Consider the following 72,089-nt stretch of genomic DNA (forward strand, 5'->3'; position numbering starts at 1 on the left):
AGAGGTACCTACTAGAGGAGGGGCAGTGCTGGACCTCAGGGAAGAAAGAGGGAGATCTACAATAATTATAGGCAGCATGAAGTAAATGAGGTGCTTGAGGAGTATAAGGAATGTAAAAAGAATCTTAAGAAAGAAATTAGAAAAGCTAAAAGAAGACATGAGGTTGCTTTGGCAAGTAAGGTGAAAGTAAATCCAAAGGGTTTCTACAGCTATATTAATAGCAAAAGGATAACGAGGGATAAAATTGGTCCATTGGAGAGACAGAGTGGACAGCTTTCTGCAGAGCCAAAAGAGATGGGGGAGATATTGAACAATTTCTTTTCTTCGGTATACACCAAGGAGAAGGATATTAAATTATGTGAGGTAAGGGAAACTAGTAGAGTAGCAATGGATACTATGAGGTTCAAAGTAAAAGAAGTACTGACATTTTTGAAAAATATAAAAGTGGATAAGTCTCCAGGTCCTGACAGGATAATCCCTAGGACATTGAGGGAAGTTAGTGTAGAAATAGCCGGGGCTATGAAAGAAATATCTCAAATGTCATTAGAAACGGGAATAGTCCCCGAGGATTGGCGTACTGCGCATGTTGTTCCATTGTTTAAAAAGGGTTCTAAGAGTAAACCTAGCAATTATAGACCTGTTAGTTTGACTTCAGTGGTGGGCAAATTAATGGAAAAGATACTTAGAGATAATATATATAAGCACCTGGATAAACAGGGTCTGATTAGAAACAGTCAACATGGATTTGTGCCTGGAAGGTCATGTTTGACTAATCTTCTTGAATTTTTTGAAGAGGTTAGTAGGGAAATTGACGAGGGTAAAGCAGTGGATGTTGTCTATATGGACTTTAGTATGGCCTTTGACAAGGTTCCTCATGGAAGGTTGGTTAAGAAGGTTCAACTGTTGGGTATAAATGCAGGAGTAGCAAGATGGATTCAACAGTGGCTGAATGGGAGACGCCAGAGGGTAATGGTGGATGGTTGTTTGTCGGGTTGGAGGCAGGTGATTAGTGGGGTGCCTCAGGGATCTGTGTTGAGTCCTTTGTTGTTTGTCATGTACATCAATGATCTGGATGAAGGTGTGGTAAATTGGATTAGTAAGTATGCAGATGATACCAAGATAGGGGGTGTTGTGGATAATGAAGAGGATTTCCAAAGTCTACAGAGTGATTTAGGCCATTTGGAAGAATGGGCTGAAAGATGGCAGATGGAGTTTAATGCTGATAAATGTGAGGTGCTACACCTTGGCAGGACAAATCAAAATAGGACGTACATGGTAAATGGTAGGCAATTGAAGAATGCAGTTGAACAGAGGGATCTGGGAATAACCGTGCATAGTTCCCTGAAGGTGGAATCTCATATATATAGGGTGGTAAAGAAAGCTTTTGGTATGCTAGCCTTTATAAATCAGAGCATTGAGTATAGAAGCTGGGATGTAATGTTAAAATTGTACAAGGCATTGGTGAGACCAAATCTGGAGTATGGTGTACAATTTTGGTCACCCAATTATAGGAAGGATGTCAACAAAATAGAGAGAGTACAGAGATTTACTAGAATGTTGCCTGGGTTTCAACAACTAAGTTACAGAGAAAGGTTGAATAAGTTAGGTCTTTATTCTCTGGAGCGCAGAAGGTTAAGGGGGGGACTTGATAGAGGTTTTTAAAATGATGAGAGGGATAGACAGAGTTGATGTGGACAAGCTTTTCCCACTGAGAGTAGGGAAGATTCAAACAAGAGGACATGACTTGAGAATTAAGGGACAGAAGTTTAGGGGTAACATGAGGGGGAACTTCTTTACTCAGAGAAAGGTAGCGGTGTGGAATGAGCTTCCAGTGGAAGTGGTGGAGGCAGGTTCGTTGGTTTCATTTAAAAATAAATTGGATAGGCATATGGATGAGAAGGGAATGGAGGGTTATGGAATGAGTGCAGGCAGGTGGGACTAAGGGAAAATAATTGTTCGGCACGGACTCGTGGGGCCGAGATGGCCTGTTTCCGTGCTGTAATTATTATATGTTATATGTTAATGAATGACAATCTTCTCCGTGGATTGTCACTTTGTCGTGGTGGTGAAGCTTGTGTGGACCTGAGATCCTGAGAGTGATGCCATCTGGAGCTATGCTCCTGGTAGGGCCACCCATGGCGGCAAGATCGAGGGGGATGTCTCTGACAAAGAGCAATCCAACCAAGACCTCAACGGTGGAACAGGCGGAGGATGTTGGCTGAAGTTAGTGGCGCCTCAAAAAGGCTGGCAGTATCATCAAAGACCCACACCATCCTGGCCACACACTCATCTCCCTGCTACCATCAGGTAGAAGGTACAGGAGCCTGAAGACTGCAACAACCAGGTTCAGGAATAGCTACTTCCCCTCAGCCATCAGGCTATTAAACCTGGCTCGGACAAAACTCTGATTATTAACAACCACTTTCTGTTATTTGCACTTCACCAGTTTATTTATTCATGTGTGTATATATTTATATCATGGTATATGGACACATTTATCTGTTTTGTAGTAAATGCCTACTATTTTTCTGTGTGCTTAAGCAAAGCAAGAATTTCATTGTCCTATACAGGGACACATGACAATAAACTCAATTGAACTTGAGCGTCACAACGGCTGGGAAGGCAGATGAAGGCTGCAGCAGAAAAGGGTCTCAGGTTGTATTGGACTCCATGACACTGGATCCTGACCTAGATCTGTCAAGGACAATGGGGAGGATGTCTGTGCACCGGTCTCCCCATGTTAAACAAAGTCATGCACAGGCATCCTCCATATAGAGAATAGCATCCTGGAGGCAACCATGGTCAGCCATGACTGAAGGGGGCCTAAGTAGAAAAAAAAGACTGAATGACAAGATGGCACACTCCACATTATGTGCCCTGATGCTTCCTTTAGTTTTGTTTGTGGTCACGTGTACCGAGGTACAGTGACGAGTTTTTTGTTGCATGCTATCCAGTCAGCATCAGAAAGATTATACATGATGGTCTTCACCAAGGCTAACTTCCAAACCACAATCTGCACGTCTCCTCCAGCAGCAGAGGACAAACACTCTTAACCACTGGAGAACATGGATCAATGGCCTGTGGACTTTAACATTGTGAAGCCCGCGGTCTCTGGTAAGAAGAGGCCATAGAAACAATAATAGGTGCAGGATGAAGCCATTCGGCCCTTCGAGTCATTGTGATCATGGCTGATCGTCCCCATTCAACAGCCCGTGCCTGCCTTCTCACCATATCCCTTAATTCCACCTAGAGCTCTTTCTAACTCTCTCTTAAATCCATCCAGGCCAACTTGGGAACTCCCCAGAGAGTTTCAACCGCCCCGACGCAGGAGTTTCGATCACCCTGATGGGGGTTTCGATTACGGATGGTTTGACTGCCCCGACCGCGGGAGAACAAAGGAAGAATATTGAACTTTAATGCCTTCCATTGTTAACATTGGCCAAAATAGAGATATTTAAAATGGAGGATCTTTGCATCTGCAGAATCTGCTGGGCCTCTGTCTGTGAAAAGCTGGAGGCTGTGGATTGGTGCCAGCTCGTCTGGACCCTATATTGATAAGCAGGATGGGGAAAGATCCAGATGTCCTCTCTATTGATAAAATGCACGAGGACTCTGTAGAAGAGCTCAAAGGTGTTGCCGATGCATTAACAGGATTGGCCGACTGCAGAAGTGTTGTAAATACTGTTAATAATGTTACACGGTGTTTGTGTTACTGTTTGATGATTGGCTGAAGTGTGAAGCCTTGTTTGAATTGTTTATACTCCCTGGGAAAATGTTGCGTTATTTGATTAATTTACTTCCTTCCAGAAGCTTCTGTAGAAACATTGTAATGGGGTGCTTTGTAATTGGGTTAGGGAACTGTCAATAACATTTTAATGTAATCAATATCTGTGATTTGGCTTGTAGGGGTTACCACCCCCCATGTAGTTCTGCCCCACAGGGTTTGATGACCTATAAAAGGTAACCCCCACGAGGTTCGTTTTGATCTTCTGGAGGAGCACTTGGGATTGCATAACCTTTTGGAGGTGGCTGCTTGCACTAGGCTGAAGGGCTTGGACAAGCAGAGACAAGGATCAATCCCGCATAGGTATTGCATAGGGGATTTGTTATTGCTTCATAAAATAAAGATTAGTGGTCCAGTGCTTGACTTGGTATTTTACTGAACTAGACTAAGGTTAACTCCAGGAGCATAATTACACCATCACAGTGAGGAATGTGGAAACCACTGTGATGGATGTAAACTTTTATTTTATGTGGGTGTGTGCCTTGTAGCTTTTCACTTAATTTGGCTGTATGGTAACTCAAATTTCACTGTACCTGATCTGGTACATGTAACAATAAACTGACCAAATTCATCTGGTACATGTGACAATAAACTGACCAAATTCTGGAGCAAATTCAGCACGTTACTGAATACTCTGTTGCACTTCAACAGGTTCACAGTGAAGAGTATACCAGTTGTATCCCAGCCTGACTGATTCCGTAATTTGAATGTTCAAGAATATGGGAGGTTAGTTACCTTTTCCTTTAGTAAAGTTTTGATCAAAATTTGCTTCCTCGTGTCTCTTTCTACATTTTCTCTTTTGGTCTCAGAGGTATTCACTTTATTTGACAAAAACATTCCTATCTTCTCTGCAACTGAAACCAAATTGTTTTCTCTTTCCTGGTTCGGATGAGTGGCCTGAAACCCAATGTATCAACGCTGTTCCTCTTTCCAAAGAGACTGCCAGATCTGCCGAGAATTTTCAGCATTTTCAGATTTTATTTTAGATTTCAAGCATCTGCAATTGATTTCATTTTCATTTCTTGGCAAGCGAATATTTATAAACATTACCATCGGCCCATTTCAGATTGAGGCAAGGAAAATTATATTGTGGGATTAAAAAAATTTGCTCAGATGACATAAAAACACTTTGATAAATATCACAGAACCATAGGTCAAAATTACATCAGCATTCATTTGAAAAAGATACCGAACAAATTAATTAAAGTCAATTGATTTCCAGGACCTGATAACTTGCATCCCAACACTTTGAATGGGCAGGGCGGATAGTACGAGTGCCATCTTACAAAATTAGAGATTAAATAGAAAAGATAAAAAAATAGCAAATGCAACCACACTATTACAGAATGAAGAGAACATTTGTAGGTTTGTTACCTAAAATTGGAGAATTCAATGTTCAAAATTATCCCTAGTGTGTGTAGGATAGGATTAATATGTGGGGATCGCTGGTCGGCGCGGACCTGGTAGGCCAAAGGGCCTGTTTCCGCGCTGTAAAACAAAACTAAAACATTAACCTACAGATCAGTCAAATTGATATCAGTGGAAGAATAAATGCTAGATGGAGTTGGAATCAACAAACTAATAACAGGTCACTTGAAGAGCATATATTTATCATATGCTAGGAATCAGGATGATGGTATTCTTCAAGGAAAAACAACCAAAGTTTTTGAGTGACTCAGTAGGTCAGGCAGCATCTCTGGAGAACATGGATAGCTGGCATATCATCTGACCCCGTGGTGTGTGGTTTGGGGGCAGAGAGAAAGCTGGAGTTTGGCAAGTGATAGGTGGGGGGGGGGGGGGTTGATAGGCAGACAGTTGGGCAAAGGCTAGACATAGAAAGACAAAAAGGGTGAGATAAGGATAGAAGAGGTGAGAATTGTGATGCCAGAAAAAGGAATATGAAGGCGGAATTAGACTGGAGACGGAGGGCATGTGCGTGCATATCCAGATGGGGTGCAGGGAAGAGAGGAGGGAGAAAAAAAAATGTTGTTGGTAGGTTAGTTACCTCAAATTGGAGAATTCAATGGTCATACTGTTAGATTGCAAGCTACTCAAGCAGAATACGAGGTGCTGTTCCTCCAGTTTGCGTGTGGCTTCATTCATGCGCAGAGGCCCAAGATAGAAAATTCTTAATTGCTACGGCCTTACAGACACATTAAACAGAATACAAAATATACAATAAACTATTCTGAGTAAATCAAGGGTCAAGGGTGTTATTTGCCGTACGCAATGGATAGGAACCAGAATAATTAAATTATTGCTTGTTGCAATTTCCCAGGCATAGTGGACACAGCAATAAATACAAAATAAATTAACAGTTATTCAAGTAAACCAGATCATGCATAGGAGTGTGCAAAAACAAAGGGCAGAGAACAAACATGGTACAAAGTCCACAGTGGTTCAGTGCTGAGGAAGGGTTGTGCATAGTGATTGAAGAACCTGATGGTAGACAGGAGGAAGTTGTTCTTGAACCTGGAGGTTGTGATTCTCAGGCTCTTATGGTAGCAGTGAGAAGAGAGCATGACCATGCTGGTGTGGGTCTTTGATGATGCTAACTGCTTTCTTGAGGCAACGCTTCCTATAGATCCCTTAGATGGCGAGGAAGTCTGTTCCCATGATGGGTTGGGCAACGTACACCACTTACTGCAGCCTCCATCATTCTTGAACCAGGCTGCAATGCAATCAGTTTGCGTATTCTCCACTTTTGGAAGTTTGATAAGAGCATTCGGTAACATGCTGAATCTCCTCAAACCTTTGAAGAAGCAGTTTTGTGTTGTCTGAGCTTTGTGATTGCATCAGTGTGCTGGGCCCAGGATAAATCACCAGAGATGTGCACTCCCAGAACTTGAAGCTGTTGTTTCTCTCCGCTGCTGTCCAGGCAATGAAGATAGGTGCATTGTCCCTCAGCCTTCCTTTCCTAAAGTCAATAAACAGTCCCTTGATCTTACTAAATTTGAGAGCAAGATCGTTGTTCCAGCACCACTTAACCAATTTGTTAATCTCCCTCCTGTACTCTGACATATTACCCTTTATTCCTCCAACAAGAGTGTTTTATTGTCGTATGTCCCAGATAGAACAAAGACATTCTTATTCGCAGCAGCACAACAGAATATGTAATCATAATAAATAGTATGATTAAACGAGAGAGGAGGGAAAAAAAAGTTCAGTGTGATTGTTGCAAATCCAGACAGGTTGAATCTTCAAACGAGCATTTAGCTTGGGAAGAATTTATGTAATGGAATTCAGGTTTGATAAACCTGCCGATTCTGCACCCAAGATGCTGTGCAAGGCTGACATGTAAGCATGGAAGAAATCACTATTTGTTTGGTATCCTTAGGGAAGCGTGAGATATGGGGAATCATGAGAAGGACAGGAAGTGTACACCAAGGGAAACAATTTGACACAATCTTACTGAACGGCACAGCAGGTATGAAGGTTTATATCGTTCCTCCTTTCTTACATTCTCAGGATGTCAAAGTCAAGATGGGAAGTCATACCTGGGGCAGGACCTTCATAGTGAATGGTATGGCCCTGGGGAATAGGGGTGCAGGTACATAGTTCACTGAAAGTAGCTTCACAGGTAGATAAGGTGGTCAAGAAGCCTTTTCGCATTTAGACCTTCATCAGTAATGGTGAGATGGGCAAGATTTATTATGAACCCGAGGGGCAACCAGAGAAGGAAGTTGAGGCAGATACTATAACATTTAAAAGACATTGGGACAGGTACATGGATAGTTCACGTTATAGGAGTAGAATTAGGCCATATAGCCCATCAAGTCTACTCTGCCATTCAATCATGGCTGATCTCTGCCTCCTAATCCCATTTTCCTGCCTTTGCCCCAAAGAACACGTTCTAATCAAGAATTTGTCAAATCTCTGCCTTACAAATATCCACGGACTTGGCCACATCACCCTCTGTGGCAATGAGTGGCACAGATTAACTCCCCTCTGACTATAGTTGGTCCTCTGAGGGAGCGATGTATGTATGTATTTATGTATGTATTGTTAGATCTATGTACCATTGTATGTAGCATAGTTAGTACCAGTCCAGAGTCTGAGTACCAGAGTCAGAGTACCAGCACAAAGTCCAGAACAAAGGGTCACGGTTTAAGGATAACGGGGAGATCTTTTAGGATCGAGATGAGAAAAACATTTTTCACAGAGTGGTGAATCTCTGGAATTCTCTGCCACATAAGGTAGTTGAGGCCAGTTCATTGGCTATATTTAAGAGGGAGTTAGATGTGGCCCTTGTGGCTAAAGGGATCAGGGGGTATGGAGAGAAGGCAGGTACAGGATACTGAGTTGGATGATCAGCATATAATGGTGGTGCAGGTTCGAAGGGCCGAATGGCCTACTCCTGCACCAATTTTCTATATTTCTATGTTTACCTGCACTGATGTAAAGCACTTTGATCAACGAGAGTTGTTTTTAAATGAGCTATAGAAATAAAATTGACTTGACTTGAAAATTCTTCCTCACCTCCTTTCTATTTCTCCATTACCTTGCCTTTAACTCTCAATTTTCTCCTCCAACATATTATTCTGTCATCAACATAGCATGAAAAACCATACTAATTTATCAACTTTACATATTCTGAAAGGTTACATAATTTCCACAATATGATTGTCATGGCTATTTGCAAATAATCAAAAAGTAGAAGTGAAATTGAATATTTCCCCCTCCCTCCACCATAATCTGACAAATAAAACTTCAGGATATCCAATAAGTAATGTCTATAAGTGTGTATATTTTGCATTTAGATTTCATGACATTCAATATGTGCTTTTGGATTTTTGTCAATTATCAAGAGTTCAGTCTTGCATGGCACAAGGCAAACAGTAGTTTTAGAAACACTAGCAGTTGAAAAGCAAGTTAAGGATATCATTGATTTTTTACATTGTGACTGACTGTGGCATATTTCACTTTAGCTCTGTTTTACAGATTTTAAACTCACAACTGTGTTTTTGCAATAATGGAAGTCGAAAATGGTTCCCACAAAGGTTGAGTAATCAGATGACAACGCGGTTCAGTTCAAACACAAAATCTGGATGAGAGTCAAGTAAAATCGACGAAGTTTACATGATACATGGAGATGAGCAAATAAATATTGTCAAATCAGTTTTACTTCCAACAGTCATTCAGGGTGTTTTCAATCATCTCCTTCCTGGAGGTGTAAGGAGCATGTTTTAGTCGGAACCAATGCTTAGGGAAAAGGTTGCCATTTGTTGCATACATTTCCATCCCTTGTTTGCCAAGGAGCAAACGGAAAGTTCGATTTCGTGCAAGAACTTTATCATAAAATTCAATGCCTCCCTTTGCATAATTCTTTGATATTGTTGCTGTCCGGTGGTCTGATCGGTAGTCGAGCCAGTGACTGAGTGCATCAGAAAAAAGAAAATAACCCACAAAGCCCACTGCTGCCGCAGCCAGGTTAAATACTCCACGTAATAAAAAGGGTCCCGAGTAAAGGCCGAGGGCTTGCTTCGAGGCCACGCCTATCACGTACGTGCCTGCTAAGCAAGCTGGTGCGAGCGCCGACTGAAGGACGGGGCCACTGCTTTGCAAATACATCACCTCTCTTGCAATGGCAAACCTCTGCGCATCGGAAGAAAAGGTGAGGGATTCTCTCAGAGATTTCCCCACCTCACTATCCCACTTGACGTTCCTGCCATTAATCATGACAATTCGGTTGGTTATTCCTTGCCCTTCCGCCCCTGTGCTGTTGAAATTAACTGGGATGCCAATGAGAGCTCCACTGGGCAACCAGGGAACACCCGCACTCACGGGTTGAAAGCTGAAGGCAGCAAACGCTGTATAATTCTGCGTTGAATCCACTCCGGCATCTTGAAGCACCTCTTGGAAAGTGGTTTGCAACCTCTCTGGAAGTTCAGCCGGATCTCCCTTGGACCAAGCTTGATACAACTTTCCATACGTCCGTTGGGGAAAGACATGACAGAAAGCATTGGTGGCAAATAATCCTCCACAGGAAACAGCTAATAACTTGACTCTATGTTTGCTGCCAAATAGAGTAAGTTTCTTAAAAATCTGATTTGTCATCATCAAAATGGATCTGGTCTAGGAATCAAAACACATATTCAGTTGCAGAGAAAAACCCCCCAAATATATTTGATCAAAAAAATTAAACACTAAATATTTCTGCTATGCAGAGAGGTAAGTGAACTCAAAGGCAAGTGAGAAGCAAAGCTGGATATCATGGTTACTTTACATAGAGATACAGTCCTTCAGTGGAAACAGGCTGTTCGGCACACCGAGACCAAGCCAAGCAACAATCACACGAGTTTAGTTTAGAGATACCACGTGGAAACAGGCCTTTCGGCCCACCGAGTCCACGCCGACTAGCGATCCCCGCACATTAACACTATTCTACACACACTAGGGACAATTTACACACACACCAATTAAACTACAAATCTGTATGTCTTTGGAGTGTGGGAGGATCTCAGAGAAAACCCACGCAGGTCATGGGAGAACGTACAAACAGCACCACCCTGTAGTCGGGATCGAACCGGGGTCTCTGGCGCTGCAAGCGCTGTAAGGCAGCAGTTCTACAGCTGCGCCACTGTGCCGCCCTAGACTATGCTAACCTACTTTCACATCCACACCCTACAAACTAGGGGCAATTTACAGAGGCCAGTAAACCAACACATCTGAGATTTGGGAGCGAACCAGAGCACCTAGATAGAGGTAACCCACGTGTTCACAGGGAGAACATGCAAATTCCACAAAAAACAGCACTTAAGGCAAGGAGATTGAACTTGGGTCTCGGGTACTGTGAGGCAGCAGGTCCACCTGCTGCACCATTACATCACACCATGTCATGGTGGGATCTTCTGGGGTCAATGGGCAACTGGCAGGGTACTTTTGAATGTGGTTATTGAGGGGTTACATTTGAGGAGGGAGGTCAAGGCCGTCACATCGGGTGGGGGCAATGCGGTGTCCTGGAGCAGTCTTTGAGGAGTGTTTTGCCAGAGGAGGGTGGGAAGTTCTGGAGGGCCAGTGAGGGGAAGGGTGATCCTGGTAGTCTTTGGAGGGGTCTGGGGAGGTGGAGGGGGTCTTTGAGCAGTCTGAGACCTTGACATCTCCTGGGGAGAGGGGGGGGGGGGGGCTGTTCTGTTGGGGTCTTTGGGGCAGGGTATTGGGGGGGGGGGGGATGGAATATTGCAGGGTCAATGAGGGGCTAGTGAGATGAGGAGAAACATGGTAATCTTTGGTGGAGTCTGGAGGGGGGGGTGGGAGAGACATTGAGGACTGTTGGTCTCTGGCAGGTCACTTGGGGGGGGGGGGGGGCGGGGGGGGGGGGGGGGGGGGGGGAGGGGGGGGGGGGGGGGCGGGGGGGGGATGAGGTCTCTGGAGAGGGATCCTGGTAGCTACTTCGGGGAGGGTATCTCTGGGGAGGGTAATTAACGTCGGTGAGTCGAGGTGGGGTCTCTGGGGAGGGGAGGGACAGTGGGGAGTTTTTGTGGGGAGGGGTAATTTAGGGCTGTGAGCGCTGCCAGGCTATTGGGGAGAGATCTCTGGTCTCCTGGAGTGTGTCTTCCTTCACTCCCTCCACCTTCAGGGACAGGCGAGCGGCCACTCGGGCCCGAGCCGCAGCCTCCTACCCCCCTCCCTCTCTCTCCCCCTCCTCTCCACCGACCGCCTTTACCTCCGGCTCCACGTTTTCAGCAAAACGCTGCGGGAGAGGGACACGTCGCAAAATATGGTGACTTCACGCCACCTCTCTGCCGCAGTAGCACAAAGTACGGCTGTAGTTCGACCCCGTGGTTAGCGGAGCGTTGCCGTCTATTTGCTCAGGAGAGTGGAAGGTGCAGTGAAGAACCCGGTCAGAGCGGCCATCTTTGTAAGGTCAGGTAGCGCAGCAGCCAGCTCGACGGCCATCTTTGTAAGGTGAGGTAGCGCCCGGGGCCAATATTGAAGGGCCAGGTCGCTCGGCGGCCATCTTTGTAAGGTCAGGTAGCGCAGCGGCCAGCTCGGCGGCCATCTTTGTAAGGTCAGGTAGCGCCGGCGGCCATCTTTGTAAGGTGAGGTAGCGCCCGGGGCCAATATTGAAGGGCCAGGGCGCTCGGCGGCCATCTTTGTAAGGTCAGGTAGCGCCGGCGGCCATATTTGTCAGGTCAAATCGAGCAGCAGCCACCTTTGTCAGGTAAAGGATAATTAGCAGCCAACATGTGTAGCAAGAAATTGCAGATGCTGATTTAAACTGGACATGCACACAAATGCAGGAGTAACTCAGCAGGCCAGGCAGCATAAGGTCATAAGTAATAGGACCATTTGTCCCATCAGGTCTATTCCACAATTCAATTATAAAAACATGAAAAATAGGTGCAGGAGGCCATTCAGCCCTTCGAGCCAGCACTGCCATTCTATATGAATTAGTACTAGACCCTGATTTTTCCCCATATCCCTGGATTCCGTTAGCCCTAAGAGCTATATCTAACTCTCTTGAATTGGCCTCCACTGCCTTCAGTGGCAGAGAATTCCACAGATTCACGACTCTAGTTGAAAACGTTTTTCCTCATCTCAGTCCTAAATGGCCTACCTGTAGTGGCACTTGCTGGTGCGCGCCAGCATCGAACCCTGCGTTCGGAAGCCGAGCGCACGTGACTCTGGGAGGGGTCGGGTTTTCGCACGATTTCTGGGCTCAGCCCGGCAGTCGATTGAGGAGCACCGTTGTGGTCAGTTGTGTATTAGAGCCCGTGTTATCAGAGAACTGTAATTGAGAGTAAATTTTGTTCAAACAACCAATTGTCGTTTCTAATCCACCAAATTGGTGACCCCGACGAGTCTAACCGTCGTTAAACTCGTGGACATGCAGGAAGAATACTTTCCCGCCAAGGCAGCCGCTGCTCAGCATGACTTCACTGGCCTTCGACTGCCCTCCTATTGGCCCGATCAACCACAGGTTTGGTTCGCGCACGTGGAGGCGCAGTTCCACCTGCACCACGTCATTGCCGCGTGACCAGATATTTCCACGTGGTAGGAACCCTGCCGCAGGAGTCAGCCTCGCTGTTGCTGCCGTACCTTCGGGCTCAGGCGCCGAGACCGAGCGGCGAAGATCCTCCATATGGACGGGGTATGCGATCGGAGGCCTTCCACCTTAATGGCCAAGATCCTGGCCCTGATGGACGAACATCGACCGTGCTTACCCTTCGAGCAGGCGTTCTTGGAGCAGCTGCCGGTTGACGTCCATTTAATGCTCGCTGAGGCCGATTTCAGCGACCCCCAACAGCTCGCTCAGAGGGCCGATGAACTCTGGACCACGGGGCGGTGGGACGTTTGTGCCTTCACCCGCCCAGCCATCACAGCTAGAGTGCAGCTGAGGAGGCAGCGCGAGGAAGGTCTGTCACTGGCCGCCTCTGAGGATCCGCCGCAGCATTCTGAGCCATATAGTAGACTACCATCTACGTTTCGGTGCAGAGGCTCGACGCCGCCAAAGCCCTTGCACGTTTCCCGTAGAACCGACCGTAATCGGCCCGAACGAACGCCTCTACGTCCGTGACCTTCACTCTGGCCGCCGTTTCCTGGTGGACTCCGGGGCCAGCATCAAAATCTTTCTCCCGACCGCCCGCGATACCCGCGTTGGTAAGGTAGGACCCATCCTCTCAGCTGTTAACGGGAATGTGATTCGAACATACGGTACGCGGACCCTTAACCTAACTTTTGACTCCCACCCGTACAGGTGGAAGTTTATCGTTGCTAACGTCGCCCAGCCAATCATGAAGGCGGATTTCTTGTGCGTGTTTTCACTTCTCCCAAACAGCAACCCGACGACATCGCAGAGGTCCAGGAGCCTTTCGCCGCTCTGCTATCTGAATTCCCTGAGCTACTCACACCCCGTTTCGACGGGGCTGCGCCACATCACGTGTGGTGCACTATATCCCTACCGAAGGATGCATGCTCGCGCGTGCCGCCTCCCGCCGGACAAGCTTCGCATTGCCCGCAATGAATTCCAATTGATGGAGGACATGGGTATTGTGCGGCGGTCCAATAGCCCTTGGGCTTTCCCGCTCCATATGGTTCCCAAAGTGTCCGGGGGTTGGAGGCATTGTGGTGATTACAGGCGGCTTAACGTGGTAACCACAGCGGACTGGTACCTAGTGCCCCATATTCAGGATTTTTCAGCGCACTTTGAGGACGCGGCCTAGTCGAAGGTCGATCTGGTTCGGGGTTATAACCACATCCCAATCAACCCCGACGACATCCCCATGACAGCCACCGTTCGGCCTGTTCGAATGGCTACGAATGCCATTCGGCCTAAAGAACGCCGCTCAGGCATTCCAGCGGCTTATGGATCATGTCGAGCGGGGTTTGCCTTTCGTCTTCATTTATTTAGACGATATCCTGGTGGACAGCAGTTCGCAGGCAGAACACGTCAGTCACCTTCGCCTTTTGTTCGAGCGATTACGTGAGCATGGTTTGGTGATTAACCCTGCGAAGTGCCATCTCCTTTTTAGGGCATCGGGCAACCACTCATGGAGCTGAGCCACTGCCCGAGAAAATCGACGCCATTCACCAGTTCCCTAGGCTGCTCACTGACAAGTGTCTACAGGAGTTTATCGGGATGGTAAATGTTTACCACCGGTTTGTGCCGTCAGCCGCCACTGTCATGCGTTCCACTATTCCAGTGCCTCACGGGTAAGCCGCGGGATTTGGTATGGTCGGACAAGGCCGACACCGCGTTTGAAGGTGCTAAAGCTGCGCTGGCTAATGCCATCATGCTGGTGCACCCGAGGGCGTCCGCTCCTACTGCGCTCACGGTCGATGCTTCGGATGTCGCGATGGGGGCAGTCCTGGAGCAGCGGGTCAGTGACCGCTGGCAGCCGCAGTTTTTCAGCCAGCAGCTTCGGCCTCAGGATTGAAGTTACAGTGCATTCGACAGGGAACTACTCACGCTCTACCTAGCGATCAGGCATTTCCGTTACTTCCTCGAGGCCCGAGCTTTCACTGTTTTCACGGACCACACAGTGCGTTGGGCAAGATTGCTGATCCGTGGTCCGCTAGGCAGCAGCGGCACCTCGCCTACATTTCCGAGTTCACGACTGACATTCAGCATGTAGCAGGGAAGCTTCACGTCGTGGCCGACGCGTTGTCTCGACTGGCCATCCCATCGGTTTTGGCTCTAGACCTGGGAGTCGACTACACTGAGCTGGCAGGTAGGGCCCGCCCGGTTATCCCAGTCAGTCGGAGGCGGCTTGTTTTTGACACTGCCCACAGTTTGGCCCACCCGTCCATTCGTGCCATGTCCGCCCTGGTAGCGTCCAAATTTGTTTGGCATGGGCAGAGGAAGCAGGTGGCTGCCTAGGCCCGTGATTGCATCCCGTGCCAAACCTGCAAGGTTCAGTGACATGTACGGTCTCCCGTGTAGGACTTCGCTGTGCCTGATGGCCGGTTCCTGCACATTCATGTAGACCATGTCGGTCCCTTACCATGTTCGCACGGTGCCACGCACCTGCTTACTACAGTGGACAGGTTCACTAGGTGGCTGGAGGTTATCCCGTTATCAGATACCTCCGCGGAGGCTTGCGCTCGGGCTATCGTGTTCAATTGGATAGCTTGTTTCGGGGTGCCGTCTGACATCACCACAGACTGTGGACCTCAGTTTACCTCATCTCTGTGGTCCGGCTTAGCGTAGCTATATGTCGCCCGCCTACACCAGACGACCGCTTATCACCCGGAGGCGAATGGGTTAGTCGAGCGGTTCCACAGACACCTTAAGTCGGCGTTGAAGGCCCGGCTCACCGGCCCCAATTAGGTTGACCCGGTGCCCTGGATCCTCCTGGGCATCAGAACTGCGCCTAAGGAGGGCCTGGACGTCTCCTCGGCTCAGCTCGTCTATGGCTCTGTTTTGTGGGTACCAGGGGATTTCCTACCCGCCACCCGTGGTCCGGAGGTTTCGGCTTTGGCGGTGCTAGCTGACTTTCGTGAGCGGGTGCGCGCGTTAGTCTCTGTCCCAACCTCCGGGTATGGGTTGGACCCGGTGCATGTGCCGTGTCATTACACCGTAATGCTTATGTTTTTCTTCATAGGGACGCTCACCGTTCACTGTTGCAGCGGGTTTATGAGGGGCCGTACAGGGTGCTGCGGCCGGGAGTCACGTTCACGTTGGACGTGGGTGGCCGGGAGGAGTTTGTCTCCAGCCGCCTCAAGCCTGCGCACATGGACTTGGACAGCCCTGTGGTTGTGGCCACACCACGGTGTAGAGGTCGTGCGCCTCTGACACCCGTACTAGTCAAGAATCTAACTATCTTTGCCTTAAAAATATCCATTGACTTGGCCTTCACAGTCTTGACCTAATTCTATTCCTATCACTTATGACCTTCTGAACCCTTGCTTTCCCTCTCTCTCCGTCCTTCCCGCACCCAAGTTCTCCGGCTAGTTTCACTGTCCTCCTGATCTTTGTACGGTCAAGTCTATTGGCAGCCTTCTTTATAAGATAAAGTCAACTATCGGCCATTTTTGCAACGATAAGCAATTTCACAGCCATCTTTGTACGGTTAAGTCAATGAGCAGCCTCCTTTGTGAGGTCCATTCAATTAGAAGCGATCTTTGTGCAGTCATATCAATGTGTACCCATCTTTTTGTTATTGTAGGTAACGCACGTGCGCACACATTAATCAACAAGTCTAAGTTCAGTGCCACCAAGATCTAGTTTGTAGCCAAAAAGCTCTGAACCGATCCGGAACATGTCATACTCTGCGTATCTACGAATGATTTTATTTGCCTCGTTCACCTGATCCAAAACTACTCTTGCTTTATACCACATTTGGCTGGTTATGTAATGCATGTACTTATTGCCAAGGTAATGGTTACCCACAATATACCCAAACCCGTACTCGTATGAGGTCCAGGTTTCGTTCCATATCTCCTTGCTTTGTCTGGAGTTCTGTTCCAGCAATGTCCATCCACCACAGTCATATTCCATTTCACAGTACACCACAATTAGGGGTGTTTCGAGTAATGTTTTTGGCCGGATGACGTAGAGGCCACTCGTATTGTAACCTTGTTTAAGTTGTCTGAAGAAGGGTTTCGGCCCGAAACGTTGCCTATTTCCTTCGCTCCATAGATGCTGCTGCACCCGCTGAGTTTCTCCAGCTTTTTTGTGTACCTTCGTATTGTAACCTTGTTGTACGAAGTCATTGCAGTCTTTTGCGTAATTTGCTGCGACATAGAGCATTTAATTAATTTTACCGTATAAATTAATGTATATTTCTGCATTCATAGTCATGCATCATTGAATCATAATCATAGAGTGATACAGTGTGGAAACAGGCCCTTCGGCCAAACTTACCAACAATATTCCAGCTACACTGGTCCCACTTGCCTGCGCTTGGTCCATATTCCTCCAAGCTTATGCTATCCATGCACCTGCCTAACTTTTTTAAATGATGGTATAGTCCCAGCCTCAACTACCACCTCTGGCAGCTTGTTCCATACACCCACCACCCAGAGTTAAGAGAGTTCGAATCAATCAATCAAAATCCAGATTAGTTAATACGTGAGATGAATGCTTTATTGTCAGAGTTAATTGTTTTGATGAAATGTTATTTTGAACTTTAGAGGGGTACAGCGCAGAACAGGCCCTTTGGCCCACGAGTCCTCGCCGACCACCGATCACCCCTTACACTAGCACGATCCTACACACTGGAGACAATTTAATTTTTTTACCAAAACCAATTAATGTACAAACCTATAGGTCTTTGGAGTGTGGGAGAAAACTGAGCACCCGACGCAGTCATGGGTAGAACATACAAACTCCATACAAACGGGACTCGTGGTCAGGATCTCTGGTGCTGTAAGGCAGCTCTACCTATGAGCCACTGTGCCAGGGTGCAGGGAGGGAGCTGATATCCAGCTAAAAATGTATACCTAGAATCTCCTGGTGCTATTCCAATTGTCATCCTTCAAGCAATAGTACTAGTTACTTATCTTTTTATGCACAAAAGATTTAGTTCACTTCCAAACAAAAGGTCATGACAACTGTGACATTTTCTGAAGCACTTTGGAGCACTTTGAAGATGTGAAAGCATTATTTTCAATGACATTACCTCCAAATAATTTGCAAACCATTACTGGTGAATTCTTCATAGAATGTAAGATGTTAGTAAACCCTGGATTTCTATGCAGAGGTCAGATTTATTTTTGATTTTAATGTTTCAACATTAAGCCCATTGAGAATATGCTGGTTCCCAGAGTCACCCTACCGATCCTATCTCTCCATTGCCAACTATTATGGATCAGACATCAGACATCTTTTCACAACACAGAAGCATGGTTCCTTGAAGGTGGTCGCAGGTAGGTAGGGTGGTCAAAAATGCTTTTGGCACTGTCCTTCATCAGTCAAAATATTGAGTATGGAAGTTGGGAGGTCGTTGCAGTTGTATAAGACGTTGGCGAGGCCACATTTAGAGTATTGTGTTCAGTTCTGGGCACCATGTTACAGGAGAGATGTTGTCATGCTGGAAAGGGTACAGAGAAGATTTACAAGGATGTTGCCAGGACTTGAAGGTCTGAGCTATAGGGAGAGGTTGAGTAGGCTGGGTCTCTATACCTTGGAGCACCGGAGGATGAGGAATGATCTTAAAGAGGTGTATAAGATTATGAGAGGAACAGATCGGGTAGATGCGCAGAGTCTTGCCCAGAGTAGGTGAGTCAAGGACCAGAGGGTCTAAGGGTTAAGGTAAAGGGAAAACGATTTATTAGGAATTTGAGGGGTAACTTTTTCACAGGAAGGGCGGTTGGTGTATGGAACAAGCTGCCAGAGGACGTATATGAGGCAGGGACTATCCCAACATTAAACAAACAGTTAGACAAGAACATGGATAGGACAGGTTTGGATGGAAATGGAACAAATGCGGGCAGGTGGGACTAGTGTAGCTGGGACATGTTGGCCGATGTAGCATTTTAAAATTAAAGTTAGGAGCGAATGTACATTATATTCACATCAACATCTTCAGTGAAATGCCATTGAAACTGCTCACCTTTGTTCAAAATCAGATCCCTCCCATTTATGATCGTGTTTACTTTGTCTTTCGGCACCATATTCGCATTAGCCACTTTAACTTGGAGGGCTTTGTAGGTCAGGCTTTCTGGATCTGCATAGCTGGTGATGCTTTGAGCAGATAGTATCAACACTGAGAACATCAACAACTTATTGTGGAAATTCATGATTGGATTCCTGCAAAAGGATAAAGTACATGAATTAATCTTATAATTAAAATTTTTAATTTGCCGTAAATTTCTCCAGACTTACTAGGGGTCTTGCTGGGAGCAGATTAAGCATCATATGAACAGGCAGATTACCGTTAGCTTTTATACAAGATCTGAATTTAAATTGTCACAAACTATTAAACATTAACTGTTTATATTGCAAATGTCCTGAATGTATTGTAAATGCTTTAACAGCTGGAGCATGTGATAGGGACTATTAATTGTTATCTTTCACTTGTAGGTAAATGTGCATTTTCAGTGAAACATCAACAGCTGGGAAGATAACAGCATGGAAGAAACTGTCCTGAATCTGGAGGTATGTGTTTTCACACTTCTGTACCTCTTGCCTGACGGTAGAAGATAGTGTCCAGGGTGAATCTTGTCCTTTATAATGCTGGTGGCCTTATTGAGGCAGCGTGAAGTGTGGATTAAAGAGTCATTAAAAGGGAGGTTACTTTGTGTGGTGGTCTGGCCTGCGTCCACAACTCTCTGCAATATCTTGCGGATTTGGAAGGGGCTGTTCCTAAACCATATCGATAAAATGCTTTCTAGGGTGCATCTGTAGGAGTTGGTGAGCGTTGTTGCGGATATTGTATATAGAAATTGAAACATTATGTTGCAGTTATACATGACATTGGTTAGAGTCCACACTCAGAGCATTGTATTCACTCTGTTATAGGGAAGAGGTCATTGAGCTTGAAAGAGCAGAAATGTGTTACACAAATGTTGCCAGAACTCAAGAGACTGTATTATAAGGAGAGGTAAGGCAGGCTGGGAGTTTATTCCTTAGAATGTACAAAATTGAGGAGTGATCTAATAAAGGTGTAGAGGGATATGGGACAAGCACAGGCAAATGGGACAAGGTAGATGGGAATCTTGGTTGGCATGGACGTGTTGGGCAGAACGGCCTTTATCCATGCTCTCTGACTCTATGCTGTGCCTTTAAGTAGCCTTCTTCGCCGTTTGCGATCACACCAATTGAGATTGAATGACTGGCAGGCGATTCTTATTCCTAACTGGTACCCTTGATGCTGGGGCCGCTTCTCTTCATGTTGTATATTAATAATTTGGGTAAGGGGATTAAAGGCTTTGTGGCCAATTTTGCAGATGGTACTAGGATAGGTGGAGGGGCAGGCAGAGTAAGCAAGGACTCTGCAGATGGACTTGGACAGGTTAAGAGAGTGGGCAGAGAATTAGCAGATAAAATTCAGTGTAGCAATGTGCGGAGTCATACATTTTGGTAATAAGAAAAGGTTGTAGAGTATTATTTAAATGGAGAGAGAATCCAGAAATCGGAGGTGCATAGGGACTTGCGAGTGCTGTTGCAGGACTCCAAAAAAGTTAATTTGCAAGTCGAATCGGTCCTAAAGAAGGTAAATTCAGTGCCCTCCATAATGTTTGGGCCAAAGACCCATCATTTATTTATTTGCCTCTGCACTCCACGATTTGAGATTTGTAATAGAAAAAAAAATCACATGTGGTTAAAGTACAAATTTTCAGATTTTTTTACATTTTGGTTTCACCATGCAGAGATTACAGCTGGGGTATGAGGGGAAATAAGCCATGTTTGCGCAGTTGGGGGCTATAGGACTTGGAAGTGCTGGTGCAGGATTCCAAAAAAGTTAATTTGCAAGTCGAATTAGTCCAAAAAAAATCATGTTAAATTGGTGGTGGAATATTGCGTTAGGGGTAAAAAAAAATAAATGGCGTTGTGGGCAATTTTCCATGAGATTCCTTGAGGGCTGGGGCAGAAAAGTAAAAACAAGTTGCGGATTTTGGCCAAAAGAAGGAAAGGGAAAAAAGGAAAAGGCAGGAATATGGGGGAATATTGCGTTAGGGTAATGGGTTGCGTAGGGGGAACGGATGAGTGGTGGAATATTGTGTTGGGGGAATGGGGCCCAACGGGTCTCACTTGGTCTAGTCTATCTATCTATTTATTATATAAAACTCTCGTGCCATCCGACCGGCTGCCGTCCGGCTGCCTTTCTGCCTTTTGATTTGTTTCCATCGTGTGATGTCACAATGCCCAATACTCGCAGATGTCCAACCGGAATGGCCGATGCTCGCAGATGTCCAATCGGAATGGATCCATTTACATGTACGGCTGCCGGCTGCATTTCTTCCTTTGATTCCTTGCCACGCCGAATCCAGACGCACAATCGCCGACATCTTTTCCATTTCTTTAGAGATTTCACTTTTCTTTCTAAGTATTTGCTCCTCATTACATTTCATCGTGTTTAAGTACACGTTTTTAATCAAATCCTTCTCCCCCCTCCCCCCCCCCAATATTTCAAAAATAAACTGGCTTCTCACCCATAGAAGCAGCCATTTGGGTAGACATTTCACTTTTCATTCCAACTATCCACTCCTCATTAGATTTTGTTATGTTTATGTCCACATTTTTAATTAAATCCTTCTTCTTCCCCCCCCCCCCCCCCAACTCACTCATTTTGTCGCCTCCATAACGGCCTCAAAGACGCCATTTAAAACCAGCCGCACTGCTCATTCCTGAGCTGCTTGAGTTGGAGGACCACGTCTCCCGTGGGGGCTACGGGTAGGGAACGGCTGCGTTGGGGGAGCAGACCTTGGTCTAGCATATTACTAAAACTCTCATCTTGTTTGTTATTATGTCTGTGATTCTGTCTGTCTGTCTGTCTGTCTGTCTGTGATGTAATCCTGAAACTACGCCAAAACGGCACACGATCGTGCTACCATTTTTGGTCCACCTTAATCTCCATTGTCCTGTGGTGTGTATTAGCCAAGTTTTGTTCAGATTGATGTTATATGTTATAAGTTATTCACATTTTAAACTTTAAAAATGTAACTTTTCACTTTAAAAAATCCAATTCCACGTACCCTGCCCTTGCCCACTCCAATGTTACAAATGACACGACACTGGGACCACCATACTCACCATTGTCCTGTGTTGTGCATCAATTTTTGTTCAGAATGATGTTATACTTTACGTTATTTACATTTTAAACTTTAAAAATGTAACTTTTCACTTTAAAAAATCAATTTATTTTGCCCTGCCCCAGCCCATTTACATCTGAAATGTCCTCATTATTCAGGGAACGGGGGTTCCCCTCCTCCACCATAAATGAGGCTCTCACCAGGGTCTCTTCCATACCCCGCAACACTCCTCTCTCTCCCCATCCCCCCACTCGCATCAAGGGCAGAGTCCCCCTAGTCCTCACCTTTCACCCCACCAGCCGTCACATACAAAAGGTAATCCTCCGTCAGTTTCGCCACCTCCAACGTGACCCCACCACTCGCCACATCTTCCCATCTCCCCCCATATCTGCCTTCCGCAAAGACCGCTCCCTCCATAACTCCCTTGTCAATTCTTCCCTTCCCTCTCATACCACCCCCTCCCCGGGCACTTTCCCTTGCAACCGCAAGAGATGCAACACTTGTCCCTTTACCTCCCCCCTCGACTCCGTTCAAGGACCCAAGCAATCGTTCCAGGTGCGACAGAGGTTTACCTGCATCTCCTCCAACCTCATCTATTGCGTCCGCTGCTCTAGATGTCAGCAGATCTATATCGGTGAGACCAAGCGGAGGTTGGGCGATCGTTTCGCCGAACACCTCCGCTCGGTCCGCAATAACCAAGCTGACCTCCCGGTGGCTCAGCACTTCAACTCCCCCTCCCACTCCGTCTCCGACCTCTCTGTCCTGGGTCTCCTCCATGGCCACAGCGAGCAGCACCGGAAATTGGAGGAACAGCACCTCATATTCCGTTTGGGGAGTCTGCATCCTGGGGGCATGAACATCGAATTCTCCCAATTTTATTAGTCCTTGCTGTCTCCTCCCCTTCCTCAGTCCCCCTGCTGTCTCCTCCCATCCCCCAGCCTTCGGGCTCCTCCTCCTTTTTCCTTTCTTGTCCCCACCCCCGATCAGTCTGAAGAAGGGTTTCGGCCCGAAACGTTGCCTATTTCCTTCGCTCCATATATGCTGCTGCACCCGCTGAGTTTCTCCAGCTTTTTTGTGTACCTACAATGTTATAAATGACTGGACACTGGGAGTCCTGTCATTTGTAACATTGTAACGGGCAGGGGCAGGGCAAATGGAATTTGATTTTTTAAAGTGAAAAGTCAATTTTGTAAAGTTTAAAAAGAGGGAAGGCGAAGAGGAACGGGGGAGGGAGTGCTTGGGAATGAGGGGAAAGGAGCCGTGCCTGCGCAGTTAGGGGCTATGGGTGAGTGGTGGAATATTGCGTTGGTGGAAAGGGTCCCACTTGGTCTAGTCTATATCTATATCATATATCCTTATAACTATAAAACTCTGATCTTATGTGGATGTGTGTGTGTGTGTGTGTGTGTGTGTGTGTGTGTGTGTGTGTGTGTGTGTGTGTGTGTGTGCGTGCGTGTTTATTTGTTTGTGTGAAGAAGAACGACGCGCCAACGGGAAGATTTACCCCCTGGAGTCAAAAATCGGCTTACCCGAGTTATTAATATAAATGTTCACAAATTCGATCCAACGTTCGATTCAAAACGATTCATTGTTTTTTTTTGCTGAGGACGTGACAATGGATCTGCTTGCCATCTGCTGCGACTGACATCACCTCCCACACTCCCTCCTCCCCCTGTTGTTTGAAAGTCGCCCTGTCAACTGAAGACGTTCGCCCGCCCGCCTGCTCTCGGCTCGGCTCCTGTACCCGAGAGCTCCCGAGAGTTTTGGTCGATATATGCTACCTTCCCCCCCTCCCCCTCCCTGCGAGCTGCCGCCCCCCCCCCCCCCCAATTCCGCGAGCTGCTGCTGCCCCTCCCCCCCCTCCGCGAGCTGCTGCCCCCCACTCGCCCACCAAAGATCTCAGCAGAAGATTGCTTCGGTCCAACCGGCGCTCCTTTGGTCGACACTCGCTCGCCCGCTCGCGCCTCGGGTCGGGTCTCTCCCCTCCCCTCCCATCTCTCCTCTCTCCTCCTCCCCTCTCTCCTCCTCCCCTCTTCCCCCCCCCCACCCTCTCTCCCCCCCACCTCTCTCTCCCCCCCTCTCTCTCTCCCCCTCGGCTCAGCCCGGGTACCCCCCCCCCCCCTTCCCCTCGTCTCGGCCCAGGTCTCCCCCCCCCCCATCTCTCTCCCCTCTCTCCCCGCTCCCCCTCTCTCTCCCCACTCTCTCCCCCTCCCCCTCTCACCCCCCCCTCCCTACCCATCCCTACCCATCTCCCCCCTCTCCCCCCCCCTCTCCCCCCCCTCCCTCTTCTCCCACTTCTCACGTCTCTCCCCCACTCCCCCCTTTGGGGTTTATCCTATAGCAGCCATCTCTGTGCGGTCAAGACTATTAGCAGCCTTTTTTATAAGTTGCAAACTTCTTTACGTCTGTATAAGCAATCGCAGGAATTTCTGGGCATAATCCGGAAGACGCAGGATCATTTCATTCCAAAAAGGAAGAAAGATTCTAAGGGTAGTAGGAGGCAACCGTGGCTGACAAGAGAAGTTAGGGATCAAATAAAACTAAAAGAAAAGATGTATAACACAGCAAAGAGTAGCTGGAAGCCAGAGGATTGGGAAACTTTCATAGGACAACAGAATGGAAACAAAATGGGCAATACGGGCTGAAAAGATGAAGTACGAAGGGAAGCTGGCCAGGAAGATAAAGAAGGACACTAAAAGCTTCTTTAGATATGTTAAGGCAAAAAGAGTAGCATAGTCAAATGTGGGTCCCTTGAAGGCAGACACGGGTGAAATTATTATGGGTAACAAGGAAATGGCAGAAGAGTTGAACAGGTACTTCATTAAGGAAGACACAAAACATCTCCCAGATGTACTGGAGGACAGAGGATCTAAGGGGGTAGAGGAACTGAAAGAAATTTTCATTAGGCGAGAAATAGTATTGGGTAGGCTAATGAGACTGAAGGTTGATAAATCCCCTGGGCTTGATGGTCTGCATCCCAGGGTCCTCAGGGAAGTGGCTCTAGAAATAGTGGAAGCATTGGTGATTATTTTCGATCAATTCAGGATCAGTTCCTGTGGATTGGAGGATAGCTAACGTTATCCCACTTTTCAAGAAAGGAGCGAGAGAGAAAATGGGGAATTACAGACCAGTTAGCCTGACTTCGGTGGTGGGAAAGATGCTGGAGTCAATTATTAAAGAGGTAATAATGGGGCATTTGGATAGCAGTAAAATGATGAGTCCAAGTCACATGGATTTATGAAAGGGAAATCATGCTTGACTAATCTTCTGGAATTTTTTGAGGATGTGACAAGTAAAATGGATGAAGGGGAGCCAGTGGATATAGTGTATCTAGACTTTCAGAAAGCCTTTGATACGGTCCCGCACGGGAGACTGGTGACTAAAATTAGTGCACATGGTATTGGGGTTAGGGTGTTGACATGGATAGAAAATTGGTTGGCAGACAGGAAGCAAAGAGGAGGAGTGAATGGTAATAGGAGTGAATGGCAGGCAGTGGCGAGTGGAGTGCCGCAAGGCTCTGTGTTGGGGCCGCAACTGTTTCCCATATATATTAATGATTTGGAAGAGGGAATTAGGAGCAACACTAGCAGGTTTGTGGATGACACAAAGCTGGGTGGCAGTGTGAACTGTGAAGAGGAGGTTAGGAGGTTGGTGGGTGAACTGGACAGGTTGAGTAAGTGGGCAGATGCGTGGCAGATGCAGTATAGTATAGATAAACTAGACCAAGTGCAGACCCGTTGGGTCTGTTCCCCCAATGTGCGGTTGTGGGGGGGGAGGCGGCATGCAGCGTCACGCGCACTAACTATACCCCCCCCCCCCCCGCACTCACGCTAATTAACCCCCCCCGGTTATAATATTAATATTATTAATTTGCTCTTTTGCCCCCATAACCCCCGTATTTAGTGGCGCTTAGCCCCCAACTTGGAGTCACACCTAGGGGGGGGGGGGGGGGGGGGGCAGGGGATGAGAGTGAGGGCAGAGAGAGAAGGGGCAGAGACAGAGAGAGAGACAGAAACACAGAGAAGGGGGCAAGGGGGAGAGGAGGGGGGGGGGAGGAGGAGAAGAGGGAGGAGGGGGTGAGGAGGGGGGGGAGGGGAGGAGAGAGAGAGGGTGAGAGTGAGGGGGAGAGAGAGGGGGTGCTGTGAGGGGCAGAGGGGGGGCAGCAGGGAGGGGGAGGTAGGGGGGAGGGAGGGGGTGGAGGGACGAGGGTAGGGTGTGTGGAGGGGAGGTTGGTTTAGGGGAGGGAGGGTGGGGGGAGGGGATGGAGGGGAGAAAGAGAGAGAGGGGAGAGAGGGAGGGGATAGGGGGAGGGGGGAAGAGAGGGGGGGAGAGGGTGTGTGTTGAGAGGGGTGTGAGGTGAGGGGAGGGGGAGAGGTGGGGAGCAGGGAGGAGGAGGGAGGGTGGAGGGAAGGGGGTTTGGGTGTGTGGAGGGGAGGGGGGTTTAGGGGAGGGACGGTGGGGGAGGGGATGGAGTGGAGGAGGGGGGAGAAAAAGAGGGGAGAGAGAGAGAGAGGGGGAGAGGGGGGGGAGAGAAGGAGAGAGTGGGGGAGAGGAGGGGGAGAGAGGAGAGGAGAGGGGTGGAGAGGAGAGGAGAGAGAGTGGGAGAGAGAGAGAGGGGGAGAGAGGGGGGAGAGGGGGAGGGGGGAGGAGAGAGGGAGGAGGAGGGGGGAGAGAGTGGGAGGAGAGATGGGGGAGAGGAGAGGGGGGAGAGGAGAGGGGGAGTAGAGAGGGGGAGGGGGGGGAGAGAGGGAGAGGGGGAGAGGGGGAGGGGGAGAGAGAGGGGGGGATAGGGGAGAGAGAGGGGTGAGGGTGAGATGGTGTGCTGAGAGGGGGTGGGGTGAGGGGTGAGGGGAGGGGAAGAGGTGGGGAGCAGGGAGGGTGGAGGGAAGGGGGTATGGGGTGTGTGGAGGGGAGGGGGGTTTAGGGGTGGGACGGTGGGGGAAGGGATGGAGGGGAGGAGGGGAATAAAAAGAGGGGGAGGAGAGAGAGAGAGAGAGAAAGAAAGAGAGAGAGGGGGAGAGAGGGGGGGGGGGGGGAGAGAGGGGGGGGGGGAGAGAGGAGAGGGGGGGGGGGAGAGGAGAGGGGGGGAGGATGGGGGAGGGGGGGAGGGGGGGGGAGAGGGGGGAGAGGGGGGGGGGAGAGAGGAGAGGGGGTGTGCTGAGATGGGGGTGAGGTAAGGGGGGGGGGAGGAGAGAGGGGGGAGGAGGAGGAGGGGGGGGGGAGAGAATAGAGGGAGGGGGGTGGGGGGGGGGGGGGAGAGGAGAGGTGGGGAGAGAGAAAGTGCCTTTTTATTTCAACCCAAACAACCATTTGCAGGCAGTGCTTTTTTACTTTAACCATATAGATGTGAGGTTAACCACTTTGGCGGCAAAAATAAGGGGGCAGATTATTATCTCAATGGGGTTAGGTTAGGCAAGGGGGAGGTGCAGTGAGACCTGGCGTCCTTGTACACCGGTCACTGAAAGTTGGCGTGCAGGTACAGCAGGCAGTGAAGAAAACTAATGGAATGTTGGCCTTCATAACAAGAAGATTTCAGTATAGGAGTAAAGAGGTTCTTCTGCAGTTGTATAGGGCTCTGGTGAGACCACATCTGGAGTATTGTGTACAGTTTTGGCCTCCTAATTTGAGGAAGGATATCCTTGTGATTGAGGCAGTGCAGCGTAGGTTCACGAGATTGATCCCTGGGAATGCGGGACTGTCATATGAGGAAAGGTTGAAAAGACTAGGCTTGGATTCACTGGAGTTTAGAAGGATGAGGTGGAATCTTATAGAAACATATAACATTATAAAAGGACTGGACAAGCCAGATGCAGGAAAAATGCTCCCAATGTGGGGCGAGTCCAGAACCAGGGGCCACAGTCTTAGAATAAAGGGGAAGCCATTTAAGACTGTGAGAAAAAACTTTTTCACGCAGAGAGTTGTGAATTTGTGGAATTCCCTGCCACAGAGGGCAGTGGAAGCCGTCACTAGATGGATTTAAGAGAGAGTTAGATAGAGCTCTAGGGGCTAGTGGAATCAAAGGATATGGGGAGAAGGCAGGCACGGGTTATTGATTGGGTACGATCAGCCATGATCACAATGAATGGCGGTGCTGGCGTGAAGGGCCGAATGGCCTCCTCCTGTACCAATTTTCTATGTTTCTAAGTTCAAGTCAATTTTCAGCCATCTTTGTAAGGTCAGGTCAATTAGCAGCCTCCCTTGTTAGGACCAATCAATTAGCAGTCATCTTTGTGCGGTGTAATCAACGTGTACCCATCTTATTTGTTTTTGTGGATCAGACACTTGCACACACATTAGTCAACAAGACAAAAAATAGCTTCCGTCACAGGTGCTTTAATGAAGTTTATTCCTATACTATACCAAGAGAATCAAACATTGCATTGTTCCAGTAACTAAATGCACAGATCATTGCAGTTTGAAATACAATTAGTATCTGGACATCTTTCCTCATGTGAAGCAATGCAGGTTGACAGGTCTGACCATGATTTGGACTCGAGTACATTTCTTGCAAAAGGGCTCCCAATGAATGGACTGTTTTTGGGTCAACATAGCATAGGGGGTATCAGAAGCACAAGTATTAAACCACCACCCCCCACCATACTTCAGTGCACAGTTAGCTGAATCCTGATCTGAATCCCGATCCCATGTACTAAATGGCAAATTATCATACAGGTTATTAAAAACAGACATTTCGCCACCAAGATCTAGTTTGTAGCCAGTGAGTGATGAACCGACCCGGAACATGTCATACTCTGCGTATCTACGAATAATTTGATTAGCCTCGTTTGCCTGATCCAAAACTACTCTTGCTTTATACCACATTTGGCTGGTTAAGTAATGGATGTAAAGGTTGCCAAGGTAATGGTCAGCCAGAGCATTTCCAAACCCAAACTCGTATGTGGTCCAAGTTTCGTTCCACGTCAGCGGGCTTTGTCTGGAGTTCTGTTCCAGCAATGTCCATCCACCACAGTCATATTCCATTTCACAGTTCACCACAATCGCGGGTGCGCCTTGTACTGGTTGTGGCTGGATGACATAGAGACCACTGTCCTTGAAACCTTGTTGTAAGAGTTCATTGCAGTCCTTGGCATATCTTGCTGTGACGTAAAGCATTTAATTTATTTTGCCGTATCATTTAATGTATATTTTTGCATTAATAATCATGCATAATTTTAACGAATATCTTAATATATTTACCAATGGTTTGAATAATGAATCCAGTCTAAAATGAAAATTCATATTTAAAGGTAGCTACAAATATTCTGGAGTAACTCAGCAGGACAGGCAGCATCTCTGTCGAGCCGGTATGGGTGACATTTCTGTTTGAGACCCTTCTTCAGATTGGTCTGTTACTACCTCGGTCTTGCTTGTACTACTCTAATTTCTTTCAACAGTTTAATTTGGAAGAATGTATCACATTTCAATTGTTTAACAATTACAAGTAAATCTCCTGTGCTACACTAGTCCCACTTGCCTGTGCTTGGTCCATATCCCTCCAAACCTGTTCTATCCTTGTAACTTTTTCTTAAATGATAGTCCCAGCCTCAATTACCTCCTCTGGCAACTTGTTCCATATACCCACCACCCATTGTGTGAAAAGGTTACCCCTCGGATTCCTATTAAATCTTTTCCACTTCTCCTTGAGCCTATGTCCTCTGGTCCTTGATTCCCCTACTCTGGGCAAGAGACTTTGTGCATCTGCCCGATCTATTCATCTCATGATTTTGTACACCTACATAAGATCATCCCTCATCCTCCTGCGCTCCATGGAATAGAGACCCAGCCTGGTCAATATCTTTCCTATAACATGGTGCCCAGAACTGAACACAATATTCTAAATGTGGTCTCACCAACATCTTAGACAACTGCAACATGACCTCCCAACTTCTATACTCAATACTCTGAATGATGTGTGCCAAGAGCCTTTTTGACCATCTTATCTACCTGCGACTCGACCTTCAAGGAACCATGCACCTGTACTCCGAGATCCTTCTTGCTCTACAACACTACCCAGAGACCTACCATATACTGTGTAGATCCTGCCCTTGTTCAATGGCCCAAAATGCAACATCTCACACTTCTCTGTATTGAATTCTATCAACCATTCCTCCACCCACCTGGGCAATCGATCCAGATCCCGCTGCAATCTTTCACAACCATCTTCATTATCTGCAAAAACCACTCACTTTTGTATAATCAGCAAACTTGCTAATCTTGCCCTGTACGTTCTCATCCAAATCATTGATGTAGATGACAAACAGTAATGGGCCTAGCATTGAACCCCGAGGCACACCACTCGTCACAGGCCTTCTGTCCAATAAGCAACGTTCCACCAACACCCTCTGCTTCCTTCCATAGAGCCAATTTGCTATCTATTCAGCTATCTCTCTGTTGATCCCATGCGATGTAACCTTCCTGAGCAGCCTACCATGCTGCTTGTCGAACACCTTACTGAAATCCATGTACACAACATCTACAGCTCTGCCTTCATTGACCTTTGGTCATGTCTCAAAAATATCAATCAGATTTGTGAGACACCACCTCCCATGTACAAAACCATTCTGACTATCCCTAATCAGCCCTTGCCCATCCAAATGCATATATAACCTATCCCTCAGAATACTCTCTAGTAACTTTCCAACTACAGATGTTCTCACGGGCCTATAGTTCCCAGCATTTTCCCTGCAGCACTTCTTGAAAAGAGGCACAACATTTGCCACCCTCCAGTTTTCCGACACCTCTCCTGCATTGACGGACGACTCGTAAATTTCAACCAGGGCTCCCGCAATTTCCTCTCTAGTTTCCTGCAATGTCCTCGGATATATCTGATCAGGCCCTGGAGATTTATACATAGCTTCATACATGACAATACATTCAGTACTTCTTTGACTGCTCTCAAGACACTTCCATTGACTGCCCCAAGTTCCTCCATCCTACTGTCTTTCTCCCTCATAAATACAAATACTCATTGAGGACCTTGCCCATCTCCTGTGGCTCCACACAGAGTTGATTGCTTTGATATCTGAGAGGACCAACTCTCTCTCTAGTTACCCTTTTTCCCCTTATAATATTTATAATATCTTTTGGGATTGTCCTTAATGCTACCCGCCAGAGCTATATCCTGACCTCTTTTTGCCCTTCTGATCGCCTTTTTCAGTTTACTCCTTAGTTCCCGAAACTCATCCAGGGATGTACTTGATCCCAGCTGCCTATACCTGTCCCATGCATCCTTCTTCTTTTTGACCAACACCTCAATTTCTCTTGTCAGCCAAGCTTCCTTACGTTTTTTACTTTGCCCTTCACTCTAACTGGGACGTACACATCCTGAGCTTTCTTCAATACACTTTTAAAAAGCATCCCACTTGGCCGCTGTTCCTTTCTCCTCAAATAACCTGCTCCAGCCAACTTGAGCGAGACCTTCTTTCATACCCTCAAAGTTGGCCTTACCCCAGTTAAGCATTTTAACACGTGGACCCTCTCTGTCCCTATCCATAACTACCCTAAACCTAATCGAACTGTGATCACTGGTCCCAAAAAGCTCCTCCACGAACACTTCATTAACTTGCCCGTCCCAATTTGCCAATACTAGATCCAGTGTTGCCCTCTCATGTGTGGGGACCTCTAGATACTGCATAAGAAAACTTTTCTGAACACTTTTGAGGAATTCCACCCCATTATAGGGCTCTGGTGAGACCACATCTGGAGTGTTGTGTACAGTTTTGGTCTTCTAATTTGAGAAAGGACATCCTTGTGATTGAAGCAGTGCAGCGTAGGTTCACGAGATTGATCCCTGGGATGGCGGGACTGTCATATGAGGAAAGATTGAAAAGACTAGGCTTGTATTCACTGGAGTTTAGAAGGATGAGGGGGGGATCTTATAGAAACATATACAATTATAAAAGGACTGGACAAGCTGCATGCAAGAAAAATGTTCCCAATGTTGGGCGAGTCCAGAACCAGGGGCCACAGTCTTAGAATAAATGCGAGGTCATTTAAGACTGATGTGAGAAAAAAACGTTTTCACCCAGAGAGTTGTGAATTTATGGAATTCCCTGCCACAGAGGGCAGTGGAGGCCAAGTCACTGAATGGATTTAAGAGAGAATTAGATAGAGCTCTATGGGCTAATGGAGTCAAGGGATATGGGGAGATGGCAGGCACGGGTTATTGATAGGGGACAATCAGCCACGATGAATGGCGGTGCTGGCTCGAAGGGCCAATTGGCCTCCTCCTGCACCTATTTTCTATGTTTCTATGTTTCTAAACTCTTTACACTGATTTTCCCAGTCTATTTTGGGAAAGTTAAAATCCCCTATTACAACAACCTTATTTGACCTGCAGCTGTCTGCAATCTCCTGGCACATTTGCTCTTCTAATTCCCATTGACTATTCGGGGGTCTGTAGCACACCACTGACAAGGTAATCATCCCTTTCTCGTTTCTCAGTTTCTACCCATGTAGCCTCACTAGACGAAATGTCCGTATTGTCACCTCTGATCACAGCCGTGACATCCTCCTTAACCAACAATGTAACACCCCCTCCTCTTTTTCCCTCATTCCTGTCTCTCCTGAAGCTCCTGTACCCCAGGAGAGTTAGAATCAAGCTTCAATCAAAAAAACAGATTGACAGATTAGTTAACTTCTGAGAGGAGTGCTTTGTTCTCCGTTAATTAGTTTTGATGAATCTTTACTTCAGACTTTAGAGATACAGCGCGGAAACAGGCCCTTCAGCCCACCGAGTCCACTCCGCCCACCGATCACCTCGTACACTAGTGCTATCCTACGCTGGAGACAATATACATTGTTTTTTTACTGAAGCCAATTGATCTAAAAGCGGTACGTCTTTGGAGTGTGGGAGGAAACTGAGCAACCGGAGAAAACCCACGCGGTCACAGGGAGAACATACAAACTCAGCACAAACAGCACCCGAGGTCAGGATCAAACCTGGGTTCTCGTGCTGTAAGGCCACTGTGCCACTGGGCCAGGAAATTGAGCAGGGAGCTGATAAACTAATCAAATATGCATATCCAGAATCCCCTGGTGCTATTCCAATTGTCATCCCTCAAGCAACAGTCCTAGTTACTTATCTTTTTGTGCACAAAACATTCACTTCCAAACAAAATAAGTCATGACAACTGTAACATTATCTGAAGCATTTTGGACTATCTTGAAGATGTGAAAGCATTATTGTCGAAGGCATTGCCACCAGGGGTTGTGAATCAGTACTGGTGAATTCTTCCGAGAATGTAAGATGCTACATTAGTAAACCCTACATTTTTGTGCAAAGAAGTCAGATTTCTTTTTGATTTTAATGCGCTGACATTTAGCCCATTGAGAATATGCTGTTTCTCAGAGCAACCCTACCGATCCTATCTCTCCTTTGCCAGCTATGCTAAATCAGACAGGAACATCTTTTCACAACACAGAAACAGGCAGTTTTTAATTAAAGTTAGGAGGGAATATACATTATATTCACATCAACATTTTCAGACAAATGTCATTGAAACAGCTTACCTTTTTTCAAAAGTAGGTCCCTCACGTTTAAGACCATGCTTGCTTGGCCTTCGGGTAGCATATCCGCATTAGCCACTTTATCAAGGAGGGCTTTGTAGGCCACCCTTTCTGGAACTGCAGAGCTGGTGAGGCTTTGAGCAGACAGTATCACGACTGAGAACACCAACAACATATTGTGGAAATCCATGATTAGGTTCCTGCGAAAGGATAAAATACATGAATTAATCTTATAATTTAAATTTCCAATTTGCCATAAATTTCTCCAGACTTACTAGGAGTCTTGCAGGGAGCAGATTAAGGAGCATATGAACAGGCAGATTACCGTTAGCTTTTATACAAGAGATCTGAATTAAATTATCACAAACTATTAAACATTAACTGTTTATATTGCAAATATCCTGAATGTATTGTAAATGCTTTAACAGCTGGAGCATATAATAGGGACTATTAATTGTTATCTTTCACTTGTAGGTAAATGTGTATTTTCAGTGAACCATCAACAGCTGGGAAGATAACAGCATGGAAGAAACTGTCCTGAATCTGGAGGTATGTGTTTTCACACTTCTGTGCCTCTTGCCTGATGGGAGAAGAGAGCGGCCGGGGTGATATTACTTCCAATCCCGTTACTGGTCCTGGAAATGGCCCAGATGACCTGGTTTAATAGCTTTTTGTCTATGAGTTATGAATTTGCTCGCAGGGGGAATGGCAGTAACTGTTGGTTGTGCACTTCTGTTCCCCACAACAATGAGGAAGGCGTACCACTAGTGTCAATATCCCTAAATCTAACTGAAAGGCTGGCTCTACTCTGTTTTCGCAACGCAACAGCGTCTAGTAGTTGCCGAGTGATCATGCCACGGGTAAATGGGACCCGTAGGTATGGGGGACTTATATATGATAATTTTAAAGGATGGTATACAACCCTGTTTAAACCAGGGTGGAACGAGAATGAAACTAAGGCATGGAAGATACCCCGGTTGAGAAAAACAAGCAACCCCATATACCATGAAATACCTCACGTCATTGCAAGTACCCAGAGAAAGGGGTATATTTGGGAAACAGCTCATGCACTACAATCTCTCCTCAGGGACCACCACGATCAGTAAATGGAACATACATTGTGTGTGGGTCATTGGCATATCTATGGCTGCCAGGGATGCCACTGGGAGACTACAGCACTTGGGAAAGGAAGTGGGGAAAGAACAACCACTGGAACGGGTGCTGCTATTTAGCCTATGTTGTTCCCGAAAAGAGGGTGGTCCGGGATCTTACAGAGGTAGCTTGAACCCCGAGAGTCAAGAGGGGTATCTCAGAAACTGATAGGTCAAGAAAGGAGCGAGAGAGAAAACAGGGAATTACAGACCAGTTAGCCTGACTTCGGTGGTGGGAAAGATGCTGGAGTCAATTATTAAAGAGGTAATAATGGGTCATTTGGATAGCAGTAAAAGGATTAGTCCAAGTCAACACTGATTTATGAAAGGGAAATCATGCTTCACTAATCTTCTGGAATTTTTTGAGGATGTGACAAGTAAAATGGATGAAGGGGTGCCAGTGGATGTAGTGTATCTAGACTTTCAGAAAGCCTTTGATAAGGTCCCGCACAGGAGACTGGTGACTTAAATTAGAGCACATGGTGTTGACATGGATAGAAAATTGGTTGGCAGACAGGAAGCAAAGAGTAGGAGTGAACGGGTCCTTTTCAGAATAGCAGGCAGTGGCGAGTGGAGTGCCGCAAGGCTCGGTGTTGGGGCCGCAACTGTTTACCATATATATTAATGATTTGGAAGAGGGAATTAGGAACAACACTAGCAAATTTGCGGATGACCCAAAGCTGGGTGGCAGTGTGAACTGTGAAGAGGATGTTAGGAGGTTGCAGGGTGACCTGGACAGGTTGATTGAGTGGGCAGATGCGTGGCAGATGCAGTATAATAGTAAGATTAAACGAGAACTTACCAGTTTGAAGTTTGATCTGTATTTTATGAGGAGTTACGATGAGGGATTACGTGAAGAGCCCGCTCAGCACGCATGCGCGACATACTTCAAAGCAGCGGTGTGGAATCACAGATAGACACAGTTATTGAAATAAACATAGTAAAGAAAAGGAGACCTCAGTTATCAGTTTGACCCATATTATTGAGGGTGGGAGCGGAGGGCACGTAATCCCTCATCGTAACTCCTCATAAAATACAGATCAAACTTCAAACTGGTAAGTTCTCGTTTAATCTTACTATTTTACTTCGGAGTCACGTGAATGACTACGTGAAGATTTTAAAGCTCTGTGATTTCAAACCGTGTAACAGTTCTTACTTCACTCACTGCCAAAGTCCTTGAGGGAGGAAGTGTGTTATCGTAATCAACCAATGAATCTGTTTGTAAAAACAACAACGGTATTTATTAACAATAACAACAAAGAAATTAAATTGCTCCCCTGGGCTTAAATTAAATATTTGCAGACTGTAAAATTTTCTCTGCAAATAAAGCAGGTTTTGCCAACGGCTTATTATAGAAAGTTCGGAACGTTCTTTCCCCCGACCACCCTGCTGTAGCCAGGATGTGGTCTATAGGCACGTCCATTCTTTTGGCCGTCGACGTGGATGCTGCCCTGGTGGAGTGAGATTTGTACATGTTAGTGTTTATACCAGCAGCTTTTAGCACCTGCTTGAGCCATCTCGAAATGGTTTGGCTCGTCACCCGACCATAAGGTTTTTTGTGACTGACCCATAAGGCTTTTTCACTCCCTCGAATTATTTTGGTTGTGTCTATGTAGGACAGTAGTTGGGTCATGGTACATAACCGTGGTTCTGGCGGGTAAGCCCGGAATTCCACGACTGGGTTGGGTGTTCCTGGTCTGCTCTGTTTGATCAGTCCCTGGATAACGAACGAGACCTGGTCTGGAGCTATGATCATGTTGTCCAGTCGCAAAAGGTGTAGTGACTGGACCCTCTGTGCAGATACAAGTGCCATCAGCATGATAGTCTTGAGCGTAGATTGTTCCAGGGTGAGGGACCTGGCTGGTGGCCATCCCCTGAGGTATGTCAGGACCACACTGACATCCCATATATATAGGTGTACCTTGGTCTGGGAGGGTTAGAGTTGTAAATTCCCTTCATTAGTTTAACCACCAGCGGGTGGGACCCCATGGCCTGATGTCCTGGTGCCTGAGTTAAATAGGCAGACAGAGCACTTCTAGCTGTGTTGATGGCACTGTAGCTGTCCTTCATCGTGGTGAAGGGGTGCCAGGAACTCCAGTACGTTGGTAACTGTTGCGGTTGTGTAGGTGGTTCCTGTATCCCAGCAGTACTTCTCCCACTTTTTGATGCTGGACAAGTACTGTTTTCTTGTGGATGTTCGGTGGGATGCTGACATGGTGTTGACGGTTTTTTCTGACAATCCCAGTCCCAGTAATGGTCTTTTCAAACCTGCAACCCAGGAGTTTGATTTTATCATGGCATTATGTTATTTATATTTATATTTATTATGTCAGATACTGGGTGGGTTAATAATTCTGGGTTACTGGGAAATATCATCAGGGTTTCAACAACCATGTCGTGAAGTAATGGGAACCATGGCTGTGTAGGGGTACTATCAAAATATCTGAAGCAGAGTCCATTTGTATTTTGCGTAGTACCCAGCTGATGAGGCAGAAGGGAGGAAATGCATAGAAGAAGAAATTTCCCCAATCCAGCGCGAACGCATCTACCGCTGCTGCCTCAGGGTCTGGTTCCCAAGCGACATACATAGGTACCTGGTGATTTAGCCTTGACGCAAATAGGTCGATATCTGGCGTGCCATATTGTTTGATAATTTTAGCAAACACTTTGGGGTTTAACATCCATTCGGTGTTGTCATTAAATTTGCGTGACCTGGTGTCTGCCACTGTATTTAGCTTACCTGGCAGGTAAGTTGCTGATAGCCAAATATGTCTTTCGACACAGCATTGCCAGATTGTGTTGACCAATTTGTCGCCATATCGATTTTATGCCGCCCATGTGGTTAATATAGGCCACCACCGTAGTATTGTCTATTTGTAACCGAACATGCAAGTGATGCATTTTTGATGCATATGCTTTTAAACCGTAAAAGGCACCCAACATCTCTAGATAGTTAATGCCGAGTGTAAGTAGTAATGATGACTCTGGGTTAGTCCATCTAGCACCTGTGCTGGATATGGAGTTAGCTGCTCCCCAGCCTTGAGCACTGGCATCTGTTTGGATAACTAAAGTAGGGTTAACGATGATGATAGTGCTGGAACTATGCCAAACGTTTTCTGCCCACCACTGTAGCTCTGATATTGCTTCAGTGGGTAATTTCATGATACGATCATAATGACCTGCATGTCGTTTTACTTTACTCTTTGTAAGTTTTGATAGTGCAAAGGTCCAAATTGTGTAGCCGGAAATGCTGCTACCATTTTCCCAATTACTCTTGCCACTTGTTGAATAGTTGGTCGCTCGTTGACCATTAAATTGTTACATGATTGTGCCAATTCAGTTGTTTTGTCTTTTGGCAAAGTTACAGACATGTGGACTGAGTTAATAGTGAAGCCCAAGTAGTCCACGGTTGTGGATGGCTTCAACTTAGATTTATCTGGATGTAAGACAAATCCGAAGGTTTCAAACAATTGTTTGGTTGCTGATACAGCTGATATAGCCAATTCCATGGTTTTGCCTACCATTAAGATATCATCAAGATATGCCATGACAATATGTTTTTGTCTCCTTAATATTGCCAGGGCTGGTTTTAGTATCTTGGTGAATAATCTTGGGGCTGATGTTAACCCGTTGGGTAACGCTTTAAACTGCCATTGTTGCCGCATCCAGGTAAATTTCAGGTATCTGCGATGATCCTTATGAATGGGTACTGAATAGTAAGCATCTTTGAGGTCAATGCTTGCCATGAAGTATCCTTTGGAAATCAGTTGTTTGGCAGTAACGGACGTTTCCATTTTGAAATGTACATACTTAACAAACATATTTAGTGAAGTTAAGTCAATGATGATGCAACATCCACCATCTTTTTTAATTTTAGTAAATATATTAGACACAAATTCCAAGGGTTCATGTTTTGTTTTTTCAATGATACCCTTGGTGATTAGTCTCACCAGTTCAGCTTGTCCCTCTCGTTTTTCTTTAACTGAGAGGGAAAAAACCCTCTGGGGTGAATGCTGAACTGGTGGCAATTTCTCTAGTGCAAACTGTATTTTGTATCCACGAATGCTATTGAGTATATACTTTTCACTCGTGATAGACTCCCATGTTTCCTTAAACAGGTGTAATCTCCCCCCTGTTAGTATAGTGCCCCTACTTTCTATATGCTAGTAGGAACCAGACCCACCTACCTCCATGGTTATGGGTGTTTCTTCTGCTTCTTCGCAGGATGACGAGTCGTGTGCGTTGTCTGACATGTTGGTGAGGTTTGGGGTTGGCGCATTTTCCATGGGGTCCGCTCTGGGCCTTGGCCTAAAAAAAGGCTTCCGGTGGTGATATGCGGACCCCGAGCTTTTACCAGTCCCCTAGGGTAGACGTCGAATGGTGGACGCGATGGGGTACTGCCGCTTGGGTTTTGTGGTTTTGGTTTTGCTCGTCCCGGGGCCTGCCCTCATGAGGCTGAAAGTTTTGGAAGCCTCCTCCATGTCTTTGACTTTTTTGGTGAGGTCTTTGCCAAAGAGCAGTGTATCTGACTCAATGGTTGGAGTTTTGCACAACCCCGCGAATTTCGGGTTGAGGGCAGGTCTTATAATCTCCTTGCGGAGGTTATTTATCTCAAATTGAGTATTGCACAGCAGTGCGAGGGTGTCCTGCTGGTTTGTGGTCATTTCTGTACCATCCACAGAACGAGCAAATGAGGTGATGGCTGACATCAGGAGGCTGAGGATCCGCTGAAGTTTTAGTTCCTGATTTCGAATATTTGACCCAACGTGCCCCCAGATTTGGCTGTTGACAGCCGGCACTTTAAGCGATTCACAATTTTCAGGAGCCGTATATTGTTCTAAGACCTCATTAACCACCTGCTCCTGTAGGGGCCTGTTGGATAGGTGGTTAATGCTGGCCGCTAGTTTTGGCTCTAATGGCCGTCCTTCACGTGGGGCTGCCATGTAGCGGTCCACCACACCCAACGGCTCTTCCTTTTCCTGTACCCCTGGCATACTCCCGACTTCTTCAGCCATTAACCACTCTTCTTGACCAGCCCAGCCCTGGTCGCCACAGCTGTCCTCGGATGAGGGGGAAACGATGGCCAGTGCACGAGGCACTGTGAAGGGAGTGCCTGAACTCCCTCTGCGAAACTGCTCCTCACGAAGCACGTCTCGCTGGAGCATACGCTCCACGAGCCGCTCCATGCGGCTCAGGCGGCTGTCTCTGCCCCGAGCGGGTGGTGAGACGTCCCTGTCCGACGAATCGGAAACCACCGGCTGGATGGTCTTCTTAGTGGCTTTATATCCAGTCCGCTGCTCAGGCGCCAGCGAGACTGGGCTCGGCTCGGTGTCGGGGATGGCGGAGCGCTGGGTTAGCGGTCCTACCGCCTCCTGCCCCCCACTGATGGAATGCTCCTCCGTTGGAGTCGAACGGGGGACAGGCTTCTTGGAGAGCCTTGTTCTGTTCATTATTCTTAGCTGTTGGAACAAAGCAAAAACTCTCCTTTTGCCAAGGAAAACCGACCTCAGAGTAGACTTACCTGACGGTCCGTCTTTTTTAAACTGTAGCGGGAGCGCCTGACTCCCGCTGCGTCGCTGTTGCCTAAGTGAACGCAATGTCGCACATGCGTGCTGAGCGGGCTCTTCACGTGGCCACTCACGTGACTCCGAAGTAAAATATAGATAAATGTGAGGTTATCCACTTTGGTGGCAAAAACAAGGGGGCAGATTATTATCTCAATGGGGGTTAGGTTAGGTAAGGGGGAGGTGCAGCGAGACCTGGACGTCCTTGTACACCGGTCACTGAAAGTTGGCTTACAGGTACAGCAGGCAGTGAAGAAAGCTAATGGAATGTTGTCCTTCATAACAAGAGGATTTCAGTATAGGAGTAAAGAGGTTCTTCTGCAGTTGTATAGGGCTCTGGTGAGACCACATCTGGAGTATTGTGTACAGTTTTGGTCTCCTAATTTGAGGAAGGATATCCTTGTGATTGAGGCAGTGCAGCGTAGGTTCACGAGATTGATCCCTGGGATGGCGGGACTCATATGAGGAAAGATTAAAAAGACCAGGCTTGTATTCACTGGAGTTTAGTGAGACTATCTTATATAAACATATAAAATTATAAAAGGACTGGACAAGCTAGATGCAGGAAAAATGTTCCCAATGTTGGTCGATTCCAGAACCAGGGGCCACAGTCTTAGAATAAAGGGGAGTTAATTTAAGACTGAGGCTTTTCACCCAGAGAGTTGTGAATTTATGGAATTCCCTGCCACAGAGGGCAGTGGAGGCCAAGTCACTGGATGGATTTAAGAAAGAGTTAGATAGAGCTCTAGGGGCTAGTGGTGGCAAGGGATATGTGGAGAGGGCAGGCATGGATTATTGATAGGGGACGATCAGCCATGATCACAATGGCAGTGCTGGCTTGAAGGGCCGAATGGCTTTTCCCTGCACCTATTTTCTATGTTTCTATGTTAATATCTTGCAGATTTGGATGGAGCTGTTTCTAATACCGATAAAATGCTTTCTACAGTGCATCTGTAGGAGTTGGTGAGAGTTTGTATCTGGGGTGACCCAGTGCGGAGAAGAAGCGCGGAGAATTGATTGTAGACTTTAGGAGAGCTCCTCCTCCCCTCACCCCACTCACCGTCAACAACTCCACAGTCACATCTGTGTAGTATTTTAAGTTCCTGGGAACCATCATCTCCAAGGACCTTAAATGGGGGGCCACCATTGTCTCCACAGTCAAAAAGGCACACAGAGGATGTACTTCCTGCGGCAGCTGAGGAAGCAGGGATTGGCTCTAACCCAAGTGGGGGGAGTGTTAGAAGTGAGTCAGAGGGGGGAAAGCAGTTGAAAGGAGAGGCAAAGCACAGGCAGACTTTACTCAGAGCTCCTGTGGATTTGTAAACAACAGCAACAAAGAGCAGCAGGAAAAAACACTGATTGACTCTAACCCAAGTGGGAGGAGAGTTAGAAGTGAGTCAGAGGGGGGTGGCAGTGAGGGAGCAGCCTTGTGAGGGAAAGTGTGAGTCTTTGGCTCGAGAGTCTTCGGCGAGGAGACTGAGGAGAGGAGGCTACGCACAACACAGGAGAGGGAGAGACGAAAGAAGGAGATGTCAGGCAAGCTGATTCAGTGTGATGCTTGCAGTATGTGGGAGGTCAAGGACACTGCTGGTGCCTCTGCCTGCTACGAATGTGAGAAATGCATCCAGATACAGCTCCTGAAGGACCGTGTTGGGGAACTGGAGAAGCAAGTGGATGACCTCAGGTTCGTCCGAGAAACTGAGTCGTTCCTCGACAAGTCCTACAGTAAGATTGTTACACCTAAGGTACTGGAAGAGAGAAGGTGGGTGACGGTGAGAAAGGGAAGCATGGAATGCAAACGTCCCCGGGTGTTGTACCTCTTGTGAACAGGTTCACCCACTTGGAAGCTGTCGGGACAGAAGACGTTTTTACACTGAGCGGCGGACCTGGCTTACGATGCAAATAGGGCTGTTGAGCCAAAACCAAATAGGCCAACGTCAGGCAACGCCATTGTAGTGGGAGACTCCATTGTTAGAGGTACGGACAGGGGTTTCTGCGGCAACAGATGGGATTCGAGGAAGGTGTGCTGCCTTCCTGGTGCCAGGATCCAGGATGTCACGGACAGAGTGCAGAAAATCCTTAAGGGCGAAGGTGAACAGCCGGAAGTGGTAGTGCATGTCGGCACAAACGATGTTGTTAAGAAGGGGATGAATATTCTGCAGCGTGACTTTAGAGAGCTCGGAAAAATGCTGAAAAGCAGGACCTCCAGGGTTGTTATCTCCAGTTCCTCATGCTGGCGAGAGCAGGAACAGGGAGATACAGGACCTGAATGTGTGGCTGAGGAACTTGTGCACGGGGCAGTGATTTAGATTCTTAGATCACTGGGATCTGTTTTGGAGTAAGGGGGAACTGTACAAAAGGGACGGATTGCATCTTAACAGGTGGGGGACCTGCATTCTGGCAGGCAGGTTTGCCACTGCTACACGGGTGGTTTTAAACTGAATAAGGGGGGTAGGGGTCAAATTGGATAGTCGAGGATGGAGTTAAAGGGAAAGGATTTCTTAAATGTGGGAGTAGAGAGACAGAGGGGTGTAAAATGAGGGTAGAGCAATAGGTAGTAAGGTGAAATTTGGCAGGCAGACAAATCCAGGGCAAAAATCAAAAAGGGCCACTTTTCAACATAATTGTATAAGGGGTAAGAGTGTTGTAAAAACAAGCCTGATGGCTTTGTGTCTCAATGCAAGGAGCATTCATAATAAGGTGGATGAGTTGAATGTGCAGATAGCTATTAATGACTATGATATAGTTGGGTCACGGAGACATGACTCTAGGGTGACCAAGGCTGGGAGCTGAACATCCAGGGATATTCAATATTCAGGAGGGATAGACAGAAAAGAAAAGGAGGCGGGGTAGTGTTGCTGGTTAGAGAGGGGATTAATGCAATAGAAAGGAAGGACATTAGCTTGGAGGATGTGGAATCGATATGGGCAGAGCTGTGAAACACTAAGGGGCAGAAAACGCTAGTGGGAGTTGTATACAGGCCACCTAACAGTAGTAGTGGAGTTGGGGATGGCATCAAACAGGAAATTAGAAATGCGTGCAACAAAGGTAAAATAGTTATAATGGGTGACTTCAATCTACATATAGATTGGGTGAATCAAATTGGCAAGGGTGCTGAGGACGAGGATTTCTTGGAATGTACGCGGGATAGTTTTCTAAACCAACATGTAGAGGAACCAACGAGAGAACAGGCTATTCTAGACTGGGTATTGAGCAATGAGGAAGGGTTAGTTAGCAGTCTTGTTGTGCGTGACCCCTTGGGCAAGAGTGACCATAATATGGTTGAGTTCTTCATTAGGATGGAGAGTGACATAATTAATTCAGAAACAAGGGTCCTGAACTGAATACTTGGCCAATAAACATTCATTTATTCAACTTCACTGCTGTCAGTCGAAGGCTGTCGGTTCACCCGGCGGGACAGGCAGAGTTGAGCTGGAATTAGCGCTTCTTCTCCGAGCTGGATGTAGGAGAGAGGGCAGGTTCAGCCCTGGGCCGCCACTGCTCCTGGCCAGTGTCCCTTCAGTCCAGGGCTGTTGGTTAACCCGGCGGAGTTGAGCTGGAGTTTGTGCTTTTTCTCCGGGCTGGCTGTAAGCCTGGGCCGACACTGCTTCGGGTCGATGTCCCGTCGGTCCAGGGTCAACCCGGGCATCTCCGGCCGCCACCGGACAGTGATGGGACACTCGGGAGGGGACGGGGACGGTCCAGTCACAATTCAACACCGCTTGCAATGCCGGAGACCCGGGTTCGATCCTGACTAGGGATGAAATGCAGGTCTGTATTCATGCAGCATCACAGCTGCCGAGAATGTTTATCGTGAGTGACCTTTGACAAATCCCATGATTCCTTGTGTTTTTCGGAATACCGAACTCGCTTATTCTTCAAAAACAGAAACAGAACATGGCAGAAAAGCAGTAACCTGGCCAGCATTTGTGATGGGACATACAGGATCAATATTACAGGAGAATGAACGTCCTTTTCTAGCTTAATGATATCTCTCCTATAACAGTGCGGCACGGTGGTGTAGCAGTAGAGTTGCTGCCCTACAGTACCAGAGACCTGGATTCGATCCTAACTACGGGTGCTGTCAGTAAGAAGTTTGTAGATTCTCCCTGCGACTGTGTGGGTTTTCCCTGCGTGCTCCGATTTCCTCCCACACTCCAAAGACGTACAGGTTTGCAGGTTAATTGGCTTTGTAAAGATTGTAAATGGTTCCTCGTGAGTATGATAGTGTGTATATGGGGATCGGTGGTCGGTGCAGACTCGGTGGACCGAAGGGCCTGTTTCCGCGCTGTATAATTAAATTAAAGTAAAAGACTCGTCATCAGAGACATTAATATGATACTCAAAATGCCTTTTGAAAGTCCCTGTTTACCACAAAACTCACAATTTATTCTCAACGTTGCATTAAAAAAACTTAAATTTAATTTGCTTTCAACGAATCAGTAGTAAAAAACATTTGCGTTTAAGGAAACAAGGAAGCAGATTGGAGTGACTTGCAGATTTCAGTTCAATATCCTAAAATTGATATAATAAAGCAATGTTTGATAAAACAAAGGTTATAGACATAAGCATGATGACCACATCATTAAATTATCAGTTATGGAGAAGCCTCAGCTTTGCGTGTGCTGCATGTTAGATTTTGGAATGACAATTATTTGTCATTTACCCAAAGCAAATTTTGTTTACAGCCCAACTAACAACACTTAAACACTTGGTGAATGGTGTTCCTTTAGAAGTTATTTGCCAATGGTCGTCCTTGACTGTCATTACTTTCTTGCAAATATTTGGCCTCATCATGTGCCTTCTGTGTAATTCAGCGCTTATCATCAAAGCATTTCCCTTGAAATCTCCATAAAATGTAATAACTACAGTAAACCTGTAGCATCCACCCTATTTTGCACGAATTGGCACCTGTGTAAATGGGAAGAAAAGCTTGCAGTGCCAGGTACGTGTTCAGGTGTGAACACTGAAATGCCACTAATCTTAAACTTCCCTGGGACCAAGGTTGCCAGTTTTATATTCACGGGCACTCTGGCGCTCTTCCATAATTTGTGGAAATCATGTTTCACAAATTTGATGGATTTCTTTGAACATGTAAGGAACATGTAAAGGGCGGCACAGTGGTGCAGCAGCAGAGTTGCAGTAAAACAGCGCCAGATACCCGGGTTCGATCCTGACTACAAGTACTGTCTGTGGGGAGTTTGTATTATCAGCCATGATCATATTGAATGGTGGTGCAGGCTCGAAGGGTCTAATAGCCTACTCCTGCACCTATTTTCTATGTTTCTATGTACGTTCTCCCTGTGACCAAGTAGGTTTTCTCCTGGAGCTCGTTTTAACCATATAACCATATAACAATTACAGCACGGAAACAGGCCATCTCGGCCCTACAAGTCCATGCCGAACAAATTTTGATTCCCCTTAGTCCCACCTGCCTGCACTGGGACTGTCAATTTTTTCAAACATCTTTTGACTGCACTGGGACTGCAATGTGACTGCACTGAAGGAACAAATGGCTGACTATGATTGCTACTTTAAACTCTTGCATTCTGATGTTTGATATCAAACCAATGTCCACGAGAGGTTTTCATCCCACATTCCAAAGACATGCAGGTTTGTAGGTATATTGGCTTCTGTAAATTGCCCCTAGTGTGTTGGACAAAGAACTTGTGTACGAGTGACCGATAGTAAGCCTGAATCCGGTGGGACCAAGGGTCTGTTTCCACGCTACATATCTAGACTAAAATAAAAAACAAGCTGTAAGGACCAAATGGCTGACTATGATTGCTACTTTAAACTCTTGCATTCTGATGTTTGATATCAAACCAATGTCCACAAGAGGATTGGAGATTATAACTGGTCAGCAGAGTTGGTGATAAAGATTTAAGTCAACTAATGGACTCGTCTGCTTCTGACCCCGGCTGCTTCTTCTAGCGTGGTCTTTATAGGGAGGGATGTCTCAGGCTCTCCAGTTACCCGAGCTGTCACTGAAAGTGACTCCATGAAGGGCTTTGACAGTCAAAAGATGTTTGAAAAAATTGACAGTCCCAGTCAGTCTCTTCAGAACATTGCAACTGTCAAAGATAGGAAATGCAGAGGAAGATAGACACGCCCTTACAACCCAGCATGTTGATTTGAGGTGTAAGAAGCAAACAGAGATTGTAGTCACTGTGTTCATGATATCCAGTCAAATAACAATAGAGCGTAGAATTGGTTAGTTCAATGAATTTGGATGATGGCAGGGAGATGATGATTTAGGATAAGTAGAACAATTAATTCAGAGTTATGAAGACAATTATATTGAAGCAACAGTGGTAGAACAGGATTGATACTGAATACATACGAGGCTAGGAAGTTTGGCATGTCCCCAACAACTGTCACCAACGTCTACAGATAAGGTCATAAGGTCATAGTGATAGGAGTAGAATTAGGCCATTCAGCCCATCATGTCTACTAAGGTGCACAAAAATGCTGGAGAAACTCAGTGGTTGAAGCAGCATCTATGGAGCGAAGGAAATAGGCAACGTTTCGGGCCCAAACTCTTCTTCAGACTACTAAGCCATTCAATCATGGCTAATCTATCTCTCCCCCCAAACCCCATTCTCCTGCCTTCTCCCCATAACCTTCTCCCCATAACCTCTGACACCTATACTAATCAAATCTATATCTATCTCTGGCTTAAAAATATCCACTGACTTGGCATTCACAGCCTACTGTGGCAAAGAATTACACAGATTCATCACCCTCTGACTAAACACATTTCTCCTCATTTCCTTCCTAAAAGAACGTCCTTTAATTCTGAAGCTATGACATTTAGTCCTAGACTCTCCCACTGGTGGAAATATCCTCTCCACATCCACTCTATCCAAGCCTTTCACTATTCTGTACGTTTCAATGAGGTCCCCTCTCATTCTTCTAAACTCCAGCGAATACAAGCCCAGTGCCAACAAACGCTCATCATAGGTTATGTTCAAGAAGGAACTGCTGATGCTGGTATATCGAAGGTGGACAAAAATGCTGGAGAAACTCAGCGGGTGCTGCAGCATCTATGGAGTGAAGGAAATAGGCAACGTCTCGGGTCGAAACCGTTCTTCAGACTCATCATAGATTAACCTACTCATTCCTGGGATCATTCTTAAAAACTTCCTCTGGGCCCTCTCCAGAGCCAGCACAACTTTCCTCAAATATGGTTCCCAACATTGCTCACAATATTCCAAATGTGGCCTTACCAGCGCCTTATAGAGCCTCAGCATTTCAGCCCTGTTTTTGTATACAAACCCTCTTGAAATAAATGCTAGCATTGAGTTTGCTTTCTTTACTACCGATTCAACTTGCAGATTAACTTTTTGGGAATCCTGCACAAGCACTCCCAAGTCCCTTTGCACCTCTGATTTCTGGATTCTCTCCCCTTTTAGAAAATAGTCTTGCCTTTATTCCTACTACTAAAAAGCATGACTCCACACTTTGCTACACTATATTCCATCTGCCACTTCTGAATGAACGAATTAAAAAAGTTTATTGGCCAAGTATTCACTTACAAGGAATTTGCCTTGGTGCTCTGGCCGCAAGTGACAACATGACATACAGTGACATAGAAACATAGAAACATAGAAAATAGGTGCAGGAGTAGGCCATTTGGCCCTTCGAGCCTGCACCGCCATTCAATATGATCATGGCTGATCATCCAACTCAGTATCCTGTTCCTGCCTTCTCTCCATAACCCCTGATCCCTTTAGCCACAAGGGCCACATCTAACTCCCTCTTAAATATAGCCAATGAACTGGCCTCAACTACCTTCTGCGGCAGAGAATTCCAGAGATTCACCACTCTCTGTGTGAAAAAAGTTTTCCTCATCTCGGTCCTAAAAGATTTCCCCCTTATCCTTAAACTGTGAGCCCTTATTCTGGACTTCCCCAACATCGGGAACAATCTTCCTGCATCTAGCCTGTCCAACCCCTTAAGAATTTTGTAAGTTTCTATAAGATCCCCCCTCAATCTTCTAAATTCTAGCGAGTACAAACCGAGTCTATCCAGTCTTTCTTCATATGAAAGTCCTGACATCCCAGGAATCAGTCTGGTGAACCTTTTCTGTACTCCCTCTATGGCAAGAATGTCTTTCCTCGGATCAGGAGACCAAAACTGTACGCAATACTCCAGGTGTGGTCTCACCAAGACCCTGTACAACTGCAGTAGAACCTCCCTGCTCCTATACTCAAATCCTTTTGCTATGAATGCTAACATACCATTCGCCTTCTTCATTGCCTGCTGCACCTGCATGCCTACTTTTAATGACTGGTGTACCATGACACCCGGGTCTCGTTGCATCTCCCCTTCCTAATCGGCCACCATTCAGATAATAATCTACTTTCCTGTTTTTGCCACCAAAGTGGATAACCTCACATTTATCCACATTATACTGCATCTGCCATGCATTTGCCCACTCACCCAGCCTATCCTAGTCACCTTGCAGCCTCCTAGCATCCTCCTCACAGCTAACACTACCCCCCAGCTTTGTGTCATCTGCAAACTTGGAGATGTTGCATTCAATTCCCTCGTCTAAATCATTAATATATATCGTAAATAGCTGGGGTCCCAGAACTGAGCCTTGCGGTACCCCACTAGTCACTGCCTGCCATTGTGAAAAGGACCCGTTTACTCCTACTCTTTGCTTCCTGTCTGCCAACCAGTTCTCTATCCACATCAATACTGAACCCCCAATACCGTGGGCTTTAAGTTTGTATACTAATCTCTTATGTGGGACCTTGTCGAAAGCCTTCTGAAAGTCCAGATATAACACATCCACTGGTTCTCCCTTATCCACTCTACTAGTTACATCCTCGAAAAATTCTATAAGATTCGTCAGACATGATTTACTCTTCATAAATCCATGCTGACTTTGTCCAATGATTTCACCACTTTCCAAATGTGCTGCTATCCCATCTTTAATAACTGATTCTAGCAGTTTCCCCACTACCAACGTTAGACTAACTGGTCTGTAATTCCCTGTTTTCTCTCTCCCTCCCTTTTTAAAAAGTGGTGTTACACTAGCTACCCTCCAATTCTCAGGAACTACTCCAGAATCTAAAGAGTTTTGAAAAACTATAACTAATGCATCCACTATTTCTGGGGCTACTTCCTTAAGTACTCTGGGATGCAGCCTATCTGGCCCTGGGGATTTATCGGCCTTTAATCCATTCAATTTACCTAACACCACTTCCCGGCTAACCTGGATTTCACTCAGTTCCTCCATCTCATTTGACCCCCGGTCCCTCTGCTATTTCCGACAGATTTTTTATGTCTTCCTTAGTGAAGACAGAACCAAAGTAGTTATTCAATTGGTCTGCCATGTCCTTGTTCCCTATGATCAATTCGCCCGTTTCTGACTGCAAGGGACCTACATTTGTTTTAACTAATCTTTTTCTCTTCACATATCTATAAAAGCTTTTGCAGTCAGTTTTTATGTTCCCTACCAGTTTTCTTTCATAATCTATTTCCCTTTCCTAATTAAGCCCTTTGTCCTCCTCTGCTGGTCTCTGAATTTCTCCCTGTCCTCTGGTAGGCTGCTTAGGAGGTGACAGTTAGGAATGACATAAAATATTAAACATTAATAATAAATGTTAATAAACATTAATATCTTTGCTTCCCTTCACTGCCCACTCTCCCAACCTGTCCAAGTCCTTCTGCAGAGTCCCTGCTTTCTCTACACTATCTGCCCTTCCACCTATTTTCATATCATCCGCAAACTTGGCCACAAAGCCTTCAATCCCGTCATCCAAATCATTCATATACAACATGAATTGTAGAGGCCCCAGCACTGACACGCGGGTCTCCGCTAGTAATTGGCAGCCAACCAGAAAAAGTCCCCTTTATTGCCACTCTTTGTATTCCGCCATCTAGCCAACCTGTTATCCATGCTAGTATCTGCCCTTTGATACCGTGGGCTCTCATCTTCCTTAGCAGCGTAGAAAACATTTTATCAGGATGCATCACAGCATGGTTGGGAACGGCTCCATCCAAGACCGCAAGAAAACCGAGCGATAGGTGCAAGGTCAGCCAGAGCTCAGGGGAGTGGGGTGGGGTTATGAGGGATAGAGGGGAAGGGGAGGTGTTTTGTAGACGTTACCGAAAGTTGGAGAATTCAATGTTCGTACTGTTGAGTTGTAAGCTACCCAAGGGGAATATGAGGTGCTGTTCCTTGTAGCCCCACCTTGCCAATGGAGGAGGCCCAGGACAGAAAGGTCAGTATGAGAAAGGGAACTGGAAAAATAAAATAATTTGCAGGATTAAAAGGAAAGATGTGGATGGGATTGTTGGTGTTACTCTTCTCGTGGATAGAATCAACTCAAAGGGCCGAATAGACCTCCATGATGTTGTGATACCATAATTCTGATAGTTACCATAACAACGCGGTATTATTGCAATAAGAAAAATCTTCCATTCATAAAGAAGTAATGCATGTCCTTTAATTAGCTTTGAAATGCCAAATTGAATTGCCAAGCAGAATGAATCAACTGGAAATGTCAACCATTCATGAAAATTGTTCAGTTGACATTGCCCTCCTTTTTAATGACGAAAAGCGTATCGGAGGAAAGGAATCACTGCTGCCAGTTAATCGTGAGTTTTGTGACTTTTGTGCCGGGTCAGGGGACTTGATTTTTAAATATTTTCCACCCCAACAAATTAAAGACTGTGTTGGGCACTCAAAGTGATTGTGAGTTACATCATCAATGTATCCCTTCGTCAAAAGGTAACACGAGATGTAGGAAGGAACTGCAGATGCTTGTTTGCACCGAAAATATGTTAATGGGCTAACTCAGTGGGACAGGGTCTTGACTCGAAACGTCACCCATTCCTTCTCTACAGAGATGCTGCCCATTCCGCAGAGTTACTCCAGCATTTTGTGTCTATGAACGGGTGATCGATGGTTGGTGTAGACTCAGTGGACCAAAAATATATATGTACTGTATAGAATGCAGTTAGTAAACATGCCACCAGGGTGTGTAGCAAGACATCAGGTGTTTTGGTGGAAGTACTTATTCTATGAAACAATGCACATGGATTATCCTGTGTAGCTATCACCATATCACAGTTATTATATGTAGAATGCTGCATGAAATAAATATCTTTACAGTTCTATACAATCTATACAATTCCTCCCCAGGTTGTGAAAGGGTTCCATTCCTGAGAACTGTCTGTAACCCGAAAAGTTCGCAAGTCAGGAATGTGACCACAATCCAAATTCTCACATGGCCGAAGGTGGCTGCAGAAGTGATTTGTCCCATGGGAATATGTAGTTTAGTTTAGTGACATAGTGCGGAAACGGGCCCTTTGGCCCACCAGGTCCACGCTGACCAGCGATACCCGCATCTAACATTATCCTACACACTCTAGGGATAATTTACAATTATACCAAACCAATTAGTCTTTCGTCTTTCAAGTATGGGAGGAAACCAGAAGACCCTGAGAAAACCCATGCTGGTCATGGGGAGAACGTACAATCTCTGTACAGAGAAGCACCTGTAGTCATGATCAAACCTGGTTCTCTGGCACTGTAAGGCAGCAACCCTACTGCTACGCCAGCAACGAAGGAAAGATGGAGCCCACAATGGTCCATTGTTTGCTGTGGGGTAGGTGATAACGAGTAATAAAAACAGTGAAACTCAGAAGGACAACAGTGAAACTAATACGACGACTTGGGTGGGGGAGGGACGGAGAGAGGGATGCAAGGATTACTTGGTTAGATTAATCAATATTCTTACCCTGAGGAGAGGAACTGCAGATGCTGGTTTAAAATGCATACACAAAAAGCTGGAGTAACTCAGCGAGTCAGGCAGCATCTCTGGAGAAAAGGAATAGGTGACGTTTCGGGTCGAGTCCCTTCTTCAGACCAGATCTCGACCCGAAGCGTCACCTATTTTTTTTCTTTAGAGATGCTGTGCGACCCGTTGAGTTACTCCAGCTTTATGTGTCATCTTCAATATTTCATACAATAGTGTGGAAATAGGCCCTTCAGCCCACCGAGTCCGCGCCGACCAGCGATCCCCACACTATCCTTCGCACAATAAGGACAATTTATACATACACCAAGTCTACAAACCTGCACGTCTTTGGAGTGTGGGAGGAAACTGAAGATCTCTGAGAAAACCCATGCAGGTCACGGGGAGAACTCCCCACAGACAGCACCCATAGTTGGGATCAAACCCGGGCCTCTGGCACTGCAAGTGCTGTAAGGCAGCAACTCTACAGCTGCGCCACTGTGCTGCCCGTGCCGGGTTGGAAGCTGGCCAAGCGAAATATGAGGCGTTTTGGGATTTGACGGGAAACCGGAACACCCGAAGGAAATTCATGCAGTCAAAGAGAAAACGTGCATACTCCACACAGACCGCATCCGAGGTCAGGACTGAACCTAGATCTCTGGTGCTGTGAGGCAACACCAATTTCTGTTGTTGAATTTTAATAATTCTGTCATTCGTAAAGATCCCAATGCCTGACATTCGATCCAATTTGTGATCCCAGCTACAAAGACAGATGTGTACAGCAATTCGTTCTTCCCCCGCACAATTAAAACATGGAATAATCTCCACCCTACTATAGTTACCCAACCAGATGCAACTAAATTTAAAGTAGCTCTTTCTTCCCAATAACCCTTTCTGGCTTAAGTCCTCCCTCCACCACCTCCAGTTTAAATTCCATTTGGAATATTTTGGAGGACCAAGAAACCAAGAACCAAGACCCAAGGTTACACAGAAAAGCTGGAGAAACTCAGCGGGTGCAGCAGCATCTATGGAGCGAAGGAAATAGGCAACGTTTCGGGCCGAAACCCTTCTTCAGACTTCTTCTTCGGGTGTTCAGCTTTCTCCAGCTTTTCTGTGCTCCATAGATGCTGCTGCACCCGCTGAGTTTCTCCAGCTTTTCTGTGTAACCTTCGATTCTCCAGCATCTGCAGTTCCCTCTTTAAAACCAAGACCCAAGTATGAGTCAATGATTTCCAATCTTAATTTCAAAACGTGTTTAGCAGGGAAAGGAAAGAGTATGGTGAGAAATTGATCATGTCATAACTGCACAGAAAGTCAGTCCACGTCAGATAAAGTTGGAAAGAGTTTCAGGATAGAGCATTCAATAATGTCAAGGTCAATAATGATATTAGCTGGTGTGAAGAACAATTTGGCTGAAGCATTATGAGTTATGTATGTTAGAAGATTGTATGTTCAAGTCCCAACAATAGATCTTGAGAATATAAATTGAAGCTATGTCAAATTTCAAAGTTGTCACTCGTAGGATGTGGTTTTCTGTTGCACGTCTGAATGTAGAGGTGCTGTTTTTGACTGACTGAAAGATACAGCATGGAAACAGGTCCTTTGGCCCACCGAGTCCACGCCAACCATCGATCATCCCTTTGCGCTAGTTCTGTGTTATCTCACTTTCTCAAACACTCCTTCAGATGCAGACCAGCGGCAATCTGGTGGCCAATTAACCTACAAATCCACATGTCTTTGGGATGTGGGAGGAAACCGGAGCACACGGACGAAACCCATGTGGTCACAGGCAGAGCCTGCAGACTGCACACAGACAGCACCCAAGGACAGGATCGAACTCTGGCACTGTGAGGCAGCAGCTCAACGAAATGCGCCACCGTGCCATCCCATTTTAAAACTAACTTTGTTATTGCTAGCCTGAGACTCTCTAACCCATAAACCCCGCCCCTCCTTTGCACCATTTCTCTAGAAGAATGAGGAATTATCTAAGTTCCCTGGTTAAAATTCAACCAAAATTGGCTAAAAACAATTTATGGGATCTTTCTGTGTTGAAATGCACGACAAATCACAGCAGAGGATGTACTTAAAAAAGTGCTTCCTTGGTTGTGAAGTCCATCAAGCTAACTAAATATCTATGGGCGGCATGGTGGCGCAGTGGTTGAGTTGCTATCTTACAAATCCCGAGACCCTGGTAGGATCCTGAACATGGGTGTGGAATTTGTACGTTCTCCCCATGACCCCATGCCTTTTCTCTGGGTGCTCCAATTTCTTCCCACACTCCAAAGACATTGGCTTCGTTAAAAATTATAAAATTGTCAAAAGTGGCCGGGATAGTATGGGGTGATCGCTGGTCAGCACGGACTCGGTGCGCCGAAGGGCCTGTTTCCACACTGTATTACTAAAGTCTAAAGGAAGTGAAATGATTCAAATCCATCTTAGAAAGTGAAAAGGGGATACAACACGAGTCTACATGAGTGTGTGCAATTATCTGTCAAAAATATCTACTTTTTAAAAAACTGCCTAACACGCAGAAATGCCTATTTAATGTTGAATTATCTTGAATGATGTCAACATAAGTTATGATTTATGTTGAATATGTGTGCAGAGTCATCATATTTTCGCAACAAATTGAAATATCCCTATTTGTTTGGAATGATGGATAAAGAAATAGTGTTTTAATTCAAGAAGAAACAATGTTCCTTTGCGGCCACATGAAGTTCCTTTCTAAAATATTTCTCTTTTGCATATCTCATCCATCAAAAGATTGAAAGTAAGTAAGTAAATGAAATCTGAAATCTGTGGCTTAAAACAAAGCGCTGCTCAATGTTATAGGGGAGGTTCGAGTTGTTTTTAATTAAATGTGATTGAACGGTTTTTGGTTCTTTCTTGGCAGAACAAGATGCTATCATTCGGTCGTTTAAAATATTAAAGGCCATCACTGGGTCCAAGTAGGGAGTGTAAGGAAACTAGGAGGTTTTCCATGACCCCTCAATGATCCTCCAACAATTTATATTGCACAAAGCCCATTTAATCCTTGCTAAGTTATGGGCTATTCGCAAAAACAATATGTTTCCTGTTTTTAAGATACAACTCGATTAGGTCTTGATACTTTTATAGAGCTGCCGTATTATAGGCTTAGGATTCATTTGTGCAACATGCAAATTATAAGCCATGTTCTTCTCCTCTCATTAAAGATGACACCGAATAATTACAATGCACCATATGGAGGAGTTTGCTCTCAAAATAAATGCCAAGATGAATGTGTTAATTCTGAAGGTTGGCACCAACTGTCAACACAGCATACCATTTCTCCGAATGCATTGTTCCGCCACTAATCCTATAGTTTCAATAATATCCAAGAAATATCACCAGCCTTCCACATTAAATCAGCATTCTCAATGCCTTGGGAAAGGCACTCCCTTGTTTGATTTTTTTCGATTGAAAGATACGGCTCGATCACCCATTTACTCTAGATCAGTGGTTCCCAACCTTTTTTTGGCCATGCCCCACCTAATCACCTCTAAAATCCTGATGCCCCCCCCTTGCTTTCCCTTGAGAGAAAACGGAGGAAATAGATATTATAAGGGTAACTTAGCAAAAGCTCTTTGAATTGCATTTCTAAATCCAATTCAATAAATAAGGTTCTCCCATGCCACGCCGGCCCATCGAAAATTTGGACCCAGACCTCCTCAGTCGCGCTCAATTGCCCCCCTTAAAAATCAAATTGCCCCCGTGTGGGGCATACGCCCCACGTTGGGAACCACTGCTCTAGATCTACCTTATCCCAATTTTTGCATCCACTCCCTGCACATTAGGGGCAATTTAAGGGGCCAGTTAGCCTACAAACCCGCACGTCTTTTTGACGTGACAGGAAACCGGAGCACCCGGAGGAAATCCATGTGGTCACCAGGAGAACGTGCAAACTCCACACAGACAGCACCTGAGGTCAGGATCCAACCTCGGATGCTGAGAGGCAGCAGCTCTACCAGTTGTGCCACTGTGCCGCCCCTAAATATTGGTTATTAGAATAATCAATTTCCTCTAACAAGGATTCCAATAACTAATTGGCTCAGATTTGAGGAATCCATATTGATTGAAAAAGTGGGGACATTACTGTGCCACCCTTTGCATCACTATTTTTGACTATTTCAAATGCCTGGATTATATGCAGTTTTATATGTGCTTGCTACATGTATATTTGACGTTGACGTCATCCAGCTATTGATGTCCACTTCCAAACTTAAGGCAGGAAATTTACCATCCTCACCCACACTTGTCTATCTGTGACGGTAATTTGATGGTTTCTAAAGTGTTCCAGGCACTAAACGAAACTAAAGAATGATAACATGCGCACATAGAGTATGTTTTTATGGTTTGGAGGATTGTGAAGGCCTGACTTAAGGACTGGGTTTCTTCAAACCTTTAGTTACACTTCACTGCAAAATAACACAACTCGAGAGGCAGAGATAGGATAGGCAGTACCTTTTTCCCAGGGTGGAAATGTCAAGGACGAGAGGGCATAGTTCTATGGTGTGTGGGGCAAAGTTTAAAGGAGTAGTGTAGGCAATTTTCTTTTGTCACAGAAGGTGGTGGGTTCCTGGAACCAGCTGCCAACAATGGTGTTGGAGGCAGATACGATAGTGGCATTTTTGAGGCTTTTAGATAGGCAGATGGATATGCAAGGAATGGAGGGATATGTATCATGGGCAGGTCAGATGAGTAGTTTAGCAATTTTCATTTTGTCACAGAAGGTGGACAGGTAGCCAATGGAAGTTCAGCTGCCAACAATGGTTCAAATCCCGCTTGGAGGCAGATACGATTGTGGCATTTTTGAGGCACTTTATATAGGCAGATGGATATGCAAGGAATGGAGGGATATGTATCATGGGCAGGTCAGATGAGATTAGTTTAGCTTGGCATCATGTTCAATGAAGGGCATTATTCCTGACTTGTACTTTACTATGGATAGACACAAAAAGCTGGAGTAACTCAGCGGGTCAGGCAGCATCTCTGGAGAAAAGGAATAGTTGACGTTTTGGGTCGAGAACCTTCTTCGGACTGGGAGTCAGGTGAAAGGGAAACAAGATATAGATGGTACATAGAACAAATGAATGAAAGATGTGTAAAAAGCAACAATGTGTGGAGCTAGAGAGCAGGAAAAATCATAGAGGGGGAGAAACTAGAGAGGGTGTTGCAGAACTCGTCAGAGAGGAGGAGAACAGGAGTAGGCCTGCCTTGAGGAGATTTTTCAGCGGACAGAACTCTTTATGTTCTATATTCTATGTTCCAACCTGTGGAGAGGCAGGGAGTCATTCACAACAATTACTAAAATAACACGGTTAACTGTACACAAGTTTCTAGCAAGATCACAATGTAATGGGAGTGAGTTTTGACTTTGGAGTTCAGAGTTTAAAGATACACCGTGGAAACAGGCCCTTCGGCCCACTGAGTCTGCACCGACCAGCGATCCCCGCACATTAACACTATCCTACACACACTAGGGACAATTTGCACTTATACCAAGCCAATTAGTCCACTAACCTGTACGTCTTTGGAGTGTGGGAGGAAACCGGAGATCTCGGAGAAAACCCACGCGGTCACAGGGAAAGCATACAAAATCCCTAAATACAACACCCGTAGCCAGGATCGCATTCGGGTCTCTGGCGCGGTTAGCGCTGTAAGACAGCAACTCTACTGCCGCTCCTTCCACTATTTTAATAACCACAAGCTCTATGTTTTTGTTTATCCCCCTTTACCTACTTGCATCACACACTATGAGACGCCATAAGTGCACGAGACGTCAGCGTACGTGGCAAAATTTGAAATGGTGGTGAGCCCCACTGTTCATTGAGCATGAAGGAATCAATTGTGTCCAATCCACAAAGCCTGTCAATCGAAATAACATGCGGATCATTATTCCATCACAAAGTATTGCCTACCGAAAAATTGAAGTGTGTTGTGTTACAGTCATAAATTATAGTGGAGAACTGATGTCAAATCTGAAACACTGAGAGAGCAAGGAAATGATTGTTGGTGGTGGAAATCTGAAATAATGACAGAAAGTGATGAAAATACTCAGCTGATGAGACAGCTTCTTTGGAGAAAGAGACAGAGTTTAATATTTTTCATGTAATGAAATTTCATTAGGATTGTTTCTGAAACTTTTTCTTTCTCTATTTCACAAAGTGAGATGGAATACATGCCCCAATCAGCAGCAATGGTGCTGAAGTGATGATGGTTGATGGCTTCATGTTTCTTGGCATAAATAACACTAACAATTTGTCATGGACCAACCAGATCGAAGTTACAGCTAAATAAAACACACTAACACCTCTCCAACGATTTTTACCAACTTCTAGCGATACATCATGGAGAGCTTGGCTTGGTTCAGGAATAACTCTGCCTAAGACTGCAAGACATTTCAGAGTTGTGGATGTAGCCCAGTCCATTACATGCTCCTCATCATCGTCTCTATCGAAACTGCATGCTGCTTGCGGAGAGCAGCCAACATAATCAAGGACATTTCCTCATCCTGGCCATTCCCTCTCCTCCCTTCTCCCATCCAACAGAAGATACATAAGCTTGAAAGCACATATCATCAGATTTGGGAACAGCCTTTTTCCTGCTCTGAACTTCAGGTGGTCACGGTGGTGCAGCGGTAGAGTTGTTGCCTTACAGCGAATGCAGCGCCGGAGACCCGGGTTCGATCCTGACTACGGGCGCTGTCTGTACATATTTTGTACGTTCGCCCCGTGATCTGCATGGGTTTTCTCCGAGATCTTTGGTTTCCTCCCACATCCAAAGACGTACAGGTTTGTAAGTTAATTGGCTTGGTAAATGTAAAAATTGTCCCTGGTCGGTGAGGTCCCAGTTGGGCCGAAGAGCCTGTTTCCACGCTGTATCTCCAAACTAAACTAAAACTAAAGCTCTGAACGGCCCTCCCATAAGTTACTGTTGGATGTAGTCCTGATCTTCCTTAATGTGAACATTGGAACGTCTTCTCTGAAACAATACAACAATGCTGTGACACTATATTCTTCACTCTGGTATTTTTATCTTTGTCATACAGTTGTACTTGTGCACGGCTTGATTGTACTCATGTATAATACGATTTGGATGACTCAATAGCACGCAAAACAAAACTTTTCACAGTATCTCAGTAACAAGTGACAATAATAAACCAACACCAATTTCACTTTACCGGATAGTGAAAGGCCTGGATATAGTGGATGTGGAGAGGATGTTTCCACTGGTGGGAACATTAGTGGGAACACTACTAGGACCAGAGGCCACAGCCTCAGAACAAACCTTAAGAAAGGAGATGAGGAGGAATTTCTTTAGCCAGAGGATAGTGGATCCATGGAATTCATTGCCAGAGAAGGCAGTGAAGGCTTAGACAATGGACACTTTTAAGGCAGAGATGGATAAATTCTTGATTAGTACAGGTATCAGGGGTGATGGGGAGAAGGCAAGAGAATGGGGTTAAGAGGGAAAGACAGATCAGCCATAATTGAATTGCGGAGTAGACTAGATGGGCTAAATGGCCTAACTCTGCTCCTTGAATTTATGAATCTTAGGCATGTGAACTGACAGTGAACTTGTGAAAAAGGAATGCTGGCATCGGAGATGTGCTCTCAGTGCTGGATATGTTACTGATGCACAAGATTGCTTGTCTGATTAATTTTACGAGTCTGCAGGAGAGGGAATTAAACCTCTTCACTTTCTCTTACAGACTGAAACACACTTGCGGCCATTTGTTTTGCTTTACATGAGATTTGTGGTTGGCCCGCTGCAAAAATTGATGTAACCCCAGCAACCAGTCCTGCCTCCACATGCAAATATTTGCATGTTTTAGAAATATACAGCAAAACTTGACAACTCCTTCTTGGTTCGACATCAATCAAAGTGAAGCAATACTATCTGGACATTTGGTGCAACAATGCGATGTTTGTTCATCAATGGGGTATTGGTATTCCTGACAAAAACAGGAACAATTCAAATCCCTTATTGCACTTGAAAAGGCATTGCCAATTTACTGTGGTGCATGAAATCCCATTGTGTTATTATCGAGTTGTAGATTTCTCAGCCCACAGAATCCATGTTGATCTTGAAAAACTCATCTACACTCCATCCACGATCGCAAGAAACGGCAGTGAATTGTGGATGCAGCCCAGACCATCACGCAAACCAACATCCCTTCCATTGACTCCTCAAGCTGCCTCGGCAAGGCCAGCAGCATAATCAAGGACGAGTCGCACCCTGGACACTCCCTCTTCTCCCCTCTCCCATCGGGCAAAAGGTATAGTTGTGTGAAAATACACACCTCCAGAGTCAGGGACTGTATCTTCAAGCTACTATCAGGCAACTGAACCATCCTACCCCAACCGGAGAGCAGTGCTGAACTATTATCTGCATTGTTGGTGACCCTCAGACTATCTTTGATCGGACTTTACTGGATTTATCTTGCACTAAAATGGATTCCGTTTACAATCTATCTATACACTGTAAATGGCTCAATTGTAATCATGTATTGTCTTTCCACTGACTGGTTAGCACAACAAAAAGCTTTTCACTGTACTTTGGTACGTGACAATAAACTAAACTCAACTGAACTGAACTTAAACCTATGTCCTCTGGTTCTTGATTCCCCAACTCTGGGTAAAAGGTTCTGTGCATCCACCATCCTATCTATTCCCCTCATGATTTTACACACTTTTATAAGATCACCCCTCATCCTCGTGCACTCCAAGGAATAAAGTCCTAGCCTGCCCAACATCTCCCTATAGCTCAGGCCCAAGTTGTGGCAACATGACTCTGGGCAGTCAGTTACCTGATTTCCAGTTATTAAAGGAGATTGGAACCACTGCATGAAAATTCAGGGCCTGTGTCTTGTGTTTCAGAGAATAGGTGCAGCCATTAATCGTACATGATTGATTGAAAGATACAGCATGGAAACAGGCTCCCCGGGCCCACCGAGTCCGAGCCGACAATCACACAACCTGTTCACACTAGCTCTATGTTATGTCCATCCATTCCCTACAAGAGTCAGGAGTCAAGAGGGTTTTATTTGTTTTATGTCCCATTTAGAACAATGACATTCTTACTTGCAGCAGCACAACAGAATATGTAAACATAATACACTGTAAACAATATAATAAATGAGAAAAACAGTTCAGTGTATATATCTATATAGACACATACACATAAACAACAAACATACAATAACAGTGCAAAAAGACAAAACCAGTGCCCCCAGGTATATATATTATACTTATTATCCAGGTATATGTAATATACAGAGCTTATTGGAGTGTTTATTGGCCTGATGGCTGCAGGGATGAAGCTGTTCCTGAACTTGGACATTACAGTTTTCTGGCTCCTGTACTTTCATCCTGATGGCAGGGGTGAAATGAGTGTGTGACCAGGGCGTTGTGGGTCTCCGGTGATGCTGGCTGCCTTTTTGAGGCAGTGACTCCTGTAAATCCCTTTGAAGGTGGGGAGGTCAGCACCTGTGATGGACTGGGCAGCGTTCAACACCTTTTTGCAGCCGCCTTCGCTCCTGGGCATTCAAGGTAAGTATCACGCGAGGTATCCTATTGGTGATCGCAACTTCTGGAGATAGGGAGTTCTATAAAACATTGGTAATCCCCAGACATGCAGCTCTGCATATTTCATGCTGAACAATTACCAGCAGTGGGCGTTGCATTGGTGTCACGTGGAGACCTGACTACAGATCAAAGCCATACTCAATGGTGAAGATTGCAATGGGATGATGGTTGAACACTACAGGTCTATGCAAGCTGACAATGGGACATGGTAGTTCAATGATGACCACAAAATAATGCTCTCGCTGTGTTGAAGACACCAATCCCCAGAGGCTAGCGGAAACGTGATTGTTGCATTTCCAACAAAATGAATGCATTTCCAGCACTAGGCAATCAAGTTAAGATATTTTACTTCAGAGTCACGTGAGTGACTACGTAAAGAAGGGCCGTCCGTCTGCGTGAACGTCATTACGTCTGAACGCAAACGCGCGACGGACTGGCAGAGGCACTGCGTCCTCCCAGGCCGTTAGGATGGGCAGGTAAGGAAAGTTGAATCACTTACCTGCATTCTTTCGGGCTTGAAACTTTTTGTAGTTTCAGGGCCCAGATGTCGAGGAGACGGTCCGCGGGGAAGTTGGCTGCCGAAGACCACAGCATTTCCCAGTAGCGGGCAACGGTGTTTCCCGACATTTAGCGCCGGCAGCTGAACCGGCCGGAGCCTTGTTGCAGGAGGAGGAGCTCCATTGGTGGTCCTGCAGTACGGGAAAATCCACCCGCAAGTCAAACAACCCGTTGACTCAGAAGAGTCCGTGGAGGGAAAGGGATACCCTCCCTCAACGGAGAGCGTCTGAGGACGACTCTCCCACATAGGAGCAACTTTTTGGAGAAGTTGCTCCAACAATGGCCTGCTCTAAGGAGAGAGCTGTGTCAGCCCAGGCCTACAGCAGCAGGCAGTACCGGGAGCCTCGCATAATGGGGCAACACAATGTCTTCCCCATTGGAGGGGGAAGTACATATGGAAGAAACCACTCTGAATCAGAGTACAAAAGCAGGGGGGGGGGGGGGGGGAACCTTCCCAGGGACAAGTAGAAGAAAGGACGTAAGTAAGTAACTTTTACTTATACCTGTATAGCACTGTTTAAGTTAACTTGCACCAAAGAACTTTACATAAAATAAATAATAAGCACAAAATAAAAGAAATACTTCTGCAATCATCCAGGTTCCACTGGGTGCTTCCCTGGATAGAGATCTAGAAAATGTCTCCTGCTCTGAGGAGAGGAGCATTCACGGTCAGTTTCAGTCTGACCCAAAGCACGAATCTCATTTAGGCCCGCTGGAGGGTCATGTCAGCGCAGGTATCCTCAGGGGCCTGCGGCAGCACCTGTTTTCAGGGCTACCTACAAATCTCACTCTCAATGGAGGGGAGTGTGAGCGATCAGTAGGTAACTGATCTCGAATTACAATACTATACAATAACATTTATTTGTCATTTGAACCTCACATAACGTTCAAACGAAATTTGGTTTTGAGATCAGTAGGTAACTGATCTCGAATTAAAGTATGAACATACTGAATCACATGCATATGGCCTCAAGAAACAGTAGTTGGCAGAATATCCGCCCAAATGCCGGCAAGAGAACAGCGCTATCAGGGTGACTTTGGAGAAACCAGCCGCCGAATCATCTCTTCAGGTAAGACCAGAAGAAGGAAGCAAAAGCTGTTGGACCAATCAAGGTACCAACGACAAGCAAACTTCATCAGTAGGCGACAACACACCCCACACCTCCATAGGGGGTAAGCGGTTCACTGAAGCCGGTGGTAGCTTGAAAGCTGGGCACGGAAATATGATCAGAGTCGTCTTTCAAGGCAGACTCAGAATTATGGCCAGAATTGTCCGACAAGGCAGGCTCAGTATGATAAGGTTTTCAGACCAAGACCCAAGCAGAGGTCAGGAGAAACATGGAATCCACACTCCCTACCAGTCCTACTCCCAATCAAGGAGAGAAAAGGAACCCGCATCAGGGGCCTTTGGGCTTACCACAAGACCACCGGTAGCCATGGTGGTAGGTGGGTCTGGGTTTACTGAAACAAGGGATTGTGGACCAGTTACATTAAATTGGATAGGCATATGGATGAGAAGAGAATGGAGGGTTATGGTATCAGTGCAGGCAGGTGGGACTAAGGGAAAAAAAGTTGTTCGGCACGGACTTGTAGGGCCGAGATGGCCTGTTTCCGTGCTGTAATTGTTATATGGTTATATGGTAATTTTACTCTTGTGTTTTTGTTCAAAATGACAATAACATGAATTTCAGATCTGGTTTTAAAAAACAGATAACAACACGTGATTATTTTTTACTGCACAACATACATAGGTTCCAAGCAGACTTGGAATTCTGACCGGAATTGTCTTCAAGGCAGGCCCAGTATTTTGTCAGGATTGCCTTCCAGGACAGGTGACAGATGGAGGATGTCACTTCATCCAGGTTTAACTCATTTGTGCAGTACAGACTTTTAGAAACAGCAATTTTTTGTTATGGTCTAACAACTGTTTTATAGGAGCTGCCTATAAAATGGTCACATGGCGTGCATCGACCTCAAAGATGCATACTATTCGGTGTCTATTCATTAAGAACAGGAGATATTTGAAGTTTAACTGGATGGCATGGCTCTGCCAAATGGGTTGACATCAGCTCCTAGACTATTGACTAAACTACGGAAACCAATTCTGGGACTACAAAGGTCTCAAAACCACATAGTAATGGCATATTTGGAGGACATTTTCATTTTGGAGTCACCAAGTATTGGCAGAAGCATCAGTCAAGCAAACCAAAACCCTGTTTGAAAGAATTGGTTACCTCATCCATCCAGTTAAATCTAAATTGACACCTACAAGGGTAATTGATTACCTAGAATTTACTATCAAAAACAGTAAATATGTTGGTGACTTTGCCTAGGGGCAAACGACAATATTAATTAAGCCTACAATGACCTGATAGTCAAATTCTAGCCATCTATCAGGCAAACAGCGAGTGTAATTGGCAAATAGTAGCTGCATTCCCAGCAGTACGGGCCTTTGCATTACCAGAACTTACAGCAAGCAAAGGAATGAACACTCAGATCACATGCAGGCCAACTTGGCAAACTATGGATTGCCAGCAGAGGCCATGGTTGAATAACTATGGTGGATAACGAATGGGAGACAGCTCAGGGCTGTCCAGGTGGAACAACCTGGAGCGGGGACGTACATCACCTGGCGCGGCTTCATGGCCGTGGGACATTCCAGCGCCTGCCGGGGGCTCCAACTTTGTGACTTTTAGACCGGGAGCGGGGCCGTAAATCGCCCGGCACGGCCTAAAATGGCCGTGGGACTTATCATCGCCCACCTGGGGCTTGGATATCGGGAGAGACATGGAGAACAGGGGAGAGAAAAGACTTTACCTTCCATCACAGTGGGTCCACTGTGATGGATGTTTGTGTGAATTAAATTGTGTGTATGTCTAGGAAATTGTCTTTGTTTGTATGGCTGTGGAAACAGAATTTCGTTTGAGCCTCACTGGGGCTCAAATGACAATAAATTGTATTGTATTGTATTGTAGGGAAATTTTGCTCGAAAGCCATCGAGGGTTCTTCTGACCTATGCAAGCGGCAAAGGATGGGGAGACACCAACACAGTCTAAAGCTGTGGGGGAAGATGGAATGAGCAGGAGTCTGTCATTCCCCAACACATGGAATCAATTACCCAGAATTGTTGGCACAATATGGACTCAAGGTTCTCTGTAGCGATATGCAACCGGTGCTTGTTCAAATTCAGATTGATAACACCACTGCGGTTGCATATATCCATTAACAAGGGTGGTGTAAAATCTGTATCTTATGACAGATTGTCGAACCTCATTTGGCACTGGTGTATCAAGAGGAATATTTGGGAAATCTACGAGGTAGATATAACACGGTGACAGATGCTGGATCACGAATGTTTAATAACAACACAGAATGGATGTTGAATCAGACAGTATTTAACGAAATAACTACACAATTTGGCATACCAGATGTTGATCCGTTTGCATCTAAACTAACCATTAGTCACCCAGATATGTGTCCTGCGAGCTGGATCCAGGAGCAAGGCAGTGGATGCTTTCTCCTTCAATTGGGGAGGAATGTTTATGTATGCTTTCCGCCAATTTGTCTCACGAACCGATGCTTGACAAAAATCAAGCAAGAATAAGCCACAGGCATATTGGTAGTGCCAGATTGGCCTACTCAAGCCTGGTCCCCAAAAACTTTGGGAATTATAGTCCAGCCAGTAATGGCTGTACCCAAGAGCAGGGACCTCCTAGTGAACCAAGTTACAAGGAGCAATTATCCACTACATTAACATATAACTTGTTGGTCTGCAGATTCTGTACTATAACTATAAACTAAGTTATAGTGCATCTATAGTGCCAGAGGTGCACTCTCCTCCAATCTGATGCCGGAAGCAGGGCACAGTTCGATAGGAACGCACCCCTTTACAACAAAATTCATGAAGGGAATTTACAATTTAAGACCTCCAAGGCCAAGGTACACTGACACATGGGATGTGAGCGTGGTACAAACCCTACTTTGACAGTGGGGACCGCCTATAACTAACCCTGAAGGTGGTATGCTGACAAAGTGTCCAGACACTGCAAAAGCTACGGTTGGACTACATGACCACCAATATGAACAACATAACATTCCTAATCAGGAACCTGATAAAACAGAGCAGGCCAGGAATGCCAGGGATGGAGATCCAGTTCTTGGCATATCCAGAGGACCAACGGTTGTGTGGGTGGTAACATACTAACACAACTATCTGAGAGTTACGGAGAACCTCAGAGGCTCAGAACAATCGGTCCTCATCAGCCATAAAAAAAAAAAACACACCAAAAGGTGTCAACTCAAACCATCTCCAGATGGTCAAAAGAGGTAATGGCGGTAGCAGGAGTAAACATTTATATGGTTAAATCTCACTCCACCAGGGCTGCATCTACGTCGGCAGCAAGAGCTATGGACGTGCCCCTTGACGACATCCTAGTGGCTGCAGGATGGACGAATGAAATAACGGTCCACCGGTTTTATAACAAACCCATAACTGGACTGGGGGTGTTTGCATGTACCATTTTAAGTTCTGTCCCTTAGTTTCCCCCCCCCAAGGTTGGGAAGGGTAACTTTTTAAAAAACTTTTCTTTCATTTAAAGCATCAGTTTCTTTACTTAACTATGTAATGTCTGAATGCTTTAATGATTACACACATCCATGGTCAATCCTTTCAGTGTGTGACGCCTGGATTCGTAACTGGCGTAAAATCACAGAGCTTTGAAATCTTCACGTAGTCACTCACGCGACTCCTAAGTAAAATAGTAAGATTAAACGAGAACTTACCAGTTTGAAGTTTGATCTTGATTTTATGAGGAGTTACGATGAGCGATTACGTGCCCACCACTCCCACCCTCATACTATCAAGGTCATATGGAAGTTCTAGTTTCTTCACAATCTTACTATTGTCAGGTCTTCTTTTTATCTGTGATTTAACACCGCTGCTTTGAAGATTGACGCGCACGCAGATGGACGGCCCTTCTTCACGTAATCGCTCATCGTAACTCCTCATAAAATCAAGATCAAACTTCAAACTGGTAATCATTTAATCTTACTATTCTACTTAAAACATTTGTTACCCATGAATAAAATTTGCGGCAGTTTCCAAAATTGAGCTGCTATGGAAACCAGAGGGATAACTATTGAAAGTAAACGTTTCACGGGATATATGTTGTGTATTTTTCCCTTCTTGCTGCAGGATTTCCAGATGAGCACACCACAATAAAGGCACTTGCATTTCTGCCAATTAGTTTGCAATGGATTTACATCATCTGGAATAAATTTGCATATGAGACAATCATTTGCTGAGCATTTGTATGTAATTAAGGTATGCCACGCTTGACACTCACTCAACAAGACGAGCTTATATAATACCAGCAGGGAGCTTAATAGATAAATGTGGGTTGCATGCATCCATTTGACTGGGAATATGGGTGGAAAAATGCTCCCAGGCACCTGCCAGTTGTACGTTTGAAACGAGGCGAAAACAGCAACCCCTGGGATACATTTCATTGTTCTTCGGTGGAGCATGAATAATACTAGTAAATTACAGTGTGAAAATTCTTGGTACATGCAAAGCCTGAATATAAATGTAAAATCAGCTGCCAAAAAATCAAAGTATTACTTGACTATTTGGGCTACTAGTGGGGCAACACAGTGGCGCTGCGGTAGAGTTGCTGCCTTACAGCACCAGAAACCCGGGTTCGATCCTGACTATGGGTGCTCTCAGTACTTTTTCACCCAGAGAGTTGTGACTGTGGAATTCTCTTCTACAGAAGGCAGTGGAGGCCAATTCGCTGGATGTTTTCAAGAGAGAGTTAGATTTAGCTCTTCGGACGATCTTTAGCTCTTTGGATGATCAGCCATGATCATATTGAATGGTGGTGCTGGCTTGAAGGGCCGAATGGTCTATCCCTGCACCTATATTTCTATGTTTCTATGCATGGAGTTTGTACATTCTCCCTGTGACAATGTGGGATGTCTCGAGGGTGCACACTCCAAAGACGTCTCCTCCCACACTCCAAAGACTTGGTCCGTTAGGGGCGCTGCGAGTCAGCTGACCTGCCAGCTGGGTGTTCGTTATTTCAACTTTTTTGTTTTTTTTAGTATGTCCAAATGTTTGTTTTAGTGTTTCTCGGTATGTCTTATGTGGGGGGGAAAAGGGGGAAACTGTTTTTTAATCACTTCCTCGACAGAGAGGTGACTTTTTCCATGTTGCTTTTCTGCCTCCCCTCTTGCGACCTTACAGTTTGGATTGGAGCGGCCTTTCGTGGAGTCGGCCCAGAGCTTCAGCAGCGGGCGTAGCGTGGACTTTTCCATTGCGGAGCGGGGGTCTCCGGTAGGAAAGTGGCGATTCGGGCACTCCAAGCCGCAGAGTGTGTTCGACCGTCCCGAAGTCAGCGTTTCAATCATCTCGACTAGAGGGCCTGTACATCCGGCCGTCCGTAGCGGTGACTACGGACGGTTCATGGCCCCGACCGTGGATGAACAAAGGAACAAAGGCGGAGGGCTAACTGAACTTTGTTGCCTTTCAGCTCAGTGAAGAATGCTGTGGTGGATGTTTGTGTTGGATTTTATTGTGTATTGTGTGTTTTTTTTCAACTGTGTCACTGTTGACAAATTCATTTCACTGTACCTTGGTTGGTGCATGTGATGAATACATTTGACTGACTTTTTTGACTTTGACGGACAGGTTTGCAGGTTCATTGGCTTCGGTAAAAAATGTAAAATTTTCCAAGTGTGTAGGATAGTGCTAGTGTACCGGATGATCGCTGGTCGGCCTGGACTCGGTAGCCCAAAGGGCCTGTTTCCCTGCTGTATCTCTGGAGTAAAGCATTTAATCCTGTGACTAGTGCCTGCAGGAGGGCTTGTAAATAACAAGAAAATGCCCCTAACTTCAATACTTTCAGAATTTTCTGATAATTTGAAACTCTTTAATTGCCTTTGTATGCTAAACCTTTCATTCTGCTATGGCGGGTGCATCTGCAAACTCAGAGCACAATTGGTAGATGTAAAATACATATTGTGTGAAAACGTTGTGCTAAATTTACAAAGTATTAAAGGTGTTGCAATAAAAACATGCCACTTCACAAGGATGCTAATAAGTCAGTGAGCTGAGTATATACCACTTCTGACAAAGTGGTGTTTTATTCATACACTTGCAATTAATCCATCTTCTCCTCCAACAAAGAAATGATTTAATTTATTAACCTACTTCAACTTAGTAAAGGATTTTGTAAATTATCCCTTAAGGTAACGCAGTAACCACTTTTTCACTTGTAGTTTGTGTTTAAGGTGAGAATTCACATCATGAGACGAGAGTTCACATCACATATCCAGTGAGAAAATAGCGCAGGTCAATCAACACGCTCATCAATAATTTGTCTCCATATATAGATTAGGAGGGGGGTATTTGATAACTCTCTTTCAAGAGAGAGCTGGATAGGGCTCTTAAAAATAGTGGAGTCAGGGGATATGGGGAGAAGGCAGGAACGGGGCACTGATTGGGGATGATCAGCCATGATCACATTGAATGACGGTGCTGGCTCGCAGGGCCAAATGGCCTGCTCCTGCACCTATTGTCTATTGTCTATTGCTCAGAGCTTCAACAGTGATGTTTTGTTTTACAGCTGGCTGCTGTAGAATATGTAGAACTTTTATCTAGCCCACTCCCTTCAGTCACCATTAAAGATTGAGAAAATTCAGTTTGCATGGAACATAGCACATAGAACCATACAGCACAGCTCTATGGCCCACAAAGTTTATGTTGAACGCGATGCCAAGTTAAACTGATCTCTCCTGCCTCTACACAATCCATATCCCTCTATTCCCTGCACTTCCAAGTGCCATTCTAAAATCCTCTTAAACGCCACTATCTTATCTGCCTCCACCACCACCCCTAGCAATGTGTTCCAGGCCGCCACTACACTCTGTAAAAAAACACCCCACACATCTCCATTAAATTTCTTCCTCTCACCTCATAGCTATGGCCTCTTGTATTGTACATTTCCCCACTGAAAAAAAGCTCCTGACTGTCTACCCTGTCTAACTTCTATCAAGTCTCCCCTCAACCTGGGTACATCAATACCAACGCTTAAAATGTGGATTGCAAGCATGTTGGACACCGCCCATCTTGAGGAAATGCGATTCCTCCTAATGGATAAAATCAGACTAATTCATAACGAGTTGGTCTCCATTCGTCGTTTTATTTGGAATCATATGGTGCAACACAATTGTAAAAAATAACTGTTTCAGGACTGGACGAGGGTTGGTCAAGATTATAAATAATGATCTCCTTTTCTTTTTTATTTTATTTTCTTTTCTCTATTTTCTCTCTCAACTTTCTTCATTTACTCGTTTTCTTTCTTCACACACTATATATTTCACATCTTTCTATCCTTTACTATCTAACTTATTTTTCTTATTCTAATCTTTTTTCAATGTAACAAAAAAAAAGAAAAGAAGTTGTACATAAAATGTATTATGCAAATATATATTAGGCACTTTGGTGCCATATGACTGTACTTACTTCTAATTAAAATACATTGAGGGTCTGCCCTCAACCTCTGATGTTCCAGAGAAAACAATCCATGTCTATCCTAGTTATGAAATAGTGCGTGGTACCAGCAGAGTGGAAAAGTAAATATTGTCTCTCCAAGTACTGTTAAATACTGACCCCCTTGGAACAATGATAGTTATTTACAAATGGTCACATATATGATCCACAGTATTTCAGGTGTTTAGTTTAGTTTACTTTAGTTTAGTTTAGAGATACAGGACGGAAACACGCTCTTCGGCCCACCGGGTCCGCGCCGCCCAACGATCCCTGTACAGGAACACTATCCTACACACACTCGGGACAATTTACATTTATACCAAGCTAATTAACCTACAAACCTTATTGTTTAAGAGGGAACTGCAGATGCTGGAGAATCGAAGGTTATACAAAAAAGCTGGAGAAACTCAGCGGGTGCAGCAGCATCTATGGAGCGAAGGAAATAGGCAACGTTTCGGGCCGAAACCCTTCTTCAGACTGATCGGGGGCGGGGGTGGGTGGGGACAAGAAAGGGAAAAGGAGGAGGAGCCCGAAGGCTGGGGGATGGGAGGAGACAGCAGGGGGGCTGAGGAAGGGGAGGAGACAGCAAGGACTAACAAAATTGGGAGAATTCGATGTTCATGCCCCCGGGGTGCAGACTCCCCAAACGGAATATGAGGTGCTGTTCCTCCAATTTCCGGTGCTGCTCGCTGTGGCCATGGAGGAGACCCAGGACAGAGAGGTCGGAGACGGAGTGGGAGGGGGAGTTGAAGTGCTGAGCCACCGGGAGGTCAGCTTGGTTATTGCGGACTGAGCGGAGATGTTCGGCGAAACGATCGCCCAACCTCCGCTTGGTCTCACCGATATAGATCTGCTGACATCCAGAGCAGCGGACGCAATAGATGAGGTTGGAAGAGATGCAGGTAAACCTCTGTCGCACCTGGAATGATTGCTTGGGTCCTTGAACAGAGTCGAGGGGGGAGGTAAAGGGACAAGTGTTGCATCTCTTGCGGTTGCAAGGGAAAGTGCCCGGGGAGGGGGTGGACCGAGAGGGAAGGGAAGAATTGACAAGGGAGTTATGGAGGGAGCGGTCTTTGCGGAAGGCAGATATGGGGGGAGATGGGAAGATGTGGCGAGTGGTGGGGTCACGTTGGAGGTGGCGAAACTGACGGAGGATTACTTTTTGTATGTGACGGCTGGCGGGGTGAAAGGTGAGGACTAGGGGGACTCGGCCCTTGTTGCGAGTGCGGGGAAGGGGAGAGAGAGCAGTGTTGCAGGGTATGGAAGAGACCCTGGTGCGAGCCTCATTTATGGTGGAGGAGGGGAACCCCCGTTCCCTGAATAATGAGGACATTTCAGATGTCCTGGTGTGGAACGCCTCATCCGTGGAGCAGATGCGGCGTAGACGGAGGAATTGGGAGTAGGGGATGGAGTCCTTACAGGAAGCAGGGTGGGAAGAAGTGTAGTCCAGATAGCCATGGCCAGGGCC

At 45.8% G+C, this 72,089-nt stretch overlaps 2 protein-coding genes and 1 long non-coding RNA gene across 6 annotated transcripts; 1 reads left to right on the forward strand and 2 right to left on the reverse strand.

The window, feature by feature from the left end:
* Positions 1-8,511: 8,511 nt before the first annotated feature.
* LOC129699102 (transmembrane protein 177-like) lies at positions 8,512-11,586 on the reverse strand. The gene is made up of 2 exons (XM_055638759.1): positions 11,451-11,586; positions 8,512-9,859 (listed from the first exon to the last, which is right to left on the reverse strand). The coding sequence occupies exon 2, from the start codon at positions 9,842-9,844 to the stop codon at positions 8,906-8,908; it is 939 nt and encodes a 312-aa protein (XP_055494734.1). The 5' UTR covers positions 9,845-9,859; positions 11,451-11,586; the 3' UTR covers positions 8,512-8,905.
* On the forward strand, positions 11,424-60,539 carry LOC129699104 (uncharacterized). Of its 4 annotated transcripts, none has more exons than XR_008723784.1 (4): positions 11,424-11,507; positions 19,254-19,328; positions 33,908-33,982; positions 59,637-60,539. It is a non-coding gene; the product is annotated as an uncharacterized LOC129699104 (long non-coding RNA). The 4 variants fall into 4 exon arrangements; XR_008723782.1 differs by lacking the exon at positions 11,424-11,507 and adding an exon at positions 11,533-11,650; XR_008723783.1 differs by lacking the exon at positions 11,424-11,507 and adding an exon at positions 11,757-11,948.
* On the reverse strand, positions 27,870-33,724 carry LOC129699103 (fibrinogen-like protein 1-like protein). The gene is made up of 3 exons (XM_055638760.1): positions 33,709-33,724; positions 33,437-33,633; positions 27,870-29,022 (listed from the first exon to the last, which is right to left on the reverse strand). The coding sequence occupies exons 2-3, from the start codon at positions 33,621-33,623 to the stop codon at positions 28,373-28,375; spliced, it is 837 nt and encodes a 278-aa protein (XP_055494735.1). The 5' UTR covers positions 33,624-33,633; positions 33,709-33,724; the 3' UTR covers positions 27,870-28,372.
* Positions 60,540-72,089: the final 11,550 nt, after the last annotated feature.

The sequence above is a fragment of the Leucoraja erinacea genome, chromosome 7, assembly GCF_028641065.1.
Source record: "Leucoraja erinacea ecotype New England chromosome 7, Leri_hhj_1, whole genome shotgun sequence".
Taxonomy (NCBI): domain Eukaryota; kingdom Metazoa; phylum Chordata; class Chondrichthyes; order Rajiformes; family Rajidae; genus Leucoraja; species Leucoraja erinaceus.

Bases quoted from the DNA above. Each gene is read 5' to 3' on its own strand.
- LOC129699102 (XM_055638759.1), bottom strand. From the start codon at position 9,844: ATGATGACAAATCAGATTTTTAAGAAACTTACTCTATTTGGCAGCAAA.
- LOC129699103 (XM_055638760.1), bottom strand. From the start codon at position 33,623: ATGGATTTCCACAATATGTTGTTGGTGTTCTCAGTCGTGATACTGTCT. The intron at 29,023-33,436 runs GTAAGCTGTTTC...TTTACGTCACAG, and splicing joins GGACCTACTTTTGAAAAAAG to CAAGATATGCCAAGGACTGC.